This window comes from Alosa alosa, chromosome 3 (assembly GCF_017589495.1).
Source record: "Alosa alosa isolate M-15738 ecotype Scorff River chromosome 3, AALO_Geno_1.1, whole genome shotgun sequence".
Lineage (NCBI taxonomy): Eukaryota > Metazoa > Chordata > Actinopteri > Clupeiformes > Clupeidae > Alosa > Alosa alosa.
In genome coordinates this window covers 34,519,458-34,591,546 of record NC_063191.1, presented here as the reverse complement: position 1 = coordinate 34,591,546, position 72,089 = coordinate 34,519,458, and the positions used below count along the sequence as shown (strand labels likewise).

The window sequence follows — 72,089 nt, the reverse complement described above, 5'->3', positions numbered from 1 at the left end:
GTTCTTGCCAACTAAAGACTAAAAGATATTGGCAACGCTGGCTAAATAGGACATGATTTGTATATGTTCCTGTAATGTGCGCAGGGTATATCAACAACTCTGGCAAATCATGTTTGAGAAGGTGCAGTTCATTTGTACCTCCATTTTAGAGGTCCTTTCCTGTTAGAAGTGCTTTACTGTGCTAGGGATAAGTAATGTTAGTAAGGCTACAGACACCCAGCCAACCAGGGGGGACCCTGTCTCATCCCCCATGTGCTCAGCCTGTCTCCTGTCATGAAAGAGGGCAGAGCCCAGCTGGAGAATCCCCAGATTTCTTTCTGCCCGTTGTCAGTTCTCTCACCATTTTCAAGAGTGCTTAAGCATGAAGGCTCCTACACTACGAGGCAGAGATAGCAGCAGCATCACAGCTGCATGACAGTCCTCCACACCACCCTGCACACAGTTATGTGAGATATACATGAGAGCATCTTTCCCGGGTAGCACACATGCCAGGATCCCTGGGCCATGGTTCAGAGGCTTTGGGCTACATCACACAGTGATGAAGAGGAGCCACCATCCAATGGCCGAGGCGCACATATCCCAAGTCATTTGAATATCCATCCGAGTTGTGACTCTAAACAGCCGTCCTGATGCTGTGAGAATGACAGAAACACACCTCAGAGAAAGTCTCAGTGTTCCATAACCAGGCAGGAGGGGCAGAGGATAGGAACTGAGCTGAAGCCAGAGCTGGAGTAGCCAACAGGACCACATTGGCCCCATGAGGCTGGAGAGGTATGCTGTCATGTTCACAGTTCTGACCTACACAGTCACATCAGCAAAGGACAGATGCCAGTCGACCACATCACTGTTACAAACAAAAAAATCTTTGCTTGTTTATTTGGAGAATGTTTTCGGAGTTTTTGGATTTGATTTGATGGTTGCGTTAATGTCATCAATAAGTCCTCTCTCTGAGGATCCTCTTAGTTACAAAAAGGACTCCTGGAGCTATCATCTCTTCTTCTCATCTAATGTTCTGATTTAATTGATTTCCATTAATCTCAGTAAGTTGCCCACATTCAACCTTTGAATATAATTAAAGCCATGTATCATATTTAATCTCTTTCACTTTGTAACCAATAAACACACAATCAGCAACTACATGCCTGTGTGTGTGTGTACTTTCCATTTCACCATGATGGAGGCCTGGACTTTTTTTTTTCATACACGTATGTCACATTAGTTCTGCCTGTTAACCTTATGACCATGTTAGCCCTCGGGTGAGTAAATATGATATGAGAATTCCAGATTATCAATCAGATCAATGCAATGCTCGGGTGAGGTGCATGGCAAAAGTACCATGAAATTACATGTCACTGGAGCAGGTCCTGTGAAATTGACTAGCTGCTAGCGGCCATCTTATAAATACAGCTCTTGTGACCTTTTTCTGCCATCAGCCATTCCAGGGCTTTGTGGACGTTGCCTGGTGGCATGGTGTTGGACAATTAAATCCATCTATTTGCCTCAGGGTAGATTCCAAAGGCCATCAGGGCCGACTGGAGTGAAAACCATCCAAGTCCACGAGAGAACAATGGGACTCATAATCATTTGGAGACCTGAAACTCACGCTATTGGCAAACTGCTGATGTTCGCTATACCTGATGGCTTGGTATAACTGAAAACACCTTTAGATTCAAACTGCTATAAATTCCAAATTCTGCACAGTCATGTCATATTCATTTTTGAAAGTGTACAAAGCTATTGACTTGGAATTAATAACATCACACAGTTTATAATGTTATTGGTGAAGTATGAATTGAAAAGTTTTTTTTCATTATGGTAAATGATGAATGATGGTCTTTGTACTGTAAGAAGACTTTTAACTTCACAGGTGCCACCAAAATAAGCCATATAAGTAATTTAATACATATCACTTTTTAACTCCAAAGGTGCCACCACAATAAGTCATGTCTAAGTATGTAATGAATTCACAATGTAACAACCCAATGAGAACCTAAAGCATTTATGCTTACATTTTTATCAAGAATTCCATTACATTTCTTAATTAATAACATTCATTACCAAGTCTTAGTCAGACGAACCTTAAGCATTAGTAGTCATTTGCTCCATATAAAGTCATTTGATTGATTTGATTGGCATTGATTATATATGCAGCGGTAATATAAGTCAGTCATGCAGAGGGAGAGGTGGGGGACGCACTTCAACACAGCATCTGCATCTATAGCTAGTGCCGGAACACCTATCAACATTTCCCTTACCACTGCAGTTTAGAACCCCATGTTGCCATTTTTCCTGTAAACAGGAGATTGTTGACTGGTGTATACACACCGTGAAAGTCTTGCACTTCGGACTGAAATGTATTCCCTTCAGGGCTGCCACTGTGAGACAGTGTGATCGCCTGATCGCCTGGCTCTCGGGAGGGGGATCTGGACCTGACCACCCATCACTTTGTAAAATTACGGGTCCCACGCCTCCCCCACGGCGAAAATATTACGCTCTGATTACAGTACAGCAGTCCCTAAGGGGCCAATAACAAGCCCAGGTCTATTCAGCTCTGATTAGAGAGGAAGAGTGAGAGAGCACTGGCCCCACTCTGTGTGTGTGTGTGTGAACCTCTGAATGCAGGGCTCACAGTACTTACAGTGAACCCACTTTACAACCCAGCGTGTGCAATATAGCATGATATGGGGAATCGTGTAATTTTAGGAACAGTTCATATAGATTTTTGCAACTGGTGATTTTTTACTTGCTAGGACCCCATTGAATACAAAACAACCTGTTTCCAATTTTTTTCTTCATTTTCAGTGCCAAAATTCAAGATGGCGGACAATATATGCATAAAAATAATATAAAGGCTTAAAGTGGTCACATTTTTTTATAAATATACACATAATAAGGTAGACAAGTGAGATACAGACTATTTACAAAAGATGTATTGCATCATTTGCCAAGAAATTTGGAGAAAAAATGGAAAAAAATGAAAATTGTTTTCAAATCTGCATCTTGTTTCATTATTGAAGAGTTCAACAAAACATTGTCATTGTCACTCAAGTATTTATCCTCACCACTGTCACTGTCTTTTTAATATTGGTGCACATCTCCTCAGAGCCTTCACACCTGCAAAGTTGTGTGAATGGTCAGTTGTTACTCTTGCAAGAACACTTTCTACTGCATTGGCTGGCAAGACAACTGCACTTCACAAGCTCCACAACAGCCTCTGGTGCTGGTGGAAGTTTTGACAAAAGAGAAGCCCATTGCCCATCAACAATTTGCCTCCATCCCAGTGATAGTGAGTCAAGAATCTTTGGAGCAGGCACTGTATCTTGTGCCCAAACATTTGCTTGCCTGTGTGCTCTCAGAATTTCAATTTCAACTCAATTTCACTTATAGAGTGTCAAAAAGAGTGTTAAACATTCAGACAGAGTCCATGAGTAACAGGGGCGAGGAAAAACTCCCAAGAACTGGAGAAACATATAGGATGAAACCTCAAGCAGATCCACGACTCAAGGGCCTGACCCATCTGCCTGTTGTCAGTTACAGGACAGTAAGGTCTATATACAGAGAATAACATGGTATTTAGAGCCACCTGAGGTATATGTTACAAAGTGGTTGGATGGTTACATAACCAGTATGATAATTCATGAATCCTATTTAGTGTTAAATTCAAATAGTCCAGTGTAGGGGATGAATTGTCCATAGGGATTAGGATTTCTCATCGGGCAAGTAGTGGGTCTCTAGGCTGCGCGGGCTGGAAACCGAGCATGGGGACAGCAATAGACGATGGTAGGGCAATCATAGGGATGGATTTCCCTTGTTCCCGAGTTCCACCGAAGGGCTTTAGCTGTTTGAAAACCATGTTTTGAGGAGCTGACACACAAATTTCTCACATCCAGCTAACACGTCTGGAGATGGATGAGGACCTACTACAAGCCTACAAGTGTGTTAATGACACCATCATGACTTGATTGACTTGAAACAGAAAGCTTTCCTTTCCCACGGGATAAACGGTAAATGGCGGGACAAACGGTTGTCCATCAATTTCCTGATAGGATAGGATACAATAGGATACCCGATAGGTCCACCGACTCTATGCACGATGTGATTGGCCGGACCGAAGTTTGTATCTGTTTCGACCTCACTCTGACCGTCACTACGGTCTAAAAAAGGAATGATCACCTTCGTTCTGCCTATCACGAGACCATATGTCAACAAAGTCATGCCCATGACCTCCGGAAGCAGAGCGTCCCGAGCTTGTAAATAGGGAGATTGCTCCGGTTCAGTCTCTCACCTTGATAGCCTCATCACAGACCTGTGATCACGCAGATGCGATACTTTCACTGCTTTCTTGCTTTGACTGTGTTTGTTAGTCTGCATGTGGCAGTAACCTGTGTTTTTTCAGGAAACCGTTTAACTTTGTTTAACTTGTTGGCGCTTTCCTGAGTTCACCCCATACCACCGCGGTAGCGGGGCTAGTGTAGAGCCTGCTGCCCTCGCGTTCAGCGCTTACTGCGAACGCCCGTTTCAGTGTTATTTTTCCTTTGTGTGTGCCAGGTTTCGGGTTGTCGTTTGTTAACTACTGTGTACCTTATTTGGCTGTTGCGGCTAGTTGGGCTTGGTGTGAGCCTGCTGGAGTGCGTTTGCGCACCGGCGGGGCCACCGTTATTATTTCTGTTTACTGCTCTGGCGGCGGAACCTGTGTGGGCCTGATCAGAGCCGGGTCTTCGGCAGCTTAGTGCTAATGTTACTGTGTGCTTCTTGTTAGCTTTGTTGTTGTGTGCTAGGCTACTTGCAAAGGTAAGTTTAGCTGTTTGTGTCTGCTAGGTGCAGTCTTGCCGCGAGGTGCAGGCTGCTGTGTGTCTTTCTCCAGTTGTCCACTGGTATGCGTCGGCCAGCGTCGCGTTCGCGCACAGGTGGCCCATCTTCTTTGTGTATCTGTTGTGTACCCCGTGCGCTGCTGTCGCGGCTAGCTGGGCCAGTGTGAGTCTGCTAAGTGTGTCCGCCCGCGCTGCTTCAGGCCACCGTGTACTGTATTACACCACTGCTGTATCTCTTTACGGGCTGCTGCTTGCAGACCCAGTGCGTTGTCTGGCCAAGGTAAGTGCCTTATTGTATTGTATTGTGTTGTATTGCATTGTGTTTTCTGTGGTAGGCTATGGCGGCACACTACTGCAGAGTCTGTAGGGCCACGATGGCCCCAATGACGGGCATAGAGAGTGTCCCGCTTGCCTTGGGGCCGCCCACCTCCTGGAGGATGTCGACAGCCCCTGCAGCCGGCCTGTGACCTTCCTGAGGGAGGAGCGGCTCGCCCGGGCCTGACCAGGCATGTGGCCCGCACGTCGTGGGCCAGGACGAAAGCGCTCACCGACCCGACCATCCCACTCTCATAGGCATGGCCGTAAGCATGCTGCCCAAGCGTAAGCGGCAACATGAGTCCCCTTCCAGGCATGATCAGGTGGAGGTCCCTGGACCTGCTAAGCTCGGCTCCAGCTGCCATGACCGAGGGTAATGGCACAGAGTAAGCTTCAGATTCTCTCAGCTCTCCAGGCTCTGGCTAGGAGAATGGACAGGCTGAAGGGTCTCCAGGGCACGTCATCCCCTTCTCTGCCCCTGGCCAGAAGGTCTCTCCCCATCCAGGCCTGAGAGCTATAGTGCGGATGTTGATCTGGGTGATGTGGATTTGCTGTGCCAGCTCCATGCCCCTGGTTCTCTGATCGATAGCGTGGCGAGGGGCGGCCTCTGGATGAGCTACATTCAGACATGGTGGAGCCAACTGATGAATCCCGCGGTGCCAGGGGAGGTCCCGTCGGCTCCTTGATGTCACCGGGTGTTGAGTGCCTCCAAGATCCTGGGTCTTCAGGCCCCTATGCCGAACATGGCTTCCCTTGGAAGCGTCTGGGAAGAGGCGTCTCGCTGGCAACCCACCACCTGTATACCCGTGGCACTGCTGGGCGGCATGGGATGAGTCGCTACAAGCCCCCCCAAATCCAATCCAGGTTGCCGTCAGCTGGCAAAGGCTGCCTATCCGGCCGACTCAGGGCTAGGGGATATGCCACCGGGCGGCAGTCCATGCCTGGACTTCCCTGGGCCTGCCAATGCATCTCCCAATCCGCTGCCGGCGTAAAGAGGTGTGCCAAGGCGGACCCGTCTCATCAGTTACTGCTTTGGCCATCAACGCGCGGGCAACCACGTATGGGCAGCGCCTGGCTATCACTCTGGCGGCTCTGCAGCGATGAGCCCGAGGACCATGATGCAAGGGCCCTGGTGGATGCACTTTTCTGTCAGCCCACTCCCAGCTGGCCCGGCGTGATGTGGGGAGTGCTATGGCCTCTGGGGTGCTGTGCGTGAGGGCAGGTGTGGCTTTAAACCTCTCTCCTGATGCCATCAGGGACAGACCTGTGGAGTCTCCCGTGGTGCCTGGGCATGTGTTCCATCCAGGCTCCCAGGGGGGGTGCTGGACAAGTGGAACAGGCTGGCTTCTGAAACTGGTCAGCGTGTGGTATTGCCACGAGGCGGGCTCCAGTTCCCCACAGGGCAGCATCAGGTAAGTATCTTGGCGGTGGCAGCCAGCGAACACCACAGGTAAGTATCAACTATGCTGCCCCACGGGACGGCATTTCGTGCGCAGACCAGAGCTCAGCCCCAACTCCCTGGCCCAGAGGGACAGCAAAGACCTCGGCGGGCGCCAGGCAGAGGTGCAGGCGGTGGCCCGGTCCTGCCCTGGGAGATCCCGGGGCTGCCCGTCGATTGCCCTTCCAGCTGTCCAGAACCTCACCAGAGGGATTGTGCGCCAGACTCTTGGGTTGTGGCTATGGTGACTCCGCGGTTACCGCCTACAGTTTAAACGGCCCCTATGTTTTCAAGGGTCAAGATGGCGTCTGTGAAAGAACCCCGCACAAATTCGTGCTTGTCAAGAGTTACAGGAGTTGCTTCTGAAAAGACCTCTCAAGTAGCTGCACGCCGGCACTGGGTTTTATTCAAAATATTTTATTGTTACCGGCCGGTCCTCTGGAGCCTCAGGCCCGCGCCAGACCAGTACCTCAAGGTGCTGCCATTCAAAAATAGTCACGTTGGAATAGTGATTCGTTCCATCCAGGAAGAGGTGGTTCGTCTATGCTGGATCTAAAGTAGCGTCTTCCGTCCCTATCTGCCTTACACAGGTCCTTCCTCCGCTTACTTCAAGGCAGGGTGTTGTTCCAGTTTCAGGTCCTCCCATTTTTGCCTTTGGCAGCTACTGGCGGCACCTGCAGGTCAGGGCCTTAAGATCCTACACCTGGAGCTGGCTAATTTGTGCCCCATCTCAGGTGCAGGTGGTGCACGACACCAACAGTTCTGACCCATATCCAGGCCCTGGTTTTCACGGTCAGCATGGAAAAAGAAGAGCAACTTGCAGCCTTCGCCAGCAAAAAGTGATTTCATAGTGTCCTCCTCGACTCGGTCAGCGCCAGCGGCGTCTCACTCCACGGAGGGCAGACAGCAGGCGGCCCGAGCTCTGACAGGCTTTTTAAGCTGGGCAGACTGGTCACCGCCCCAAAAAGTCAAGAAGGCTGTTGGAGGAAGCCTTAGCAGCAGCTCTTGGTCCCTGCCATTATGGGCCTGCTGAAAGCCACCCCTGCAGTCATTGGTTCAATGCCTTTCAGCTCCACCGAGGCGACAGGCGTGATTCTTGGTGTCTCCTGCTTGCATCCAAGCCCTCGTCCTTGGAGAAACAGGAGGTTCTTACTCCAGGGTGGGGGCCTTCCTCTGAAGAGGCAAGTCTCATCTTGACAGGCGCTTCTCTGACAGGCTGGGGAGAGCTGTCTGGGAAGAAGGGCTGTCATGATGGCGTGTGGCCTCCCTCCTGGGCGTCCAGAGCACATCGCGTCCACTCGAGCTGAAGGCCATCCATCACCGCCCTGCAGAGGTTCCTGCCAGGTTGCGAAGCCAACATGTTCTGGTGAGGAGACAGCACCGTGATTGTATCATCTCAATCACCAAAGAGGCTGACACGAGGTCCACCAAGCCCGGTGCCACTCCGGGTGTGAGGAGGAGTTGCTGTCATGGGCATGGCGTCTGGCTTCAGTGAGGGGGCAGTACCGTTCCAAGCGTGGAGAACAGAGGCGACATTCTCTCCAGGACCGGGCCACTCCCGGGAATGGGGTGCTTAGACCCCAGGAGGTGGTCAGCCAGGTCTGGGCTCAGTATGGGACTGCACAAGTGGACCTGTTTGCGCTCGGCAAAGCGACTCACTGCCAGAGTGGTACTCTCGTGGGACGGGGAGGCAGTTTGAGCCTAGATGCTCTGTCACAAAGACTGGCGACAGGCTTGTTGTCACCTTTCCTCCATCCCCTCTTGTACCTCCAGGTCCTCTGCGGAGGATCAGGGAGGGCAACACACAGTTCTGCTGGTTTGTTCCACGGTGGCCGGCCGAGACTGCTGGTTCCCAGACCCTTCTCCGGCTCCTGCTGGTCAGCCATGGCAGTTACCCTGCGGGCCGGATCTTCTGTCACAAGCAGATGGGCAGATCTGGCATCGAACCCAGGTGCCCACTGCACCTGTGGGTTTAACCCCTGCAGGGGTACGTCATTGAACAGCCTAGCTAAGTCTGTGCAGGAGACTCACAGATTTTCTTGCTCCAGACTCCTTCTGCCGAGCTTGCACTATGCGTCCTCAGGTGGAGGATCTTTTCAGATTGGTGTGCCAGCTTTGGGTCTTGAGCCAGCGGTTTTGCCCTGTCCCTGAAGTTTTCGCGCTTCTTGCAGTCCCTATTTGGGATCAGGCAAGGCGGTCAGTATGTGAAGGTTTATGCCTCGGCCATTTCAGCCTTTCACCAGAAGTGCGGGATAACAGGCCCTTGGGTGGCATCCACTGATTGGTCAGTTTTTTTAAAGGGGCCAGCGGTTGCGTCAGTTCGCACTTCGCGGGCGCAAACTGGTTGCCCACCGTTTTAATGTCTCTTACTGATGCAGATCTAAGATCTTTGTCTCTAGTAGCTTTCTCCTACAATCTTTGTTCGGCCAGGCGCGTCGAAACTGTGCGCCCTCTCTGTCCTTGAACTGCCTGAGGTGGCAGGCAGGGGGCACTGGCTGGTGTCACTGGCCTAATCCAGCCTTCCTGCCTGGGTTCTAAGTCAGCAGTCTGTCAACCCCGGGTTCTGGAGCTGACCCAATTCCAGCAGGTCTGCTGCCTCACAGGCAGAGACAAAGTTGCTCACTCTCTGTGCCCAGTCAGGGCTTTGAGAGCTTATCTTGGCCCGTCGCCAGTCGTTGAGGGGAGGAACACACTCATCTTTTGTCTGTTATGGGCGTGAAGCAGGGACTACCGCTTTCCAAACAGCGGCTGTCGCATTGGTTGGTTGAGGTTATTTCCATGCCCTACCAGGCTCTGGGAATGCCGGTCCCTTCGGGTACAAGGGCTCTCCACCAGGAGTATGGCTACGTCTTGGGCTGCCCTTAAGGGGTACCAGCAAGCGATATCTGTGCAGCGGCTTCATGGAAGCGACGCCTTGCACTTTACCAGGTTGTATGGGTGGGCGTCACTCCAGCTCCGGTTGGCGGCGCTGCCCTCATGTCCGTGACCGGCGAGGGTTTTAATGGTTATTAGAGCTCCCGCAAACTTTTTTTGGTATGTGTCATCCCTTTTTAGACAGTAGTGACGGGGTCAGAGTGAGGTCGAAACAGATTGTAAGTTACATGTAACTATGGATCTGTGAGACCGAGGGATGACCGCTACTATCCTTGTCATTTCGGACCATCTTGAGGCGCAAGGTAAGAGACTGAACCGGGGAGCAATCTCCGCCATTTACAAGCTCGAGTCGTTCTTCCGGAGGTCATGGGCATGGCTTTGTTGACATATGGTCTCGGTGATAGGCAGAACGAAGGTGATCATTCCCTTTTTTTAGATCGGTAATGACGGTCATCCCTCGGTCTCACAGATCCATAGTTACATCGCGAACTTCGTTTTCCACCTCACAAAGCCAACGGAGGATTGCTAGACTACCCTGGCTGGAAATTACATTTGCTGTCGCTAGGGTACGTCAAGATTTCTAGGCTGAGATGTATCTTTTGTCAACGTTCTCCAGTGCCCATGATAATGAGACTGTCTTTGTTGATGTCTGGTACCCTGTGAAGGGCAAGCACCAAGACATCTGTGTGACGTGTAGATATGTGGGGTTTTGCCAAAATTATTTACTGCTACTGCCACCTTTGTGTGTGTGAACGGTGACTGGCAGTTTACATAGTTCAACAGCTTTATGAGCAAGGTAGAGGACGAGGTTGGCTTTGGTTTTCTTTGATCCCAGGAAAGCTTTAAAGTCTTTGATTGGTGTAGTCTTGTATTTTGTATCCCTTATCATGTGCTTTTCCCATTGTATGGACCTGTCTCGTCCTGTCTTTCATGGAGTTTGTGATGGTATAGTTGTTAAATAATAAGTAGCCTATTTGTCATTGTAGCCTCGTGCCTTACTTTCAACATTTTCAAAGAAGCATTCTGCCAGATCTTAGCAACAGTTTATGTCACTTTTCCTGACAACCATCTCCTGCACAACATCCATGCCATCTATTAAGATGCCATCCAATGTGTGTGTTAATTGCACTGAGCTACTCTCTGTAGATTGTTCAGATGACGCTATTTCTGAAACCAGTCACAATTCATGGATGAAGGCAGACTTAGCTGTAGTGGGCAGCATTAGGCTTGCATATAATCAACAAATTCATATATTCCCACAATTTCCTGCAAGTCCTGTTAACAGAATTATTGAAGACAAAAGAGCTCATTGTGGACTTCAGGAAGTCTAAAGCTAGCACACACTCCCATTCTCATCAATGGGACTGAAGTGGAGTGTATCACCAGCTTCAGATTTCTGAGTGTCCACATCTCTGAGGACCTCTCTTGGACCCTCAACACCTCTACCCTGATCAAGAAGGCTTACCAGCGTCTCTTCTATCTGAGGAGGCTATAGAAGGTCCACCGGCTCCTCAGATCCTGGTGAACTTCTACCCCTGCACCATCAAGCGTATCCTTACCAACTGTGTCACAGTTTGGTATGGCAACTGCTCTGCCCACGACCGAAAAGCATTGCAGAGGGTGGTGAAAACTGCCCAACGCATCACCAGTTCCTCACCCCCCTCCATTGAGGCCATCCAGGGCAAGTGATGCTTGCATAAGGCGCACAGCAGGTTCAGAGGAAGCTTTCCTGCAGCTGAACTCTAGCTCTGCATCCTGGTGACAACCAACCTACAAAGCCCCCACCCCCCCCAATGCCTCCTTGCCTGCCCCCAAATATATGTTGTTTATACATTGTTCACATTACATAGCCATATTTATTCTACTCTTATAAGGTAACTGCTAATATACACTGCACATATTTATATTACTCTAAACCTCTCTACCTTATATAAATCAACTGTATACTACTGTCTACACTGCACTAAATTTCTTGACCTGTCTATGCACCACCTGTTTATACTTTCTATATCACATTGCACTTTTCTCCTTTTTTGCACTGATTAGACGCAAACCACATTTCATTGTCTTCATACTTGTACTCTGCAATGACAATGAAGTTGAATCTAATCTAATCTATTGTGGTGATTGCAGAACATTACTTTAATTCAAATGATTATTAGGTTATGTGATGGAAACTTTTAATCAGTCAATGTGTTTTTCCGGGTATGCCAATAAATAGCATAATGGTGGTTACACCCATCACTGGTTGATAATCATGACATCTCATGTCACCCATGGTCATATTTATTACCTAAGCCATTCAATTGTATTAGAAAATGTATGTATATAATGATAATACCTCACATATATCCATTTAAAAATTTTAAAAAGGTGATTATTTGCAATTTTTGGTGATATATCCGCCATCTTGGATTTTGGACCTGTGCAGTCCGGGGAAAAATTGGAAACAGGTAGTTTTGCAAACTATAGGGTCTGAAAAAAGTGAAAAATCATACTTTACAAAGATCTATATGAAATGTTCCAAACACATTTTTTTGCTACATATAGCCCTGCACTATGATCTCTGCCCACTAGTCTCAGAGTAGTACAATGCTCCTGTTAGCGCACTTTGTTTAAGATGGCTTGTTGTAGTATGGGAGGCTTCAAGCCTCAAGCCCAGGGATGGATTACTGCATGGGCCTACAGGACCCAGGCCCAAGGGGTCAGGGGGCCCTGAAGTCCAAGCCTTTGCATGGAATCATTGCCTCAATATCAATAAATCAGGATGTAGGCTATGAATTCATGAATTGAATTTAGTATTGGCCATCCCCAAAATGCACCAGAATACAGGAAATCACATCAAACAAATTAAAAAATTCTGGGGGAGGACCCCCAATGCCCCCCTCCCACAAATATGACAATTAGTGGGGGGCCCTCAATAAAGTTCATAATCCGCCTATGCTCAAGCCTCACATTGGGAATGCAGGTGAGTCATGGCTATAGTAGATAGTAGATAACGCCTCACCTGAAGGTCATCTTATCGCCACGTCACGGTGTTAGCTGGAGGCAAAACAAAAAAGATTGGAAACAAACTTCAATCATCTGTAATGTGCTCTAAGATTTATTTTTCTTCCAATGTGTCTGCCTCCAGCTAAACCTCAGGCTATAATGTGCTCTAAGATTTATTTTTCTTCCAATGTGTCTGCCTCCAGCTAAACCTCATCCTTAGTAAAAGGTAAACAAAATGATGTGCAAGGTTACAGATATTGATACAGACAAACGTCTTCATTAGCATTTAGCATTGACATGGCTTTACGTGAAAGCTAAACACCCATGGGATCAAGAGCGTAGGTTTGGTCTCAGCTTTGGTGGGGACACATCCACAACTCCTGTTGTCACGATACCAACATTATTGTTTCAATACCAATAGCAAGTGAAGTATCTCGATTTCGATACTATTTACTACTTCCGATTTTTTAAAATTTGATTTGGTTTGTGTGATTTGTGAGATCATTCACATCAGTGGCAATCATAGAATTTGATTGACCCTCCACACACACACACACACACACATTGAAAGTGATGGTTGTCATAGGTTTCTTTTTCATATTTTGGAATTCATATAAACTATACATTTGTATTGATAATTATGTATAGTATTTTATGATCTGCATGATTACTAATAGCTAAACATATTTAGTAATTTGATTACATCATATTGATATTTAAATTATTAGGCTACACTTGTCTATATCATCACATTTGGTGTGTAAATCTAATTGAGTGCCTGTCACTTTAAGAGGAACGTGAATGCTGAAAAATAGTTTCGCAAGTGCAAGGATATGTGGATTAAATTCATCTTTGCTATGTCATTAGATAAAATAAATGTTCAAAAAACTAACAAGTCAAAGAAAATCTTTCTGGGATGAGATCATAGAAGAGATAAGTGTCTCGCAATGTTAATTTCTATGAGTATGGAAATGCACCAGTTTATCTTTTATTTCTTTGCATTGTGCAGGCTACATTCACAAATACATTAGCCAACATAAACAGAATATAGGAACAGGAAAATGTCTCGGATCCATTGTTTATTGCTACTGCAAGATTGGTAGCCCAATTAGCCTAACAGTCAGTGATGGTGACTTATAGCCTATGTGACTGTCCGTGCGACACACCCTTATTCAACATGACTCCTAACTTTGGTTGAAAGATTATAGAAGCTAGGTTCGTTGTGACAATATCCTGGGTAATATCCTAACAGCTAATGCTATTTTACACAGTACAATTCGCATTTGAAAGCCTGGTCACCAGTTGCCAGTTTGTATGGCTAATTATTTTGCCTAGACTGCAATGAAAAAGTTTAGCATTTTTGGGTGGCATAGCTGATCTACAACCCACAAAAAGGGGGCAAACATGTACATGCTGAAGGGCAAAGAGAATATCACAATGTTTTACTCTGGCCTTTTATGGGATAGGTATTGGCAGACAGCCCTAACTTACCGTTGTCGTTGACACACCCGCTCGCTTGACTGCTGGTGCAAACAAGTACAGTAGCCTGACATTTTCCGTGCGTGTAGGCCTACTGTAGCGTGCATGTCAGATAACCCTTCCCCCTCCCGCTTTGTTTTTCATTAAATCATATGACGACGTTTCTTGTAGCCTACTGTTGTGCTGGCTGTCGGAATGATCAGCAGCACAAATAAGTTCGCTAAAATATTGGTGGGGACAATTTTGTCATCTTAAAATATTGATTAGGACTAGTCCTTAGCGTCCCACCCTAAATCTACGACCATGCATGGGATAACGGACGGATAAACAGTCAGGCGCCGGAAGCACAGCACAATGGCCCCTCCACTTTTGGCTCAAAATATATTTTAATAAACAAAATCATCCACGAAAAAAAAAAAAAAAACGTCCGCGCAAAAAACGGAGAGGTGTTAACCATTATAGCGGTAGTAGCCCGCATCTAATATAGCCTATTTGTGCAGCGTCACTGTTGCAAAACCTTAAGCTTTCTGCCCATGGGTCAAAACCGATGAGCAAAACACCAGCAGAGCACCCAGGCTACACCCCCAGGGAGCAGACAGCGCTCCACTCTGGGATGTTCATTCTCAATCAATGCAACATGGAGAGATGGATTTGAAATGTAGCCGAATCTAATTTTATTCTGGTTTGGTATGGTTTATTCACCATTAATAAAGGTTAATGACAATTACTGAAGTTATGAATCTGTTGGTTAACCACATTTAGCCTATTGCGCGACATGAGATTCAATTAATATCATGCGCAACGTGATATATCCGAAACATGTAAGCTACCAAGCCTTCGCAAGGTTTGTATGATAACCTGCACTTAAGATTACCAGCAATGTTCAAATAGACCAGGTTAACCTATTTCACTTCTGTCCCCGTTTAGCAAACCACATTTGCTGATACGAACTTCTGCTGACAAAAATGAGGCTGCATTACGTGTGGACATCTTAATGCAGTTTATTTATGCTTCTTAATTGTGAGCCTAAAGCGGCGGTCATTCTCGCGTTCTCCTTTACAGCAACAAGACACAATTCCTCCAACTCTAGCCTCGCCCTTTACTCGTTGTCTTTTTCCCCTTTTCAAAAAGTGTATTCATACTCACGACATTCGCGTTCTGTCTCCCTGTACTTTTGAGACTAGGCCTACTCTGCAACACCAGCTGAGACTCACTAACAGCTTCATACACCAAGCTGTAAGGATGCTGAACTCTCTCCCTCCTCTCCCCCCTCCACCCTCAGCTACATAACATCCTGGACATTGGACCCACAATGGCCGCCTGCACTACTCCTACACCTGCACACTTGAACACTTGCACACTTGTACACTTTACAACTTGGTGTTGTTGTCCTGAAAACACAACACTTCTGCTGCTCTTACATAACTTGCACCACTATGCCACTTTCTTTATTACTTAGGTCAAACAGTATTTTATAGTATTTTACAGTATTTGCACTAGTATTTTATTGACTGTCTATGCACAATTTCAACAAAATTTTGCTGCTCTTATTTTTTCATTATTATTATATGTGCCCTCTTATTTACTTATTTACTTACTTTTTTGTTTACTTGAATGTTATGTTTGTCTGTGGACTTAAAATTGGTCAAATATGTCTTGTCTTCACCGTGGGATAGTGAGAAACGTAATTTCGATCTCTTTGTATGTCTGGAACATGTGAAGAAATTGACAATAAAGCTGACTTTGACTTTGACTTTGACTTTTGATTAGCCTAAATGTGAACGATTATCGATGATATATGATAATACTGCTATGATGATACTGCTTTTATTGCAAAACTGAGAATTGGGCTATTAATCGGTTACAAGGTGCTGTCATCTATCCGAAACATCTACCAAGCCTTCTCTGGGTCTGTTGGGTGGGTATTGCAATGTTCAAATAAAGCATGTTAACCTATTTCATTTAATTCACTTCCGTGCGCCTTGTGTGATATCACTCAAGTCTTGCTTTAGTTAATTAGCAAATTACTACCAGAAGCCAAAAATCTGACTCTAGCTCATAAGTGTCGTCATGTAGGCTACTTTCTAAATATTCAACATCGGAAGCAGCTGCAATTGTAACAGGACATTTTGAAAGAGACCTGCTGTGTACTTTGATAAGCAGCGTCATAAGTCGCCCTCAAATACGGTATGTTTTGTTTAACTTCAAATAGCATAGGCTTTGTCTGTCTACTTTTGAAATAACATGCGGTGCTGAACCCCTGGCAAATGCGGGTGTGATCCTATCTGAAATTAGTAGCGTCTGTAGTTATTGGCGCCTGCAGGTGGCTACTCAGTGTTGGGGTCGTTACTCAAAAAAGTAATGTATTAGGCCTACACATTACTCGCTACTGTAAAAAAAATGTAATCTATTGCATAACTTCTTTACTCTCTATGGGGATTAATACCTTATTAGGCTACTTTTGCATTACTGCGTTGAAATGTTTCTATGGACATTGTTATAGATATCGTCCCCTTTTATTTATTATTTAATTAATGACAGTTGTGAAACATTAGGTAGCATAATCTAGTCCAAACCAGGTTGCGCTGTAGGCCTACCAGGCATTTCTTATAGCTAATCTGCCTTCAAAAGTTAATGAGCACGGCACTAGCTAGTGTTTTTAAAAATTGTGCCAATTCGAATTGCTTTATGGAAGCGTTGCAGCCCAGCTGGCGAACACTCCTTCACAAAGTTGAATGGTGACACGCACACAACTTGCAAAACATTGAACTGCTTTGAGTGAAGTGCGCTTGCGAGTTGCGTTCCTTCGGTCATTAATAGCCTACTAGATGCTCTTCTTCACACTGAAAACAGTGCAGTCCCAATTGTAACACCCTGATATTTTTTTTGGAATCAATTCGTGGTGTGATTGACAGTCATTAGCTAGTTAGTTGTGCACTTTTTTCCGCTCAGTAATAAGGTAACAAAGTTTTGGCCTACCCCATAAACTGCATGACAGTAGGCTATTTCTATTTATCTGTAAAATTACCGCATGCGTTTGCTCAACTTTATGAAGCAGAATTACGCAGGCTATTAGAAACGCACACATTTTGTTTGCGCAAGAAAGACAAAATACAGTGAACGCGATTTGGGGATTCGTTATCTGGCCCCTGCACTTTGAAACTCGTTCCGGCGCCCCTGAACACACATCAGTCAGTTTAATTCACCACTAAGGGCCTCCAAAACGGGCACTGGCCTGATAACTAATTGGCTGATTCTTAACCTGATTGATTTTATGTTAGTGGACCACAGACATTATTTTCCCACATAGACGCCTAGGGCCAACACAGAAGATAGATTTAGCATAGCGTGATGACACTCACTAGGACATTGACCCACCTGGTGTGGTGCTGATAGGACTGCACTTCTCTTTATGGATGTATACATGTCTGTATGTCAACAGTATCAATGAATGAGCTATGAAATGTTGAGGAAATGTTGACTGTATGTAGATCTAGGACAAAATACTCTCAGTTTCCCTTGATTAGTATGGAAAATAAAGCATTGGAACAAGAAACTGAAGGGGAAATGCAGACAGAGTCCAAGACCCTTAAGCTCTTGGACTGTATATTGAGAGCTACATTTGCCCCGTGGTGAAGGATGTGTTTTTCTTAGTGGGGTTCTTATTCAAATGCAATTTCCGCAACTCTCATCATGTTGGTGAGGCTGAAGTAAGAGGCAGTCCAATATGTGGTGGGGCATTTCTAGCAGCATTCCAATTCAATTGGCATTCAATTCAGACTAAATTGGAAAAAAAATAATAAATCAAATTTGCTGACACAATGCTTGTGTTCACCTCTCTGGCTGCTTGGCATTTAGTATGCAATTTCTATCCTCCAAAAAGAGCATAGATGAGCAACAGACACGTACAAATTGCATACAATTCTCTCCTACTTTAACCCTTTCAGTTACCAGTCTCTCCTTCCTTTACCCAAGCATCTATGTGTACAAACTGTTTCTTAAATTCACTTAAACACATAAACCAGACGTATACTAAATGCAGTATGTTTACTGTATAGTAAGGAATGTGGATGAGCTTGCTTGTAGTCACTCACACATGATTTCCTTATTCAGTGTCACATCTTGTTCCATTAATGGCCTACTTTGTTTACAAGCCTCATCTGAAATGGATGGTTTTGGTACTCACTGTATTTACTTGAAGGTGAATTAGTGGATTGATATAGTCACTGTAACAAATATCAACTGTCACCTCATACAATAAATATATCAGGAATCAATGTAGCACAATCAAGCTAATCAGCTTCATTGGTCCGTCTTGTGGTGTGAGGATGAGGATGAATGGGTTGTGACATGAAACACCTGACACCAAGTGATATTGAATGAGAGCGACTAAAACAGGGGTGGGCAAATTTTTTGGCTCAAGCCCCCCCAGGACACACGCATAAAAAAATACATTTTTTATAGCCTATAATTTAGTATGAAAAGTATTTGTTTTAAAATATTATTTGCTTAAAAATACTGCTAATTTTATGCTGTTTAACAAATGTATAAATTGTGCACTGTCGCTTTAAGACAGTCGCTTTAATTCACGTTTATTTTTCAATGATCTTCTGCCTGCTCCGCTATGGCTAGTGCTGTACCTACGGCTGGGCCCTCTCACAGTTTTTAAATGGTCAGTAGTGGGAACTACTGTTGCCTTCATGATTTCCTTTTAAAAGTTTCTTATAAGAAGGAGATATCAATTATCAACTCGTCCAACAAGCCAGGTGGAACCTGCGGCTCTCTCTCCCTCTCGTGAGTGCAGACGCGTTCCCAATTAAATGGATTGCATAATGTTCACGTTAGATCTGCTGCAAAGGAGATAACTAAGAGTTAACTTAGTTTAACATGATGTTATCTCTATTTAACATGACGTTTTGACATTGACATTGTAAACGTTATCTAAGGAGAGTGAAAAGCAGTTTGCAGTAAAGCTAACCAACGTCGTCTCTATCGCAGGAAAAAGATAGCGAGCAGCCTTGAAATGCTCGGCGGGCCGGATCCTGCCCGCGGGCTGCAGTTTGCCCACCCCTGGACTTAAACCTCGAGACCACCCTGATACAATTGTGGCAGTCCCCAGCTTGAGGAAATATTGCCTACCTTGTCTGTTTCATTTCACACATACAGTATGTTCAAATCGGAATTTAGGTAAATGTACTGTATGTTTGGCATAAGAAAAGTAGTAGTTGTTTTCTTTGAGGAAACATATCTGTATTTATTGAGACATCTGTGGAAAAGCTGGAGAACATGCGGTTGGGAGATGAGAGGCAGCGAGAGCTTCAAAGTTTGGGGATTTGTACAGAGTGTAGTTCTAGTCTGTTGCTAGTGTCAGCAAGATTTTCTAATTGCTTGAGAGGATTGTAGGAAAGGCTCACACTTTTTAGCAAAAAATCTGAATAATGCAATACCTCACAGTAATGCGCCAATATTATTTAATCATGTCGGCTCCAGTCAATGCCCACATTGTCAGACTTTTCAACCAGGCCATGAGGGATGTCTAGAAGGAGCAAGTGCTATAGGTCTACTGTCTGAAGCTAACTGAGTGCTATAGGTCTACTGTCTGAAGCTAACTTTAGAAGGAGTGAGTGCTATAGGTCTACTGTCTGAAGCTAACTGAGTGCTATAGGTCTACTGTCTGAAGCTAACTTTAGAAGGAACGAGTGCTATAGGTCTACTGTCTGAAGCTAACTTGAAGTGAATGACCTGCTCAACATATTTCCTGCAAAAAATAATTTAAAAAATGCTTCATCAACAGTTAGTACAAGGCTGGGATAACTGCATATCTTGTAAAATGTATAACTTGATGATAACATTCAGATGTTATTATCTCACTATGAACATTCCAGCCTTACATCAAATGGATTTCTCAGTTTAGATTTCCTATTGGGGCTGATAATATCGTTTGTAATGTAAATATGTGAGGCAGTGAAAAGTCCACCGTAAAAAACATTCTGTCTTCTTTAGCATCCACCAGCAACAGCACACTGGGACATGACTGAATCTAGGTCACTCTGCGTGTTTGTGTTCATCATCTCAAGAAGAGAAAACAGTCTCCGAGGAGTGTTTGATTGGCTGAACGATCGATCGGAGACATGACACTCAAAGGCAGGGAGCCAGGGAGACCGATGTCAAAAACATGTGAATTCATGGCACACAATCTGCTCTAAATTTCCTAGAAACTGGTTATTAAAAACGCATGAGCGTAATGCAAGTGTTACTGATAAATGAACAACTGGCCGGTGAGTAAGAAAATAGGACAGTAAGCCAGAGTAGGTAAGCCGTTGTGTCGACACTTTAGAGACACATCAAAACGCATCCAAATGAGAAAAACATCTAAACAATAAACAGATACCTTGGCCACTGTTCTAATTAAAAAAAAAAACATATTGCTGGGTGTTGCATGTAAACAGATGAGCATCTCATGTCATTTGTTGATCAAAATAAGAAAAAGCACCTGGCATTTCATAATTAATGAACGTCTATGCTCTTCTAGCCAGCGTAATACATGGGCCCCAGCATACTAATAAGTAGCTGATTTATAGTCTGAAGTAGAAATAAGAAACACATGAATAAAGGGTATCCGAAATCATAATTACAGGATTGAGTACAAAGATATCCAACTCTGTAGCACACCGCATGTTTGTGCTGTACAGATTACACACCGAGAATGAAATATTAGCATATCTTGCGGGTTGCTAATGAGCCGCACATTTCTAGTCCATAGCAGCTACATGCATGTTGAAGTGCCAGGGGAGCGCAAGAGACTGAGATGGAATATGGATTTCTGCAGCTTCGGCTCACGCACAGCGTGCCTCTCGAGAGGCCTCTACCTGATTGGGATGGGGGTGGAGGCGGGCAGTGGGGCGGGCAGGTGATGAGGAGGTGGTGGAGGTGGTGGTGGTGGAGGTGATGAGGTGGTGGTGGAGGTGGTCAGCTCCAGGTTACGTGCCTCATGGGGTCTCTCGGCTGCTTCCTGAAGAGAGGAGCTCACTCTCGTTTTCCTCAGTCCATTGGGCAGGCAATTTGCACTCTTCAATGAGACTGGAGCAATATTAATGCAGTGGTGATCACTGCAGTGTGTAAAACCATTCAGTGGAGGCCAACGGCGTGACTAAGCCCTTTTTTCAAATTAATAACATCAAGAGCCTTGTTGTGATGGTTTTGCCTCAGCAGTTTGTTGTCCAGCACAACAGACAGATCTTTCTGGATTTCACTCATTTTTTGTGCCTTTCGGTCTGGTAGCTTCATTTCAAAGATTACTGATATTTCTACTGATATTCCTGTAAATCGAAACTGCTCTCACACTGTTTTCCTACAAGGTCAGAGTAGCCGTCGAGGGTGCTTTGTGAAGAACAAACATGTGATAATTGATTTAACTACGTCCTGCCAGGCCCATGCGTAGCTTGAGGAGGCTGCTGCGGATGTGTTATCACATCCAGGCTTATTTGGTCTCGTAATTTGATGAAGCATTATGTCGGGGAACCATGGGGAGGCTGGCAGGAGGAGGGAGGAGAGGCACACTTCTATCAGTCAGTGGATTACTCACTGACACTCACAGGTGCACATGCACACACACACACACACACACACACACACACACACACACACACACACACACACACACACACACACACACACACACACACACACACACACACACACACACACATACACACACACACACATGCACATGCACACACACACACACACACATACACACACACACATGCACATACACACACACACTCACACATGCACATACACACACACACTCTCTCACACACACACACACACACACACTCTCTCATTCACACACTCTCACTCACTCACAGTTTCAGTGAAAGCATTTGGCCAACCAATATAAGAATGCTGAACCATGTAAGTAAGTTTACAAAATATGTGCAGCCATGGATTACTGGTTGGGGAATCAGACTGGTGACTGAAGAGTGGTCAGTTCCATCCCCAAACAATGTGGGCAGTGGTTGAACAGCTGTCTCCCATGCCCACATGGCTGAGGTGCCCTTGAGCAAGGCACCTGACCCCGCTGGGCACTTTGGCAATGGCTGTCCACTGCTCTAGGTGTTTGTGTATGCTCACTACTCACTTTGTGTTCACTGTTCATAGTGTGTGTGTGTGTGTGTGTGTGTGTCTTTCTCTCTCTGTGTGTGTGTGTGTGTGTGTGTGTGTGTGTCTCTCTCTCTCTCTGTGTGTGTGTGTGTGTGTGTGTGTGTGCTGTCTGTGTATGTGTGTGTGTTCACTAACCACAGATGGGTCAGATGCAGAGGAAGAATTTCCCTCAGGATGAATACTAGTGTCTATCTATCCATCTCCACTGTCTGTCTATGTCTGTGCGAGGACATTACATACACCCAATACCATTACATGCAAAATCATATAAAACATATAAAACAGATTGAAAAACAAACTAAAGACATAAGTGTTGGTTGAACTGCTGTAGTTTCTATATCACTGACCCTGAACCAGTGTGTAAGAGCGTAACACCCTCCTTTGGCACCTTCACATTATCCAGTCTGTCACAGGGTCGCAGACAGCCATACACACACTCACACATTCTGTCTGTCACACACACACACTCACTCACACATACTCACACACACACACACCACACACCACAGCTGCCTGCTCAGCTCCATCTGTGCCCTGCGGCAAACAATGGGCCGCTTTTTGTCCATTTTATTTCCTATCTCTTTTTCCGGCATCCTCACAGTTGACATGGTCTGACAGGGAGAGACACACAGCCAGACAGACGGGAGAGAGAGAGAGAGAGAGAGAGACATTGGTTTTATTCCACCAGGCACAACTGTCTGAGGGCTGCATTGGCAATCATGTGCCAGATGTTGTCGCCTGGGCCCCCCTCACCCCCTCGCCTCCCCAGGCCAAACGTGAGTAGTATGGATTTCCAGTCGTCTGGCGTTAGCCATCGACTCTGTCCTCCTCCATTACTGAACAAACGCTCCCACTCAAGGCGCTCAGGAGGAGAAGGGAGAGGAGAGGTGGAGCCAGAGATGAACCTCACAGAGGGACAGAGGGAGAGAGAAAGGGAGAGGGAGGGAGATGGAGAGAGGATGAAGAGTGAGAGAAGATGAGGTGCACGGGGAAGGGAGATGATGAAAGGCTCCCGGAGAGGAAGGGCAGACGATGATGATGATGCTGGTGGGAAACGGTGACAGAAAACAGAAAAAGAAAATAATAGAGGGAGAGTATGGTGAAGGAAATGGAGGAAAAAAATGAAAGAGAGCTTCTGGGAGCAGGCAAATGGATGCATGGAAGGAGAGAGAGAGAGATGGAGAGAGAGAGAGAGAGAAGAGAGATGGAGAAAGAGAGAGTAAGAGAGAGAGGGAGAGAGAGAGAGTAGAAGTAGTTGAGAAAATGTCTTGTCACTGGCACTATAGGTGGAACCTGAGACCAACTCTGAGACTATTAACACTCTATTATATGCCTGTAATATATTTATTTGATGCTGTGTCTGATTAATACCCCATTAAAATGGTAATATCCAGGTGATAACAGGCTTATGATATATGTAAGACAATTTTATCATGCACATGTTGGGAGCCTCAAATTCTTTTTTTTTTTCAAGGGTCCAGTATACTGAGACCCTCTTACTCCATGCATTCACCGACTCAGGTTCATCAGAGAATGGAGAGGAGCAGAGCTGAGAGCCCATGTGATCAATATGGAGTCCAGTGTTGTTTATGTGTTTTGCCCGAGAAAAGTGCCAGAGCATCCCCTGTTGGCTACTTTGGGTAGGGTTTGCTGTGAGAACTCCTGACCTTCCTGGGGCAACTCACTGGTCTTTTGGAACATACGATGGTCAGTATGTGTAGCTTAGTAATAACAGATCATTATGACAAATGACCTTGTTGTTATCTTAATAGCTAGTTGTGAGTTTAATAGCCATATGCTATTCTACATTCTTGGCTACCGTAAGGGATGGTAAAGTCAGCGCACTAACATAGCTGGATATCGTATTGTCTTGTTAGTACAAGACTTGCCAATCATAGGGATTGATTATCTCTCGACTTTCGTCCTTCATTAAGCAGAGCTGATTCCACAGCCTTATGCAAGCTGCGCCTAATCACAATGACACACAGACAGGCGTGGAGAATGCGAGGAAGGCAGTAAGAGACATGTCACAAAAGGGTATTAAATACAGTTCAAAGCTACTAGATGTTATTTTATACACCAGCAGACAGTGAACAGCACAACAAACCGCCAGGAATAAGTGCTCAAAAGATCAAGTCAAGATCAAATGATTTTACTTTCAAGAGCCACAATTGGGTGGACAGAAATGGGTCCGAGAGAGGCACTCAAAGTGCCTTCAAAGAGGAGGATCTGGGAAGAGGTGGGTACGTCCTGACATGTGCTACAGAATGAGAGAAGGTCTAAAAGATCACCCAGCATGAGTTGGATTGGTGGACAGCATGAAAGTGACGGGTTGTCAGATAACTGAACAAACTGGCCCTCCTGACCTCCCTGAACGGACACTTTTTCTCCCTCTACCTTCTGATAGTCAACTGTTCACTGGTACATGTACTATACAGTCCTGCCAGATTGTGATTCCTTACAAGAGTTTTAGATGTACACATTTTTCCATCTCTTTTTAGCAGGATGCATGTTCTGTATCAACGCATCAAGACATGGGACAGGATACCATAAATAACTATTTCACTACAAACTCATTTTTATTCAGCATGTATTGCAATTTCATATCCTGTGTGTATCACTTTTCATAACGGCAGAAATGCATATTACAATTCTGTAATATTGAACCGGAAATATCCATGTTGCTGCAGTTACATTTAGCCCGAGAGCTTGGATTTTGTGAAGGGGGTCCAAATTACCTGCCTGTTTATAAATGCATTGCCCAGCCTTGCCAAAAAAAAAAGTAGGCTTTCAAAACATGACGCTTTGAGGCTGTTACTTCCCGGGAATAAAAATGTAGAGCTCAATTGAGCAGAAAAGAAAAACAGATGCCAGCCTTGTGTCTGAAGACAAGTCTCTCTCTTTTTTTTCTAGATAAATATCCGCCATATCCACAGCGCGGTATTCTCCTCACCTGCGCCCATCCCTCACGTTTGTCATCTTGTTTTTGTAATGCGGCGGCTGCCGCTGGCAACTGCGGTGGTGGTAACGGTGCCGCTATACTGACAGGCAGAAATGCCAGCCATACGGATGCCCACCGGGCACAGGCACGCTGACATCCATCTCCTGTCGCCGCATCTCTCACTCCGCACCGCTCTCACTCCTCAACATCAGTGAGAGAAAGAGAGGTTCATGGAAAGTAACAAAAAACATGATACTCACATTCACATCTATCCCACTGAGTTTTTTTTTACAATTTCTTTTTTGTTTTTACAGTGTGGCTGAGGAAGTTTTGACAAGTGTCTCCTGACATGAAGAGGGTATATCTGGAGGGTATTACCAGTTCTCTGTTTTGGTTAGTGGGATAGAACATGGCATATCGTGCACAGATACGTCTCCTCCACAGTTAGCTGTGAATAATGCATTCTCTTTTCTCAAAAGTTGCATTGCACAACCTACTGTGTGCTACACCTTCTTGTGTCCCAGCAGTGAATACTATGCATCTGACATCACTATGCATCTGACATCAACGTTCAGATGTCGTCAACAGCAGTGAATACTATGCATCTGACATCACTATGCATCTGACATCAACGTTCAGATGTCGTCAACAGCAGTGAATACTATGCATCTGACATCACTATGCATCTGACATCAACGTTCAGATGTCGTCAACAGCAGTGAATACAATGCATCTGACATCACTATGCATCTGACATCAACGTTCAGATGTCGTCAACAGCAGTGAATACTATGCATCTGACATCACTATGCATCTGACATCAACGTTCAGATGTCGTCAACAGCAGTGAATACTATGCATCTGACATCAACTTTCAGATGTCGTCATCAGCAGTGAATACTATGCATCTGACATCACTATGCATCTGACATCAACGTTCAGATGTCGTCAACAGCAGTGAATACTATGCATCTGACATCACTATGCATCTGACATCAACTTTCATATGTCGTCATCAGCAGTGAATATTATGCATCTGACATCAACTTTCAGATGTTGCCAACAGCATGAGGCAGCTGTGTGGAGGTGTCAGTATGACAAGACTTACTGACACCTCCATAACGTCACACTCAATATGACTCTTTCAATCTTCCCCACCTGGAGTAGGGTGTAATAAACAACTGTATCTTGTGCGTATGGCAATATTGAATGGGGCGTGTTGAGATAGAGAGTATAAACCATAGAATTGCTACATTCCATATCAAATGGATCTAATGTTGTGGAGGAATTTAATTATCCTAATAGCATAGACCCATAGATCAAGCCTCTGGGCCATGTTTGTGTACATATCATACTGTAATCAGCATAAATATGAGAACGCAGACTGTTGCATATGAAGTCAACAGTACTTTGTCCAAGCATTGTGTTATAAGGTTGGTTGGCAAATGTTGCTTTTAAATAGAAATGTCAAATGGTGTAACTGGTTTCTGTTCAGATTCAGGGTCAAGTGTGTTTAATTTTAGGTGCCAATTATATTAGTTTTATAAGTTAAATAGTGACTAACTGTTTAGCATGAACAGTAGCTTTAAAATGGTTTAATTAGATTGTAATTTAAGCGATTTTTGACATTTCATGTATACATGTACATACATGTATATTTTAAATGTAAACTTCTCATAATTCATTTTAATATTTTTTTATGATGTATGTAAATAGTATGTTTAAATTATAAATAAATAATATAAATACATGTATTATAAATAAAGTATACTTCTTGTCCCCCAATAGATGCCACTTACAAGCAAGGAAAACGTGTCTAGCCACAGAGCGCATGTCACGCAGATCCTGCTGTTGGTTGGTTGTTAAGAAATGATCATACACACTCTTTCACGGTTATTGTCTCTCACACACACACTTTGGGCCCTGTAGCGATCTAAAATCCATGGTCACTAGCAGATAGCGTTAATACATTCAGGGGTTTGTCCAGTCCACATTCGGGGTGGTTTTGTTATTAAACGGCTCTTATGTTTCTTAAGGGCGGCTCTTATGTTTCTTAATTAGTCATGGGTGCGTTTTGGGCGTGACATCCTTTAAACCAATGAGAATGAAATCTGTAATTCCCTTTAACAGCAAGCAGCAAAACTTCAAACAGCACATCGGTATTTTGATAGTCAGCGGCGCATTTAAAGGAATCTGCTTACACGCAAGACCGTATGGAACAGGTATCCCACTAAACTATGCTTTACTAAAACCTAGCAGAGTATAGGCTACACACATCTGCACTCGTCTATTATTTGAACTCATAGGTAAAGTGAAACGTCTAGGTTGCAAATAGTAACCACGGTTCCCCGAATGAGGGAACGAGACGCTGCGTCAATGACACTATGGGAGAAGAGCCCTATCAGGGCGACTGCTGAAGCTGTATAACACCAAGAGCCAATAGGCTCAAAGCACGTAATGCTTAGGACCTCCGCCTGCCAATACTTCCCGTTACGTGCTGTGTGCGTCCTCTTTTTTCCCTTCAGCGCGACAACACTCAGAAGCTGTGGAAACTTGATAGCTAGCCTGCTAATCACGATTAGCCGACTTTTGGATTCATTTGGATTTTTTTGGATTTATTGGATTATAATTTTATTCTTCGACGGCTATGCCAGGGAAGAAGAAGAGGCGAGTACCTCAGAGAAGCGGTGCTCTTGTGGCACCGTGATTCAACCGACGGATCCTCACGCCACATGCGTGGAGTGTCTTGGACTCGACCACGCGGTTCAGGCACTCTCAACAGAGGCAGACTGCCCGCACTGCGATACTCTCACAGGGAAAGTCCTGAGAGAACGGAAGGCACTTTTCCGTCCCAGAAGCTCTCCTCAGGACACCGGGTCAGAGGGAGGAGTGACTGAGACCTCTCAACCCCGACCTAGCCCAAGAAAAGTCAATCCTAAAGTGGAGCTTTACGAGGTGCTTTGGCGGGCTGCCGAGTTACTGGAGTTGGAGTGGCCGAAGACTGCACCTCCCGTCCCCTCCCGCATCGATGACCGGTTCCTGGCGAAGAAAAAGGTGGAGGAGACCAAAGCCCCCTTTTTCCCTGAAGTTCACCAGGAACTCGTCAGATCCTGGAAAACCCCGTACTCCTCTTGTGTTCCGGTCCAAGGCATCTCCTCCTACACAAATGTGGACGGCGTCGCGGAGCACGGCTACTCCGCAATGCCACGTTTGGAAGACTCGGTGGCTGCCCATCTGTGCCCCGCCGCAGCCACACGCTAGAAATCGAAACCCCTATTACCATCAAAGCCGTGCAGGACAACTTCCTCCCTCGCGGAGAAAGCACTAACTTCACCGTGGTCATAATCAACGACAAAACAGTTATACACAGTTAATTACTTTCACTATTGATTGACAATGGGTTACCATCGAAAATATACTGTAGCCTGAAAAAAGCAACACTTACCCCAATAATGTTCGAATGACTGAATAAAAAACCACAAGGAGCAGTTGCTGCTTGCTTACATCTCGTGACAGTGTGTCTTCAGCTGTGCTTCATATGCGCCTTTCGCTATAGACCAGGTTTTCTTGGCCAGTAGCGTAATGCTTTTTAGATGGTGTAAGATAGCGATTTTTAGATCATGTGCCAGACCACACCTTATGTGGATAATTGGCACACCCCTGGGCGCATTGTTTAATAAAAGTGAAGTGTAAGATAGGAAAAAGCTTTGCGTCGGATAATAATACGCTTTTGCTGGGTTTTGCGAAAATAGGGCCCTTTATCTCACTCTCTTTGAAAACAATGGATATATAGTCAGGGGGCCTATGTGGTTTCTGTGGGATTGAAATGTTAATTTTTGGAGAGTGGTTGGACTGTCTTTAGAGGTCATTGAACATGGAGAAAAATTATGTCTCTATTTTTTTTTACCTGTTTTATCCCTATTTTTGTGAAATTGTATAATAGTTATTTTATTATTTTCAACAGTATGATTGTATGTCAGTATTATGATTGTATGTCAAACAATTAGAGATAAGATCAATAACCAATCAGTTTCACCAAATACACAAACTCCATTGCTGAAAGATAGCAAAATCACTGAATCACAGATGAGACCTCAAACAACATTTAATTCATTTACATATACACAACATATTAGATCTCACCTCCATGTCACCTCCACAACTAGTCTACTAAACCCTATTTGTACTCACCTTCTTAAGACTGGTCTCCCCTTCCTGGATAATGTTTTGCTCTAGATTATAAATAATTCTGTCAGGGCATGTACCGCAGTCGTTTAAGTACGACGGAGTATTAGGGCCACACATGAAGGAAAAAAATATTTTTGCCATGACGAGATTAAACTCAACATGTCGACTTTAAAGTCGCCATGTCGACATTCGAGAATAAAGTTGAAATGTAATATCGACTTTAATCTTGACGTATCGACTTTAATGTCGCCATAATCGACATTAAACTCAACATTTCGAGAATAAAGTTGAAATATCATGTCGACTTTAATCTCGGCGATGTCGACATTAAACTCAACATTTTGAGAATAAAGTTAGTTTGGAGAGAGAACGACCGCTCGGGACGATTGAAAGGGAGGACGAATGAAACAATGCAACAAGTGCAACAATGATTCAGAGTGTTCGAGTGCAACAATGATTAGACATAGGCCTATATCTGGACAAAACATAGAACACATTAACCTACGTTGCTCAGCCAAATACTTTGCTGTTAGGTCCTTATCACGGAGTTACAGGCAATAAATGCGATGGTCAAAAGTAGCCTAAACGTCATAGCGGTTTATTTATTTATTGTAGGCCTATTATTAAAGTGTTGTTCTAAACATTTAGTTGTTGCATCTAAATGTTCAACTTCATGCTTATGCACTAGAGGCATACTAGGCGCTCTGCCCAATCCTAGACTTTCACGTTGCTTGTTTGTAATGGATGCAAAACAGCCCATTGCTGAATGTCTATGGAGGGACGAATGAAGCTGTCCTCCCGACCACCCCATGTAGGCTAGTAGCCTACTTGCACACATATGCACACAAAGTGCATAAATAAAGTGCATGCACACATATTCTCTCACGGGATCAAAATACTATATATGCTTAGGCTATAGGCCTACCTGTGTTTCTAGCCTCCAATAGGCTACGTATTGCAGGTGAGACATGGAAAAGCAGTTTTAGAAAAATGAGTTTAGCCATGTTATCCTGTGGAGAGTGACGCCCGTGGGTCATGAAGGGCAGTTATTTGGATGTGCAGTAGCCTTAACCACGTAAAACAGAGTGAAATAACATTTTGTATAGAAACATTATATCATTGGATACATATATTTTTTCTAGCTATTTAGCCTAAACGGCATAGTATTTCCATAACCGCCGAGACAGCACTTCACGATGACGGCAATGATAGTTAACAGACAAGACGGAATCTATCTGAATATCTGCAATCTATCAGAAATAACACCTATTTGAAGCCCATTTTTCATGTAACATATTGTGTATTAGTGTAGGCTACATAGCTTAAACTGTGTAGGCTATGTTTAAACAGTAGGGCCTAGGCCTATTAAGCGAGTTTAATGTCAGCATGTCGACTTTAAAAGTCGACACGTCGAATTAAAGTAGATATGATATTTCAACTTTATTCTCGAAATGTCGAGTTTAATGTCGACATGGCGACTTTAAAGTCAACATGTCGAGTTTAATCTCGCCATGGCAAAAATATTGTTCTCTTCATGTGTGGCCCTAATACTCCGTCGTATTTAAGACATCTGTTATTAAGCTCTCCCTCAAAAAACCTAGCCTTGTATCTATACTGGTCCTCCTGGACCTCTGCGCTGCCTTTGACAGCATAGACCATGACATACTACTTAGGCTTGAAAATTTGATAGGCATCAAAGACTCAGCACTCGCTTGGTTTAGATCATACCTTCCTAACCGTCAACAATTTGTACAGGTCCATAATAAACCATCTACCCAGATTATGGTAAAATATGGAGTGCCTCAAGGCTCAGTACTGGGGCCCCTGTTGTTTAGCAGATGATACATAACTATACCTCTCCATAAAACCTGATGAATTAACCCCGCTAGCCAAACTTGACACATGTATAAGAGCTATAAAGACATGGATGACGAATAATTTCCTGCTTTTGAACTCAGATAATACAGAAGTCATGGTTTTAGGTTCAAAAAGATGAGGGATATCCTATCCACATGACAGGCTACATATAGTGATCTTCCACTGACCTCATCCACAAGTGTTAAAAACCTGGGAGTTATAATTGACCAGGACCTAGCACTAAGTAATCACATATAACAGATCACCAAAACTTAATTTTACCATTTAAGGAACATTTCAAAGATAAGGAAGTCCTTCTCCTTACCAGATGCCAAGAAATTAATGTTTTGTCATCTCAAGGATAGACTATTGCAATGCTATTATGCTGGCTGTAATAATACCTGTCTAAAGAGCTAACAGTTTATTCAAAATGCAGCTGCTCACACACACAAAAAATATGAACATATTTTCCCCATCCTAGCATCTTTACACTGGCTACCTGTTAAAAGTCATTGACTTCAAAATATTACTTATAGTTCTTGGTTGGTTGCCTGCATTGAAAGAGGACACCTCATGAAGACGCTCTTTTGTCTGCTTCTGGCAGAAGAAGCACTTATCTATGCTGGAAGCAGCTGCTGCTGAACAAGTGTACAAAGTCCCTCTAGATGGACTTGATGCAGTTGCAGGTGTTGCTGCAGGTTCAGAAGATGGTCTACCACGTCTTTTCTGAAGACACTGAGTCCTGTCTGCTTCACGTGATTTCTAGTAGCGAATCTTAGCATGCTGCAGATGCTCACTGTTACAGGTGGATTTGTAGCAGTTCCTGTGCCAAACTGCTTTGTTCTCTTGTAAGGTAACTGCACTGTAACAATGTAATCGTTGGCTAATCTGTGATCCCCATCTCTATACTCTCTCATGGACAAAAACAAGAAATTTGGCATATGTCTCTAGTGATGGTTCATTCACCAGTCGACACATATCTGCCACTGGATACATAGCCCAAAATCTGTTTCTTTTAGAATATGTGTGCCATCACCTGACTAACAGAAAGACACACCTCAGAATATAACCTAACTAGACTGTGCCACCATGGACTATGAAAATGTGCTTGCTCAAATGTAGAAGGCTAGAAGGTCACTAATATCACTGTGACGGTCCCAAATGTGACCGCACATATCTAGCGCCCTGTCGGCATAGACTATGGGTTAGGATACGCTTGATACACGCACGCACGAAACAAATTCACGAACTCTTTAAACAATGTCACTCGCGCCAAATACATGGAATTTACGGCTATACAAAGACTATTTACTATGCATAACATTTTATTTATACAAAGTTGGTGCACAAACTTTTGTGTAAGGTGTTTGCATGCTGGGTTACCGGCGGCTGCTGCTGCATTCAGTCCGTCTGACTGTCCGGCAGCAAAAGGGTGCCGCCGGCAAACAATGGACCATTTATTGTGTTTCGGAGGGAATTGGCCACGTTCAAGTGGGTAGCGCTAAGGGGGGGGGGGCAGGGCAATCCTGATCACGTTGCTCTGTATGTTTGTCCCTGTATGTACTCATTTGAATGTTTTTATTATGCCATGTTTGTTTGAATCTGTTATTAGTTTATAGAGGAATATTATAATTTTGTCTCAGAGTCTGTCTTGTGAATAATGTGTTAAGTGTTTGTTATGTGTTCACCTGTAATCAAGAATGGTGCTGGTCACCAGTAAATATGTTCACCTTTTTGTCAGTCTTGGTCAGTGCTAGTCTAGTCCAGTCCTGTGTGTTTGACGTGTTGGCCTAGTGACTCTGAGATAGTTAAACAGAACTGTTTATTACATATCTAAGTTTTTTTTTTGCATAGCTATTTAGAACTATTTTCATTTTTGCTTAGTATATTCCCCTTAATCACCTGTAATTGCTTGCTGTGATTTAGTAAGCCTTAAAATTAAATTAACATTTTACACCGCATCGCTGCTGTTCCTCTGACTCTGTAGCCAAAACCCAAAAAGAAGACGAAACTCAAAACAGTTCCGTCACAATCACCAACCATGAAGAACAGAGCACTATGTGCTTCAGGTTATTCGATATTCTAAATTCTATCACTGCCAGCTATCAGCCAACTGTCAATGGTAGTCAGGGATGGATTACTGCATGGGCCTACCGGGCCCAAGCCCAGGGGAGACAAGGAGTCAGGGGGCCCAAGCCATTGCATGGAATCATTGCCTCAATATCAACACATCATATCAACATATAGGATATGAATCTGATTGAATTAAAGTATTGGCCATCCCCAAATAAATTCAAATAAAAATATCAAATACATTTTTAAAAATGTCCCTGGCAACAATTAGTGGGGGGCCTTTAATACATCTGGGCCCAGGGGCCTGAAAGTTCATAATCCGTCCATGCTTAGTGTCTCTCTTTCTCTTTCTCTCTTACACACACACACACACACACCTGTCTGTTTGTCTAGCTGATCCTTTACCCTTTCTTTTCATCACACTTACATAAGCTACGGAAGGCCTTACAGACTTCAGCTGGTACTATGTAAAAGTCTATTAAGTCTATTAAACTTGATTTAACAGAGATCTCTGCACTTTGTGCTCTGAATGGGTGTAGACAAGAACTGACAGAGCAGGCTAGGCCTACACTCAAGCACACTAATAGGCATGAATTGATTGTATTGATGTTGAAGTATTATTTTTTTAGCGGACAATTTCGAGAATTTTAGGCACAATTTCTTGTTAAAGAGATCAATCATCAGCCTAAAAATGTTGTATTGTTTATGTGGCCCACTTTTGCACACCTTGTAGGCACCAAACCCTATGCTTTAATACCAGCAATGTGAGGTTTATGGACAAAACACCATATTTGACCATGTTTTTTTTTACTCTTAAGAACCCCTAGAACAAAGATATAATACTCAATAATATATACAAAATATATACAAAAATTAACATGTGAATCCCACAGGCCCCCAAATTAGACACATATGCCCCCCTACTAGACTGAAATCGTATGAGAACTGAACTGAAGTTAAATGGAACACAAGTTAATCCTGTTTCTTCATTTATGTTATAAAATTATTTTTGATATGGAGTATGATGAATGACATGAATATATATATGAAAATATCCAATTCAGTTTACTTTGATGCCTATTTTCTGTGTCAATTTCTTGTCCTATTGCTATAGACGTTTTATGGTCAGTTGGTGTAACTGATTTATGTCAATTGGTGTAACCAGTATTTTGTCTAAAAGACTAATATTGTACAAAAAAGTTAATATGGATATTTATTTAATACCCTACTACACTGTAATAATGGCTGTTTAAACCATTTTTACTTAAATGGTCAAAGATTAGACATAAAACAAGATGTTTACAGCATATGGTCTTGCTCAGTACAATGAAAACCCCATATAATTTAAATTTAGAAATAAATGTAAAAAAAAACATATTCTCATAGGATGTTACTAAATAAACTACTAATTTCATGAAAGCATCTGCATGAACTCTAGGAGGTGTGAAATATTAGATATTTGTCATTTTATGTGGTTACACCATTTGACAATTTACAGGCTGTCAGTTCTATCTTTTGCTAATAAAATAGTTTAAACGTCATATTAAATAATATGAATACAACAGAAATACAAATTATACACTTTAACAAACCTCATGCATGTTTTGTTTTAAAGTTTTATTTTTGAATTGATCATCTTACCAAACCTTATATGTCACTGACCCACATATATATATATATATATATATATATATATATATAACACATATAAACACAGTGGTCTGCATCCCTCACGGAGACTGTGGCATCCATTTTAGATGAGGACAAACACATTCCCAAGGGCAGGCAGGCAGGCACAACAGAGAGTTGGAGAGCCACTCAAGGACACTAGCCACGCTAGGTCTAAGCTCTGGGTAATATGTCATCAGAGGGGGGAAGGCCCCTGAGGTCCCGATGGTGCACCTCATCAGGGACGCAGATGGTCAGGAACGAGCCACACCAACACTGTGTCATACGCATATGCCTGATGCATGCCTGTATCCAGCATTACTCAATGTGCTGCCTGAATGGACACAAGGATACATGTTCATGAACTCCTCACAGGACTTTTCAGGTGACTCTACGGCACAGCAGGTGCACACACGCACGCACACACACACAAACAAAAACACACAAACAAACACACACACAAACACACACACACACACACATACCCTAGTACACAAACACACACACAGAGTTGGCTAACTGAGCAGACATCAGCCAGGCATAGTAGTCTAGCCCTTCTTAGTCAACATCCATGACTAAAGATGAGGAAAAGTGATCGATTCTGAGACTATTGTCAGGCACATGATCTAACTTTACATCTTTTTCCCATCAACTTGGTCATGTGATCTGGACACAACAAATACATGTTTAAAACATATTAAGTATTAAACATGAGTGCAGATACTGGAGTCTCATCGCATGGCACTTACTGTTCTCTGTCAAATCATCTATTGTTTGAAGTTGTATTTACCAGTATGCGCATTTCTCTGGTGTTTATCTGATGTTAGACTGTCAGTCATAATCAAGTTACCTTTTCTCCCGAATGGCAGCTCAATCTCCACAGAAAGTAAGAACTAACTTGACTTTGCACACACGTATGCATAAACATCGGTAAGCATATGAATGTGTCCCCAACCCAGTGGATTTGTGATTCCTGGTACAGAAATGGGAAAAGGCATTAGTCTAGTAAATTACTCAGTAAACATTATTATTCACAGTGGCTTTACAGCTCACATAGAACATATGCTATCTCTTTCTCATCCCCTCCCTCTTTCTCATCCTCTCTCTCTCTCTCTCAATAGAAACTGTGTCCTTTGGCTCCTAGTCCATAATGCTAGTAATTTCAATTAAAGCCTGTGGCATCTGATATAATTAACATCTTGTAGCCGAGAGGTACTAATGGATTTTGTTTGCACAATTTACCTCCCAATTGATTTCTGTCTGTGTGTGTTGAGACCGGGATCTCCGTTGAGGAGGCCAATCACGGCCTGCCTGGGCCTGCCCAGCTCAGCTCCGCCAGCATTGTTCTGGTTTTGCGTAATTACACAAAGCTGCCATCGAGCTAATGGATTATGCACATCTGGCGTCAATAGCCCAGCACAAATCACCTCATACCTGTAGCTGTGGTGGGGTGGGATGCCTCGCTGATATCAATCAAACTCAGGGCTGGTATCAAAGGGCAGGTTGTTGTTGTTGTTGTTCGTGGTGGGGTGTAGTGTTTTAAATATAGTTCAGCTCAGACTGATGTTATTGTTTTGTTTTCACGTGGCTCTGGGGAGGCTTCTGGTGCTCATGCTGTGTATGAGCAGTGGAGTAGATATACATAGCACACAGCCTGGATGGTGTGGAATGCTGTGTATGAGCAGTGGTGTAGATACAGTACACAGCACACAGCCTGGATGGTGTGGAATGTCTTGACAGTTCATTGTTAATAAGCCTTGTTAAGTTCTAAAGCTAGAAGTACCTGGGGGGCACAGTCAGAAATTTACGAACACTTCACGGGAAAAAAAAGTCCTTATTTCATGTCTCGTTTCACAGAGAGGACGCCACCCAAGCCATGACAGTGAGACAGCACCTGGCGGCTGAAAGAAGAAATGGCAGCAGTTTGTTTAGCATCTGCACCTCCTGACAGCCAACAGTCACACCATTTTTAAAAGGAAAATGGAGGCAATTAAAAAACCATTCTCCTTCCTGTTAGGCAAACTTAATTTACAGCACAGTCAATCAATTATACACAAAAACCCAGAACAATTGGCACACCCGGTGTGACATGCATTCTCAATGAGGACATAAATCGCTGTCATCACAAAGTTCTATTTTTGGGCTGTGGCAGCCATGAAGAGAGACCTGACAGACATCAGTTCCATGTAAACATTTCCAATACATGTGATGATCAGGCCTACACTGATATTTAATGAGCTGGTAAAATACACAGTGCTAATTATGGTGCAGCACTCACTACTGTTTTGACTTCTTTTTTTACAAATGATATCATCTAGAAGTGAAACATGTTATCTAGATGTTGAGCAGTTCACTTTCTTACTGTATATGGAGAGGAATCCTGTTTCGTTGAAATATGGATGAACGAATCAATGTGATTTCAACATGAGACAGTTTTATATTTGACAAACAAACCCCCAAAATAATCATGGTTAGATGTTGAAACAAATCACTTCGTCCACAGAATTTTTATTTTATGGGATAGAACATGCAAAAACCCAGAAATTAATTATAAATTGTATTTGTAATTGGTGAAAAAAGCTGTGTTTTGCACAAAGCAGAAACTACACAGACTCAAATATTCACTGCTGTTATATTGAATTCTAAACCACTGAACCATAACAAAATGCCACACATGAGACAAATACAATAGCCACTTTGCGGTAGCACTAACACTGATAGAGAAACACTGACGTGCTGTGAGAAGATTATTTCCCTTCCACTGTCATTGATCTCTTACACACGTCACCCCCATCACACGGTCATGTCTACTGAAATCAGTCAAGCTATGCAGGCAGGGGAGAAGGGTGGTGCTTGGTGGACATTAATCTATGCCCTCACTGCAACCAAACTGGATTTGGCAGAACCAATATGTGTCCTTCGTGTCTAAATTTAGCTGTGGAGTTTATGGTTGGACATCACAGCAAACAAGAAAGGAATTACTGATGCCATCTTTTTGGACGGATCCTGACTGTATGCCTAAAGTCAGGGCAACATGGACTCATGACAACTGATAGACATATAAACAGACAGTAAATATACAGTTTACACAGATTCCAAATGGACTCTACTGCTGCACACCTTTTGTACAAGTTTCTGTTGTCATTCTCCGTCACTGTCTGAATTGGTATGGTGTGTTATGTTTGGTATGACAGATTTATGTAATGCTGATGACATACAAAAAACATTATAGCGGTGGGATTTTGAAACTCATTACATTGTCTGCAACAATAATGGTACTCATTAACAAACAAAGGATACACTATCCAAGCCCTAGAGTGTAGTGTGTCAGATAATAACTTTTTATGTATACTATGAACAGTTATGTAGGTACTGGACCCCCTTTCAAGAATTGGACATACGGTAAATACATTCAGAACCACAGAAGCACTGTGAAGTGTTGCAATCTTGACTCTCACAACTGTGTGTGGTCTGTGTGTCCACTCTACACATGGCTTTGTCTCAGAAACAGTCTCTTGTTTCAGTTCCACGCACAAACACCCAAAACAGCATGAAACAGTGTGAGGAGACGCAAGCCTACTTTCTTCCCTTCTGCTTCCTTTCTTCTCTCTCTACTACTTTCTTCCCTTCTGCTTCCTTTCTTCTCTCTCTACTTCTTTCTTCCCTTCTGCTCCCTTTCTTCTCTCTCTACTACTTTCTTCCCTTCTGCTCCCTTTCTTCTCTCTCTACTTCTTTCTTCCCTTCTGCTTCCTTTCTTCTCTCTCTACTACTTTCTTCTCTCTTCTTTTCCTCCTCCCCTTCTGCGCGCTTCCCAGTGCAACAGCTGTGGGATATTTTTTTTTTTTCTGCCGACCGAGGGGAGGGGATTACCATTAGAGGGACAGAGGAGATCTCCAGCAAGGGGATACACCGACCGAGGGGAGGGGGAGGTGCCAAGCGAAAGTTCACGTGCAACAGATCTACTCCTCTCCATACATGCAAAACTAATGGGGAAATTACTCTAGTTCTGCTCGCTTTTATGTGTCAGTCTGGTTTTTTTTAACCACAAAGCAAGCTGCTGCCTACGCTGAATGTGGACTATGTCCAGGGGGCTTTCTCTCAACGTGGAATATGACATAGAAGAGAGTGACATCCAAGGGAAACTAAAGTGAAGCTGAAGTCTCTCTCTCTCTAGCTATCTCTTTCTGAGACTCAGGAACGTCGGGTAAGTGAGCTCCTTCTCTTTGGCAACTTCACTTTTAGAACTTTGTAAACAGGTCTGTGTGGAGCCAGAGTACTCAAGATGTGCATACATGCTTGGCAGGAAATGCCCTGACAGCCACAACTGAAACTTGAAAATAAGAGCACAAAAACATGTTTGTCTTGAGTGGCTTAAGTTCATCACCTAAAAAGTCTCAAAAGGGTAAAAGTTTTGTGCAAAACTCAAAACTCCTCTGCACCAACAGCTAGCTACTAATATACTCTTGCATACAGTACATGTTGAAATGTTCAAGAGGAACATTTTCCCATTTGTACAAAAGTTGCATGCTTAATGAACAATGGAACAGATATCACAGTGCTAAAGTGGACTAAATCACGGAACATCTGTGTCAGTCATCTATCAGACGGCAAAAGTGTCTTTTCACATTAGAGCTGATTAGCATGCACACACAATCACTTCTTATTGTGTCACTGCAAAACCAGAGCAACTTACAGTCACTGTCAAAATAATGTGACAACCACACGTGTGCAAAGTGCTTCCATTTATAGACCTATTTATGTATATTCCTTTCTCTTTGGCCAGCCTATTTTATTTGGCATCTGAAGTGCGAGAGAGAGAGAGAGCAACAGGTTTTCTCTGGCAAAGCCGGTGACACAAAGATGAGCTACAGATGTGCTTAGGTATGTGTGGTATTGGTCTTATGAAATCGGTAAAGAAGAGCTTGAAGTGTTGCTGATCTTTCGTCTTAACTGTCTGATAAGACACAAGACAATGGGGCTAAGCAAGAGGGGAAATCGGAGGGGATGAATCTGTCTCCAGGAATCAGGCTGATGTCAGTTTCTTGAGACTAATCGAAACCAGTCCTCGGGAGTTTGGCGTGTGCAGGACTGCTGGGCCTCGATAAAGCTCCACATCGGCTTCCTTTTCCTGTGTTTGTTGTGGGAGAGGCCAGCAGAGTTCATTTCCCACAACGCTCAGATGGGACAGAAGTGCTTAGCTATTTAAACTATACCTTAAAACAACAAGGAGGGCAAAATTAAGGTAAAGCTCAAAGGGGTTTGAATGAGTTATCTAAGCTAATTTCACAAGCGCTGTAACTTAAGAGTAAGGGCTTTCAAAACACAACAAGCATGCAACTCTCCTGGTGAAACATCTTATGGCCTAATTATATAGTTGATTAGAATTCACATAGTTAATTCTTACAGTATTAAACTTAGAGAGGAAATAATGTAATCACTATTGACTTTGCGATTGTCCTGTAAAATGTTTAATAAATTAATATTCAAGATATATGTCCTATTTTAGACCAATAATAGACTGTTATACCTTTTACACCTTTCATTCAGTGTCAGGCCTCAGAGGTCTCAGACCTTTTCTTTTGAGAGTTGGATTGCACAACTGTTATTTATCCTATTTTTTTTATCTATGTATATAACCTAGATACTGTAACACTGACATAATAACAACTTCTACGACCATATTCTCCATCTCCTTCTCTTTCCCATAGAAAGCTGAAACCAAAGGGGACAGCATTGCAATCCCTCCACCCCCCACTCCCCCCTCTCCTCCCCCAGGAGTACTCACAGCCTCCGGATACTTTCGCTCCTGTCAGCTGTCCCTCTCAATCCGATCCCGGGAAGCCCTGCAACTCCAGCAGCATGGACTCCACTACAGGGGAACTCAATGTAACTGACCAGACCCAGGTCACAAACACAGGTGAGTTGGCCGCAGTTCCCCACAGTGCACCTATAAATAATCTTTTTTTTTTTAATACACTGAGAAGGTGCCACGTACATAGAGTTGATATTTAGAAGTGCAGAGTCATTGTTATTCCATCTCCAAAAGAGCACAGCGGAGACATTATTCTATAGCTCTTAGGTTTTCTATGCATGAGTTGTCAGCGCCTGTGCATACTTCAGGTGTACTGGTCCATGGGGCAATAATGCAAAAATATGACTGGGGAGGGCAATCACATGTGCATGTGTGCACAAGGCACAGACACACTGACAAACAATTCACAGCCAATATCATAATACTGACCATGCCGTTGCAATGAATGCTCTTTACTGAATTAGCCTGATAAGGTTCTTGGTAATATCCATAACAATTTGGAAATCTATCTGGATATAGATTAATTGCCATATAAGTACAGCCCCCAACCCCCCCCCCCACACACACACACACACACACACAAACAATCAACACACACTTCAATTAAATCAAACAGAGAGGCCCCCAGATGAATATGGTGCGGTGTAATAGTGTCATCGACCAACCTGGCAAATACAAATGATTAATTTCAGTTTTGGAAACTGTTGCCATTATTAAAATGTGAAGAATGAGAAAATGCATTCTTCCAGCCTATGCATCACTGTAAATGAATACATCTCATATTCAGGCTGTTCATTTAATCTCGAGACTGCTCTCGGCTTACAGTGGCATTTGATATAATTCCATTATCTAATTTGTATCAATGTCAATATGAAGAACAGCTGTCAGTGGCATTATTACATTTTTTCTAGGGCCATTTACCGTCATGACAGACCATATTTGAAGGTGTATCTTGATATGATATGGGGAAGCCTTTCTACACCTGGCTTACACCATCCCAAAACAATTTTTCTGATGAAGTTGCTAATCATAATAATAACTACTGCAACATTATGACAAAAAGAAACTGCATTTGTTCAGCGTCTGCTTTGTTTGTGGCTTGTTTGTGGCTTTCTTGATAATTCAGCAGAGGACAGGTGGTCAGACGGTGTGCGTCATGTTGACTGTTTACTTTTCGGCGCCTAAACATTAAGCAAGGCGATGAGCGTGACACGCGTTGGTGGCATGGGTGAGATGACATGCGTCGAGTAGGCCTCGGTGACAGGAGGCAAACAATGCAGCAGAGCTCTGAGAGAACACAGCTGAATGCGTTTGAGGCCGGCCCAGCCGCCACCAGCTGTGACAATAATAAGAACACAGCAGACAAAGCCAAAACACTTATGGAACACTTCAGCCACCCCGCACACACCAACCCTGTGCTCTGTGCTCTTCTTCAGGCAAATAACAAATTACTATTCAAAATCAAGTTTATGTCAATAAAGTTTATGTCATACATAATACATTATACATCAAGTTCAAGTTACTTTATTTTGTCCCCACAAATTGCCCCATTGGGGGCCAAACACACACATTATAAGGTAGTGGTACGTAGTGGTAGTGGGGCGGTGGTAGTGTAGTGGTTAAGGAGCTGGGCTAGCGTGCTGTAGCCTGAAAGTTGTCGGTTCAATTCCCGGCTTCTACCGTTGTGCCCTTGAGAAAGGCACTTAACCCCAAGTTGCTCCAGGGACAATGTGATCCCTTGTAATATAGCTGACATGTAAGTCACTTTGGTCAAGAAGTGTCTGCTAAATGTAATGGAATGTAATAAGATAGGAGCTGTTTGTTTCAATATACGATCATCTAACATGGCTGCTGTACAGCTGCAAATATATATGGTTTGTGTACTCAATGTCTCAATATCTAATTTTATATATTATTTTAATATTATATTAATATATTATTTTAATAGTATAGCAAGGGAGCTAAATTAGGTGAGCCAAATCTCTGTCGAATCACAAAGTGTGTGCTGGTCTATTGGAGTCGGAGTGTGAATCGCATGGCTGAAACTGTGTCCTCTACAAAAACATTTAAATGCACACAAAACTGTCCTGCCAACACAAAGGAATAACAAACAGAGTGTGGGTCAGCTCTGTTTCCTGCTGTTGTTTTCCATTGAACCTCGCTGATTTTGCCTCTGTCCTGTGACCAGAGGCTTGGGAAAACAGATAAGCAGCGCTTCAACACCAAAGGGAAACAATATTATTATAAACTGGGATGTGGCATAAAAATCCGCCAAAACAGTTCAAAGAATGTTGAAAGCTAATAAGCACTCGTTGTGGACACGAACGTGGCACGAATACGAGACCCCCAATTTAGAGAACACTCTCACTGCTTGTGGAGCCATTATAAGAATGAGGTGAAAATAACAGAATATATCATTCCTAACTTAAAAGGCTTGTTTACATTTTGTGATGTGAAACATTCAGGGGGTAAGAGCATGGTGTGTATTTGCATAGCATTTGTTATGCAAGGATAATATTTACCATACACTTCACAGTTGGTGTCCCTGGTGGGTATGGGCAAAAATCAGATTTGATGTTGCTGTTAAATGATGATTGCCTGCTCTGAGAGGTTGATTATATTTTCTCTGCAACCTATGGGTGCACTGACACCGCATGTTGCATCAACCTATTTACATGTCCCTAGAGAATACAGAACTTTGAGAGTAAATGGGGTTTTCCTTCATGCTATTGCTGATGGAAAATGAGCAGAGACTGTAATATGTCCATAATAATAATGTCAATGCCAGTATCAATAATGCGACTCCTAATATGAGTTCATGGACTACTGTGTTATCAGCAGAACACCAGGATATTTCAATAGATGCCTGTATGTATCCAGCGAAGGCCATAACACAACATAACAGAAAATCCATGAAATGATGTTGGTGTTACTCTAGTTGTATAGTACCGGCCACAATACAAGATACAGCACATAAGCACTCATCTACAGCACATAAGCACTCATCTACAGCCCGTAAGCACTCATCTACAGCACGTAAGCACTCGTCTACAGGTTCAGGGCTCTAGTTGTATAGTACAGGCCACAATACAAGATACAGCACATAAGCACTCATCTACAGCACGTAAGCACTCATCTACAGCACATAAGCAGTCATCTACAGCAGCGGTCCCCAACCACCGGGCCGCAGGACATTCCTAACTGGGCCGTATCCTACGACATGAGTTTAAAAAAATGCATGCAAACTAAACTAAATTTAATTCGCAATAATGTCACGTTTTTACATGGCTTAGGCCTATATGCAGTTGTTTGATTGCACGCATGTTTGCATTTTGCAAGGTCTATTTTCTTACGTCTGTCTGTCCCGCCTTCAACACTTTCACATATTGCCTTCAGCGCTGCGCAGCCTCAGGTCAGCTCACTTTACTTGATCAGTTCTTGGCGAACTGTAGTGTCACACGAAGTTAGCTAAACTGCTAGAATGAGCAACAAAAAACAAGCATCTTTAGCAGGTCACTGGCCAGAGTGTTTGAGTTGCGAGAGCCGCTGCAGAGATTTCTTACAGAAAAAAAGTCACCGTTAGCTGCACATTTTATGATGAGGACTGGGTGTCAAAACTCGCTTACCTGTGTGAAATATTCGGGTTGCTTAATGACCTCAACCTGTCACTCCAGGGGAGAATGACGACTGTCTTTAAACTGGCAGATAAAGTCGCTGCATTTAAAGCCAAGCTTGATTTGTGGGGACGACGAGTGGACCGGGGTGTATTTGATATGTTCCAAACAGTAGTGGGGTTTTTGGGAGAGACTGAGGCAGGGCCCTTTCTCTCGCAGCTGGTGCGCGATCACCTTGTTGCGCTTTCAAATGAGTTTGAGCGTTACTTCCCATCCTCCAAACAAAGATCCACGGCAAACCAATGAGTGGGTCCGCAACCCATTTGTCAATATCCCAAATAGTCCTAACAACTTGTCAGCGCAGGAGGAAGAGCAGTTGATCGAAATTGCAGTGTGAAAAAGAGTGTGTAGAAGGAAACCTCTGGCGGGTTTTTGGATCAAAAACAAAGTAGAATATCCCGAGATAGCCATAAAAGCGCTGAAAACGTTTCCCAGCACGTATCTATGCGAGGCCGGGTTTTCGGCAATGACTGCAACTAAGACCAAATTGCGCAATCGACTGGACATTTCAAACATACTGAGGGTATGTCACTGTCTTCCATCACCCCCAGATGGAAGCTTCTTGTTGCAGGGAAACAAGCAGGGCTCCCACTGATTATATTCGTAATGCACGTTTAGTTCCCATGTTTTGTTCCCATATTTTGTTAAGCATGTTCACACTTGTAGATGGAGCTTCAAGTTGTTCAATATTCATAGTTCATATTGTTCAATTTTCACTTCTTCAAGTTCACGTTTTTCACAAGAGATCGTTACCTTCACTGTTCATACATAACTGGAGCTAGTTCTTTTCAAGTAATGCATGCACAACACATATGGAACATGGAACACTGTTGGGAAAGTGCCTGCCTTGTGTACCGTTGGCACAGTGCCAGTTCAGAGTCGGAGTCTGCACAACATGTGCCTCTCCTGACTCCGTCTGTGTTTAGCGCTCTCTCTCTCTCCTCTCCTCCCTGAATGTTACAGTGCATACCAGAGACCAAAAAAAGCACAAACAAGACTCAGAGGTTGCGAAATAAAAAAAGGGAAGCGACTTGATATATGCATTCATAAGAGGCAGCAGAAGACTTCTTTGGAAGAGGAGAAAGGAGGTTGGGAGAATAAGGTGGATAAGAGTGGGACATTGCGTTCATTATTTTCTTGGAGTGCAATATTTTCTTGGTCTGCATCCTGGGAGTTGGAACTGTTTCTCAGCCCTTGGGGGAGGAGGAAGGGAAAAGGATGTGTGAAATTTGCCAAGAGAAAGTCTGGAGACCCAGCGCTGGATGTGGGGAGTTTATCTCTGGTCTGCAAGATCCCTCACTTCCTGCTCCGAATCCCAGCTGTAGTAGATGGGATAATAACACACAGGCTTCCTCTTCATTACCTCAACAGTGAGGTCCAACCACACACAGTATTTAGTCATCTAGTCAAAAGTGAGCCGTGTTCATGCTAATCTAGCTTAGTTCAAGTGTATTTGCTGGCTGTTTGTGTTGTTGTTTATTTGTTTTGATGTATCAGTCTTCCTCAGAAGGCTGTTGCTAACAGGCATGGAGGAGCACGAGGCTAAGCACCATCTGCAGGCAATCAGGCCCAGTCATCTGATTCAGTCATAAGAATTCATAGTTGTTAGCCAACTGACTCATCCACTGCTCATGCACCCCCACCCCCGACCCCCGACCCAAACACACACACACACTCACACACACACGCACACACACACACACACACACACACACCCAAACCCCCACTGCCTCGGTCCCAGAGATGGGGGCCTAAGGGGACCTACAACCAGCACAGAAAAAGGGACAAGCAGGCAGGGGGTGGAGGAGGCTGTTCTGATGCTGTGGTTGGGCCAGGCCATATGTTTTGTCGAGATACGAGAACAGAATTTGTTCTTCGCTTCAAATTCTCAGCCAGACGAGACCCCAGGCTAAGGATATGTAGGGTGTAAGGAGTGTGTGTGTGTGTGTGTGTGTGTGGGGGTGTTCAGTGCAGCTCAGAGTCAGAAGGGGTGAAGAATGGCCATGCCTTTACTCCTTCATAGAAGGTTAGTCTCTCTAAGAAAGAGGCCTCTGTGTAGCATGTAACCTGGGGGCCTCTGTGTGTGTGTGTGTTAGTGTGTGTGTGTGACTAATTGAGTCAAGAATTGAGAATTGACTAAAGTTGACTAAAGAGGTCAGCAAGATCATAATTCTATTTAGTCAAATGAATGCGATATATGAATGGTATTCAGCAAGTCACACAAAACTGAGTATATACTGTTGATACTTAGTGTTGGAAAGATTCAATATATTTTACTTGCTGGCAACCAAATGATGGTGACCTTGACTTGACTACATACATTTGCACTCGTTAGTTTGCCAGGCACTTTCATCCATAGCAACATACACTGGAGGCAAAACTGCCAAGTTTCAGTAAGAAGGAAAGCTATTGAGAGCAAGAGCAACGATTTTAACTCCAATTTATCATAGAGCACAAAAGCCACGGGGACCAAACTGAAGAGTCAGAGGTCGGAGCCAAATAAAGAGTTTGGCCAGCAAAACAATAAGGGTCATTTCCTCAGTAAGGTCATATGATACTGTACAATGCAATCCTATGGGCCAACCTAGCCCATAAAAGGAAAACATTCTTTCACAACACTGACAGGCCCATGAATGTTATTGTAAGTGTAACATGGAAAGGAGAGACTGACTTGTGTCAGATATATTCACCTGAATCTGCATCAGAAGATTCCCCTTACCTTATCAGGGGCATGTTAATGACATCATTTGAGAAGCTAGCTTCCCTACAGTGACAATCAAAACAAGTACACGTTGTTTGTGCATTGTTATTGTAATGATATTAGAGTGTTTACACAACATGTAAACTTTCTTCACTAAACATTGTTGTGTGCCTTACTTTCAAATAACATTCAATAGCAGCATTTCATTGCTGTTTTATAAAGTAAACAGCCTCTTAGGAGGAAACGTTTGGGAACTGTGTGCATTCATTTCATTCTGCACCCCAAGCTCTAGTTGAACACAAATAACAGAATGAAAGCAAGTGAAATGGCCCGTACAGATTCGGTTTGATGATATCATATCTCTATTAACTGTGTTCTTTCCTTGTGGGAGTAACTCATTTTAATAAGACCCATCACAGTAACAAACTGACTTTGCTAGGCATTCACATATTATTTAAAGCAAATACGGACCCTTGATTTAATTAAAATGAGTTCAGTTGAGATCGATTTCTCATTAAGGAATGTTAGAAACAATACAAGATGATGCGCTTCTCTTTCCTTAGTGTCGCCGCCTTTTGCAGAGATGTTGTGCAAGGCAGTGATCTTTCTTGTGACAAGTAACCTTCTGATAGGAAATACTGTATTCCTCCATTATCCCTTTCCCACAACATGATTAATGATGGTTCTATTTTCTAAGATCAGTAATGGAAGGTAAATTAAGATACCCTTACGCGGGGGTCATTGCAGGTTGCAAATAGTAATTTTAGCAAATGTGCCAAGGGCAATGTCCATAAAATTGATTGAGTAGAGCTTTCAAGGTTTCTGAAAAAAGGCTCCCCAGTTGGAGTTAAGTTTATGGAAATATGCCCAAAAGTTGGGCTGCCTTAGGATATGTGCAGAGAATGGTTAGCTTCCTTAAACGTCATCAAATGGCTCTTAGAGCTGATTTTCTCTCAAATGTAAATGTACAGCCAACCACAGACAGCTGCTCTCTATAAAACCCTGCCACTTCCAACATGCCATTCATCTTAAATACGTCAATCTAACAGCAGGATAGGTTGCAAAAGTGTTAGCCCCCTGTCATCTGCATTTTAAAATCACCTCTGTCTCTAGTGACTGAAACCACACTGCTATCTTGTACAGACAGGGCTGGACTAGGCTGATTCCGCTTACACAAGATTCTGTTACTCGTTTAGCTATTTCATCTGAGGCGAGTTTAGATGGAAGTGCCGTGGCCTAGAGAGGCTGTGAGTTGGCTTTCTGCAACCTGTGAGTGCAACCTACTTCCACACATGAATGTATGTACAGTAAGGAGCTGCAAATAGCTGCTATAGCTGTCCCTGTTAGGTGGGCATGTTGTAAAGAGTGAGAGACAGTAGACTCTCTTTACAAGAGAAGGTTTCCTTTGCTATCTTTTATCCACATCAGTCTTGTAGAAATACAGTAAGCATGTTCTTTGCATAATGTGACCATGTTGGAGTTTTGGTCAAAGACTTCTGACCTTTTTGAGTTTATCCACACTTATGGGAAAGGCGGAAGGCCATGTACTAGGCATCTTGTTTGGAGTGTTGAGCTGCACTTATGTGCAAGACATACTGTATAAGAAGCTTATGCCAATGTGAGAGGCATGCTATGGAGGATCCACTGAAGGGTGAGCCACTCACCGGCTGATCCAGTACATCGTTAACCCGCAGTCCCTCTGAGTGGCCAGACTTTATGGGCATCATGAGCCCAAAGCCCTGAGTATGTAGGGCGTTTGTATTCTGCTGACCCCATCAGGTCCCATTGGCGAGCAGGGCTGGTACATGTCACCACCTGGTAAAGACTTTCCCCTGCACTTCAGCGAACTGTCAGAACTGCTTGTTTCTGTTTGTGCCGAGTGACTTGTGTACTAGTGGGTGTGTTTCCCTTGACAGTAGCTTGTTGTGGTGGGTGACTTGTGCACTAGTGGGTGTGTTGCCCTTGACCCTTGACTAGTGGGTGTGTTGCCCTTGACAGTAGCTTGTTGTGGTGGGTGTGTTGCCCTTGACAGTAGCTTGTTGTGGTGGGTGACTTGTGCACTAGTGGGTGTGTTGCCCTTGACAGTAGCTTGTGGTGGTGGGTGTGTTGCCCTTGACAGTAGCTTGTTGTGGTGGGTGTGCTGCCCTTGACAGTAGCTTGTTGTGGTGGGTGGCTTGTGCACTAGTGGGTGTGTTGCCCTTGACAGTAGTTTGTTGTGGTGGGTGTGCTGCCCTTGACAGTAGCTTGTTGTGGTGGGTGTGTTGCCCTTGACAGTAGCTTGTGGTGGTGGGTGTGTTGCCCTTGACAGTAGCTTGTTGTGGTGGTGGGTGTGTTGCCCTTGGCAGTAGCTTGTTGTGGTGGGTGTGTTGCCCTTGACAGTAGCTTGTTGTGGTGGGTGTGTTGCCCTTGACAGTAGCTTGTGGTGGTGGGTGTGTTGCCCTTGACAGTAGCTTGTTGTGGTGGGTGTGTTGTCAACGCACTGGTCAATTGAGCCACATTGTTCCATGAGTCCAGACCCTCAAATACAAAAACAATGGAACAAAATGTCTATTGCAGTTTGCCACAGAGCCAGTGTATGCTAGCTTTAACTGTGTCTCTTTAATGAGGTATTTTTTTATAAAAAAACAACAACAGTGTTGTACAAGGCAGCCATCTGCCCTGGATTTCAAGATAGGATCTGCAGTAAGCTTAACTCTCATGAATCCAAGCAGCTTCCTATTAAAAAACACTATTGCCATGCATCCTTGTGTTTCCTTTTAATCCAAGTACCATAAAGTCAAATAATCACATTCATTCATTTAAATCTGAAACCCAGAAAATAAAGCTGTACAGAGGAAGACAGAACAGGAGACGGTAAAAGACAAGGATGGAGGAGTTCTGCTTTAGCACACTGGCTCCTCAAACTTTTTTTCACACATGCAAAATCAAAAGTTTGAAATGCCTTCACACTGCTCAGTTCAAGAACCCAAGGGTGTCCCTGTGATACCCAACCTTATCTTCACAGAGGAACTGTTACCCTTGCAGGTTTATTTCTCAATTTGATATTTCTTTCCCTCCAGCACTATAATCTGATTTCTAGGTCACTGAATAACTATATCAGTGTCCGGGTGACCTTTGGGTCATTTGCAATTTCCCATTTGTTACTTTTTTCAGAGATTCTTAATCCATTTCCTCCACCTTACCTGCCATAAAAGATTAGATGTCCTGCTCGCTGTGATTGTAGGCTGACCTTGACAAGGGCGAGTGCCATACAGTGACAAAATCTTCATAATCATAATTATAGTGCAATAGTTATGAATGTCTGCACTGAAAAGAGTTTTTTTTTTTCTTTTTTTATTGGTGACCATGGAAATTCAAGCAAATGTGAATCAATATCAGAAGCACTTGCCAGGATAATATATGGATGTATATAGAGAAAGAAAATGCATTTGAGCCTACAGCTAAAGAAGAAGAGGTCCCTACTTTAAATGGAAAACACAACAAAAACAAGCACTGTCCTTTAAGCTCTCTATTCAAGGACATACTCTATAGGTGCTGAGTAATGCTGATCAACACAGTACACACAGTTTATTTGTGTTGTGGGTTAGCCTGGCAATTGAAAGGTTGTGGCCTCCTCTCTCACTCCTGAACTCTCTGACTATCTATAGACAAGGTTGTGGTCTAACGAGGAAACTTGCCTTTGCACATAACTTTATCCTCACTATTTCAGTTCAAGTTAAGTAACAGCTTTCACTGGGTTGTAACCTGTGATGGACTAGTGTAAAAAACAGGGATATTCCACCAATGACGAATCAGAGACAAAAAGAGTCTTGACTGTGACATCTTAGAGTTGATGGAAGGCCGATACAGCAGACATTCATCAGAAGACTGTCATGGGTGAAAGAAGGCATAACGCTAGATCATAGAATTAAGATTAAATGGTGCATATCCAGAAGTGTCCTGTAGACCAGAGTGAAACTCAAATATGTAATGGCTGCTAAAGAAAGTATATGTGGGCAGTTCCAGTAAGCTCTCCATTTAAGAGCCATCAACCAGTAGCTGACGCTCACATCTCTCACAAAAACTATATAACACAGCCACATATTACTCCTTTTCACCACTTGTTGGATTTGTCAAAGGCAGAATAGTGGAACGCTAGACATAATTAATGTTTTGACACCATTGAGCCAACATCGCAAATGCACAACAACATCTGAAGAACTGCCTTTGACACTCGACATGTTCCGCTAGCCTTATTTTCTGATCTGAGGGACTGGTAGCTTGAGAGACTGCTGCCTAGCTTAGAAAAATCTAGAGTCTGATATCCACTTGTTTGATGGGAAGGTCTGATAGTATGAAAAGTTTAAAGGGGGGATGGGGTGGCGCCTGTGTAGCCTTGGCCATATAACAGAGGGCCTCTCTAACTAAGAGGTATAGAGAGTTAAACCTCAGGCAATCTTGCCTGTTGGTATCTGATTTATTTGGCCCTGCACACAGTTTCACTCAAGGCTGTGCAGAGGCCACTCCATTGAATCTAACAGCACTGTATACCAAGAGACAAATAGGAAGGACCCCCTTCTATAAATCATTTATTGTCCTTTGGTAAAATAAATGGTGTACTACTGAGCTCAAGATATTGCTTTAACAGATATTTCACATGAAGAGATGAGAAATCATGTTTTTAATTGAGGAGGTGTTACAGCATCTGAACTGAATACGCCAGTGATGTAATTGTGTTTTTGAGAGGATAATTTATATGACACATATGGGGACTTTTTCTGAGCCGCCAATTTAACGTTCAGAAATGCACCTCAGGTGCATAATCTTAATCCAGAGTCAGCCTCATAACATCCTTTGCAGTATATGTCCTGCATAGTCGTTTGATGTTATGCAAGTTCAGGAATATGAATATGCTGTATTCAGGCTTTGATGGGAATATCAGTCAGCCAATTCTGCAGCTTGATCTTGTAGAATATAGGAAAGTGACTAGGGTATCCGACTTCCAAAGACTTGTGATGTAGATTGTGCATTTTATAATGAAACTGTATCGATTTCATATTGATTGATAACATTCATGTGATGTGAATTTCAATGAATTAATATAGTTGTATAGGCCCACAGGATATTTGCTAATGATACCACTCAAAAATAAACCTCCAGGATGTAATCGGAATGCTCAGATGAAGAAATCTATGCAATGACAAAATAAGATAATTGTCTGTAATGTCTATTGTATTATTTCATTGTTTGCAAAAAGCAAACTGTGTAGGTATTGAACATTTCTACAGTTCTACAGTGGCAACATTTTTGTTAGTTAATCTTTTTTTCTGGGGAGTCCAAGTTCTTAGATCATGGATGTCTCCCACAAAATGACCCAATCAAAAAGTCATCTTTACACACTCCCTCTTTCTCCATCTGTTAAGCTCTTGAAAAATGTGAGTAGATGAATCCCAGTCCTTGGCTCGACCCCTGAAACCCTTTCCTCCCTGGGATGAGATTCATTCGGGAGGACTTTGGGAGCAGGTCCCTTTCTGTAGCCATTCTCAGCAGGAATCATTTTAACTCAGGAGAAAGTAGCTTCTGTTGAAAAAAAGACAGAAAAAAAATTAGGCAGTTTTGGAGCTTGAGGTAAAAAGTTCTGTGCCATATCGTTACAAATTCGAAGAGTGCAACATAGTGGCTTATGTTTATTGCAAGAATTGGAATATTTCTATACATATATGTGCATATTTTAAACAGGGATACAGTGTATTAATGAGGACTAGACTGCTTTGAACGACTAATCATTTTAAAAGACATCATTTCCTATAGGGGTATCCGTGGAAACAAACAGCTGGAAAGACAGCTCACTATGAGAGAGTGAGAGAGAGAGAGAAGAAGAAGAAGAAGAGAAAGCTCTAAGGTTCATTGCAGAACTCCTAAATATCACTAATGTATCATATCAGACCTCCAGACTGATTGCTTACCGGTATATAATTGCGCAGCTAATGTGTGCATTTCATGATTTGCTTAATTGCTTAATCACCAGCTGATGGTGATGCTAATGGTTGGTATGTTTATAAGTAAATGGATATATGCGTATCATGTATTTTCTTAATGCTGTAGTGCATTTTAGTCTGAATGTTTCGATTAGTACCAGTATGGCAATGAAGTGCTAAATCTGACTTGTACGCCTACTTCTATGTATTCCCCCCCAGATGTGTTAAGGTGCTTGCACAGTGCCCCAACAAACCCCAACAAACTCCAACAAACACCTACAGTTGGGTCAGTGTGCACCATCAGTCTGTGTTGGTTGCAGTCATTAGAATGTTATATATATATATAAACATTCTAATGACTGCCACCAACAACTACCATTTAAGAATGTTGGGGTTTGTTTGGACATTGTGTGGGTAGTATGCGGGCCCCTTAAAGGTGTGCTTCAAGATTATGCAATTTAGTGGCTCTTGAGATATCAGGAAACTTTCTGAGTCCTTCTGTTAAAAACCCTACATAACATTCTTCTGTGATGAACGACTGATGTGTTTCTTTAGAACCAATAATGATGATCTCACGCTAGAGCTGTCTAACCGGTCTGTACCTGTGTTTTAAGTGATACCATTTCCATTGGCAATTGGCAATGTCAGACACTCCATTTGCCTAAGTCTAAGTCGATGTGGCATCAGAATGAGTTTGAAGCCATTTTTTTGCCATTATTTATTTTTTACTCCTTGTCATTGCTTGTGGTCATATGGGTTAGTGCTGGTGGTCTTGGGGGATGCAGAGATGCTTTTTTTTCAGTTGCACTGGTGAAATACTGAGACAGTTTGGGTGAAATATTTAAACATTTCACCCAAACAGTCTACATTTTTGTAGACTGTTGCCTGTAGATATCCGCTGAGGAAACTGTCTTTTAGAAGTTGCTCTAAGGTGCTCCAGGTCAAAACAGATGAGCTGCACATTTGGAGAAAGTAGAGAGGTTCATTCAACAACAAATCAACTGTGTTCAGTATCATCTGCAAATGTGATTATATGACGTCCAGGGTAACTACTGCGACAACAGTCCGTGTACAATATATATAGCAGTGGTGACACTACCTTGTGGTGTCCCAATTGAAGTGTTCCCCAGAAACAGCGGACCCCAGATAATGTGTTGCCCAGGTCAAGATTACCCATTACTCTTTGTGGCCAGCCCACAAGTGTGGACTCAAAAGAAGGGCATCAAAGATCCATTTAATTAGTGTTGAATTTAGTTGGAAGTTCTCTCTAAGTCTGTTTGCTAAAATTTGTGGGTGAATTGTATTGAATGCTGATAAAAAGTTTGCAAATAAATTGCGAGCATGTGTTTTACAACCATCCAGGTGTGTATACAGATCATTTAAAAGCACTACAATGGCATCGTCCGCCCCCCTCCCAAATCTGTAGGCAAATTGTAGAGGGTCAAAGGCATGTCTACAGGAGTTAATGATGTGTGTTTTAATGATCCGTTCAAGTGATTTAACTAAAAGAGAGGTGAGGACCTTGAAATGTTGAATTATGTACCTCGCAGAAAATCAGAAAATCTATACCGTGGTTTATACCCGTTTATCATTTATGATGGAACCAACAATCCTCATGAGACCTAATAGTTTCTACAAGTTCATGAAAGGCAACAGTTAAACATGTACTCTATATAAAATACTATATTGATAAATATAAAGCTGAATAAATCTGAGTTTGATAAACTAAATACTGGTGAGACACACACACTCAAGGCATTCAGATATACACCTGAATCTATGTCAGCTCCAGGTCAAAACAGATGAGCTGCACATTTGGAGAAAGTAGAGAGGTTCATTCAACAACAAATCAACTGTGTTCATCAGGTAAACATTCAAAACAAAATAAAAGAGACAAGCCACTGATGAGCAAGTGACAAAACTGGCAGTAGCAATGCTTCCTCATCTGACAGATTTGAGTGAGGGGCAAGAATACGGCTGTTGGTGCCTCTGACATATTATGTTGCTGCCTCATTTTGTCTTTTAATGGAACCGGCACACCTTTTAGAAAATGACAAGTATTGAACGAGGAATCAAATTTTGATTGCATGTGACACCGAAAATTCCTCACAATTTAACAGTGATTGAAAGCCAAATGAAATGATCTTAGTGGTGTTGTAGCAAAGCAGGAGACAGCACATCATATGATTTCAAATGAACCCCTCTTTCAGCGTTTCATTCAGGTCTTGACTAAAAAAGTTTCAAAAAGATATTGATGTATTATTATTGTTATCGGTGAACAGTGTTTCCTGGAGATCTACTGGTAAGGTCTACTTGCTAACCTAGGAAGTAGACTATCTACACATAAAAAGCTACCTAACATAGCCAGAGAGATAGATACACAGATTAAAAGAGGTATAAAAATCAATTTTGCCATTTTATCATACTTCCACAATGAAAAGCAGGGGTGACAGTAAATGAAATGCAATCATGCACTCAAACAATGAGTCTCTGATATCAAAGAAAAAAGAGGGGGTCACGGTTCATACAACTAGACTACCTCTAGGATACCTCTGTGGTCTTGATGATTCTCTTAATGTACATCACCGTTATGACTACAATCAACAGTCCATCCGCAAACAGAATAGCTTTATTAACCTTGAAAAATATCACAGTGGACAGACTAAGCACCACAGCATATCCACTGTGCAATGCCATGATAAATTGTGGCCCATGTATCAGTAGGGATAGTCACTGGCCCTACTGCCACACATAGCAGTGATCTAGATATTAGCATCGAGTCTATTCCTGCCACACATAGCAGTGATCTAGATATTAGCGTCAAGTTTATTCCTGCCACACATAGCAGTGATCTAGATATTAGCGTCGAGTTTATTCCTGAGAATATCATATCAGCGCTGTGTCTGCCATGAGACTGGAGGGAGGAATTAATTTTGCTCCCAGTTTTACTGTCCTTCCTACCGGGAGACAATTACCAGTGTGCTTCAAAGCCCCGCATTTGGGCAAGATTACTGCACTTCTGGGAAAGTGATGAAAGCGAAAGTCTTAGCCCCCAGGTTAGATTTTCCTTGTGACTGTGTGGCCCCTTGGCCCTGTGGTTGTGTGTGTGTGTGTGTGTATGTGTGTGTTGTGTGTGTGTATGTGTGAGCTAAAATGTGTGAAGGCAGAAAAAAAGTGAGGAGTGATGTCTCCAACACTCAGCGCCATCTCATGCCGTTGGCACCGGCTGCCTGTCTGCCGGGTCCTCGAGGCTTCATGGCAGCCGTTAAAAAAAAAGAAAGCCGTCCGCGGGTGTGCCTGAATAACGCAGATGTCTCGATCTGCGTCACGGCAGCCAGCAGATCTCACTAACGAGGCTAACGAGGGGGCACCTCAAGGCAGCGGCAAATTTAGCAGCCATTTCTGCTTGTCAAATTTAGCAGCCATTTCTGCTTGTCAAGGCACCACGCCGTCTCTCTGTCCTGGAAAAGACAAATCTCTTCATTTCAGCTGCTATTCTGTTACTGTAGAAAAACTGAGATGAATAACTACAACTGTAAAGTATAGATATGATTATTTAAATACAACCCCAAAACAGAAAAAGTTGGGATGTTGTGTAAAATGTGAATAAAAACAGAATGTAATAATCTGTAATCTCTTAAACTCATATTTAGTTACAAAAGGGACGCAGACAACATATCAAATGTTGAAAATGACAAATCTGACTATTTAATGGAAAATATATGTTAATTTTGAATTTGATACCAGCAACATGTTTCAAAAAAAGTTGGGACGGGGGTAACAAAATGCTGAAAAAGTTGTGTAATGATAAAGAAAACAAAAGGAAAAATGTTTCACAACTAATTACAGTAACTATGGCAACACAATTGGAAATGGAAAAGAGCATCCCAGAGAGGCAGGGTCTCTTAGAAGAAAAGATGTAGGAGTGTTCATCACTCTGTGTCAACCTGTGTGCACTAATGATGAAACAATGTCATTTTAATGCTTCTTAACATGAAATTGTGAAATATTTGGGGAGTGCATCATCTACAGGACATAATGTTATTAAAACATTCAGAGAATCCAGAGAAATATTTGCAAGCAAGGGAAAGAGCTCAAAAACAAATTGGATGGCCGTGGTCTTTTGGACCTCAGATGGCACTGCATCAACACCAGACCTGTTTCCAGACCGGTCATTGTATGGGCTCAGGAAAACCTCGGATAACCATTGTCTATGTGCACAGTTTGATACTCAGTTCAAAAACTCCAGCCAAAATTAACAGGTAAAATTGTATTGAGACATGATACAGGAAATACCACCGTCTCATCTGGGCCTGAGCTTGTTTAAAATGGACTGAGGTAACATGGAAAAAGGTCCTGTGGTTAGTCCAATCAAAGTTTGCCATTCTTTTTGGAAATCATAGAGTCATCTGGGCTAAAGAGGAGAGGGCCTATGCAAGTATCCAACCTATCCAACTTGTTTTAGTGTTCAGTTTGAAACCCAACATCTATGACGTTGTGGAGGAGCATTACTGCCTACAGCATGGGCATCCTGCACATTTGGCAAAGCACAATCAATTCTGAATGATGTATACAGGTTTTGAGCAACATATACTGCCATCCAGGCGATGTCTTTTCCAGGGAAGACCTTGAATATTTCAGGAAAACAATGCCAAGATGAATTCTGCACATATTTAACAGAATTAATTATATTCCAGGTGCTAAGATGGCCTGCATGTCTGCAGTCCAGATTTGTCAAATTATGTGCATAATGGAATGAAAAACATGACTAAGAATATCCCATAATGTTGATCAACTGAAATCTTATATCAGGGAGTAATGGGACAACATTTCATTCTCAAAACTCTAGCAACTGGTCTCCTCAGTTCCTAAACATCTACAGAATTGTGTTAAATGAAGAGGTGAAGCAGCACAGTGGTAAACATGCTCCCGTCCCAACTTTTTTTGAAACATGTTGCTGGCATCAAATTCAAAGTTAATATATATTTTCCATGAAATAGTCCAAATTTTCATTTTCAACATTTGATATGTTGTCTATGTCTTTTTTGCTGCTAAATATGGGTTTATGAGAATAAATAGTATATTATGACATTCGGTTTTTATTTGCATTTTACACAACGTCCCAACTTTTTTCTGTTTTGGGTTGTACATACAATTTAGTACTCAAAAAACGCAAACAGACAAGCAGAAATTATTACTCGATAGATAGTATGATGTATCAAATGCTCCTTGCTTTTACTCTGCCTGTGTGGAAAGACTTATTTTTACTCAATTTTACTGCTGATGACATTTAGGGCAACTACTGATTTTTATTTAGAGCTTCTTCACCTTGAAGTCCTGTCTTAATGTGTACTAATCAAAGAAGGCTCAGTAACAGTTGTCAAAGTTGGCTTTGTTGTGTCATTTGTGTCAGCAGCTGTCAAAGTGTGTGTGTGTGTGTGTGTGTGTGTGTGTGTGTGTGTGTGTGTGTGTGTGTGTGTGTGTGTGTGTGTGTGTGTGTGTATTCATTCAGTAAGTTAATTACAGAATAGTTCAACATCACAGGCTAAAGAAAACAGCCAGACAACATGCACTCTCTCCCCAAAATCACAACAATATTTGATCTGTAAAACCAATAATGTCCTGTCACTTGGGTAGAGAACTAAAAAGGAACCATATTAAGTCCCACTTCTGAAATGAGATTAATTATCACTGCACCAATAATAATGTCTTAACAGTACCCTAAATGAAGTGCCCTTCAGCAATACTGGGACGTTTCCATTCAGTGATGGGTTGTGTATGACTATATGGTCAACAAGACAAAATAATGAGATTTTAATGACAAGCGAACAGCTCAATGTTGTGGTTTATTAGGCACTAATGAATATGTCAGACATTCATCACAGGGAGTTACTCTTCTTTGTCTTTGAAAGTTATGTTGTGGGGCATGTTACATCCATCTCCATTTTAAATCTTACCTGGTTGATGTCACAAGTGATGATGCAGTCAATTTTATGTCCTTTAGAGAAAGTCAAGACCAGGCAGGCAGATGTTGCTACGGCAATAATTCATGATTACCTTTAATCACTGTCTTTAATGAGCTTTTTGTCCCCAGTGATGGATATGGAGTCCTTCTCTGCAAGCAAAAGAAACATTTGTCTATTAGAACAACCTCATAAATTCTGAACTTTTACCATAACAAAGCCACAGAAACTGTGTATATTGAACGAGTAAAAATATTCTCTAGGAATATAAGCATAGCTGTTCAGTTCTCAGCTTCAAAATCAAACAAAGTAATGGGTGCAATCTCTCTTTTATTTCTTCTCTCTTTCAGATGGAGTGGATAATGGCTATTTTGATGCCATACTAGGAGGTGAGTGAACATAGGGGTTAGCCTCCAATGGTCTGCGTGCCTTCAGCAGTACTTAACTGCTACACCTAAATGAATCTCAGACAGATAGAACATTGATCTGTGGGCCGGACAAAGTGAATTGTTTAATAACGACGATATCATGGGTGGACTGGTCATCTGGCATACCGGGCATTTTCCATTAACAGAGAAAGGCGTCAGCAACATGTTGAAGTTCGTTGAGTTTGAACGAGGATGTAAGCAAGCATACAGAGCAAGGGACAGTGAGCAGGTGGTGGAGCCTATTGAGGCTACATGATAAGAACTCAGTGGTGGAGCAGGTAGGCTATGTGTGACATGCCATGCTGACGATGATGATTATGATGACTTATTAATTGCGATAATGTAATGATATGGTAATGATAACGTAAGGCCGTGCTGTGATTATAATAACAAATAGCGCAATTTAAATGTTCTAAATAAATGATTTGCAAACCCGGACAGCAAAAGAGTGTCAAATCGATGTTAATTGTTGGTCAGATTGATCAGTTTCCGTCAGACGCCCAAAATTCAACATCGATGGCATGAGTGGTGGTTGGTCTCTCAAAGTAGAGCGTCGAAAGGGTTCTATCTTGGAAGAGTTAAGTATCATGGTAAAGATGGGCTAAAAGACTGTAGACCAGTGTTTCTCAAAGTGAGGTCCGGGGACCACTGGTGGTCCGCAAGCTATGCCAAGTGGTCCGCGGGCAGACGTGGTTAAACATAATATAGATGAGTTGTTTGCAATATTGAACCAACTTGTATGTAAATCCAAACAGTTCTGCAACACTGCCTATGTATATAAGTATAAGTATATATACTCTTTTGATCCCGTGAGGGAAATTTGGTCTCTACTTTTATCCCAATCCGTGAATTAGTGAAACACACACAGCACACAGTGTACACACAGTGAGGTGAAGCACACACTAATCCCGGCGCAGTGAGCTGCCTGCATCAACAGCGGCGCTCGGGGAGCGGTGAGGGGTTAGGTGCCTTGCTCAAGGGCACTTCAGCCGTGCCTACTGGTCAGGGTTTGAACTGGCAACCCTCCGGTTACAGGTTCGAAGTGCTAACCAGTAGGCCAAGGCTGCCCCAAATATGAAGCTATGCCAATTTAAATCATATGAATCCTCTGACACAGTAAGCAAGATGCAAAGACAATTAGCAAGGCGGTTCAGTGAGTAGGCCTATTGTGTCTATTAGATAGATAGATAGATAGATAGATAGATAGATAGATAGATAGATACTTTATTGATTCCCAGGGGGGATTCAAGGTCTCAGTAGCATACAGACAATACACACACATTCACTAACAGCAGAAAAAAGTAATTTAAAGTATATAATATAAAAAACACAACTAAGCAATAAGTACAGTAGAAGATAAAGAATATACTAAATATACTAAAATACAAATTATACTAACTAACACTTAATCTAAATCAATTCTAAAAACAGTATCCACATAGTGGGTGATTAATCAATCAAGAGGTGCTTGCAATGACTGAGGCAGGGACTGAGCCTGTGATTCTCTGTGCATAGTAAGGTCGGGACGCCAGACGATCGCCAGACAATCGGGTTAAAAATGTTCTGCCTGGCCCTCCCCCCTGGTCAAATTTTTTTTTCCAGGGGCCTCCCCCCGGCTCAAAAAAATTCTCCTAGGCCCTCCCCCCTACGTGAATCAAATAAAACTGGTCGAAAAATGACGTTTACAAGGTTAAAACGGCCAGCAAATGTCATAAGCACATAGGGCCTACACTCACACGGGGCTACAAACCAGTGTTGCGCTGGTTTTGGTCACAAAGCCCCTTGGGTCGCCCGATATTTTAATCAACCCGACCGCAACTCGGACCGCGAATATTAATTAGGACAAAATTATACCCGACCCGCGATCCGACCCGCTTATTTACAAAATGTGTGCTTTTGGTTATAGCCTGCATGCAGTAGTCCATTTATGTAAAACAAACTAATTTATTTGCGAAACTTTATGCAGTAGAACTACACGCAGGCATGCAGGACATAATGTTTGCGCAGGAGAGAGAATGAGAATAAGAGCGCAAGCACGCACGCAACCCCCAAGGATTAGAACACTAGGATAAGATTTGGAGGCCATGGACATACATCTTTCGAAAATAGAAATGGGGAGGCAAAGTAGGCAAGAGAGATACATTGCTGGTCAAAACGTAAGAACTGGTTTAAAATGAGTAATGCGTAAGAACTGGTTTAAAATGCTGAATGAAGCACAAAGCTTTATTAAAGCACATCCACTGTTTAAAGTCACAAACACAACGAACTAAGGTATTTTTATGCATCGCAACCCGTTATATTGCTGTGTAGTCTGATAAGATTTATTCCTGCAGGCTGCCCGTTTCGGCTGTCATACTTTTAAATTGATGCTAGACCATAACTTGTACTACTGTCATCTTCTTTAAGAACTTTTCCCAATATTTCCCATATATTTTTCCTGAAAGGGTGTCTTTATTATTTTAACTTCGCGGCCTTTATTTGTAGAAAATTTATATTTAATTATATTTTAAGTAGGCCTATTTGTAGAAAATATATATTTAATTAATTTTAACTGACCCGAAATACCATTAAAAAAATATTTGGTTTATGACTCATAACCGCTGGGTGACCTGCAAGCTTACGAGGGAGTTGTGGGAGATTCAGGTAGGGTTGCGACTTTTTGGACTCGCCCACTCTGTCAAAGAGACGTGAATCATGTTTTGGCCTACAAACCTTTTAAAATATCGAAAACGGATCATTGATCAGGGGGAAAAAATGTCATGGATCAGGAAAAAATAATTTTCCTCGGCCCTCCCCCCAGGCCAAAAAATTTCTCCTGGGCCTTCCCCTAAGGCTTAAAAAATTCTCTTAGGCCCTCCCCCCCCCTGACGCAGACACAGATGAATAAGTTCATCTACCTCGCTAAAGAGAGCTCTTGTTTGTGGATGGAGCTTACTCAATATCCATGCCACCTTTCACCGTGGTGCACCGAGACTCCCCGATAACACTATGCATCATTTTAAGCTGAAGATTGAGGCGGCCCGTGTTCAGCTCCTTGGGAAACTCACGGTAATATTCAGCTAGCCTACTTAATATGGCATATTGTCGTACCATAAAGGTAGCGTCATAGGATATCCCCCTCAGGTTTGTTTTGTTTTAATTTGTTTAGTTTTTGTTTAGATCTCCCAGGTCTAATGTAGGCCTAACATTTTTTAGTGCATAATAGAATAATAGACAGGGGGACGGAGAGCTTTTTTTTTTTTTTTCTGATTTTTTACATTTTTTTTCTGATCGTGAGTGGTATGACATATAAAAATACGCGGTGCTGCCAGCAGCCACCCCCACTTCCCACGGCTATGAGTAATAGTCAATGAGGCCTACAGTACATCACTTTCAGTGCTCCATGACAGTTCAAAATATATACATAGTTAAGGAGGGTAATGCAAAGATTTTGTATTTAATTAGGTGTGCCCGACCAATTTGAGGGCCGCTTGGGCCAAATATGCCAGGGCCGATTTTTGGTCCCAGTCCGCCCCTGGGCGATATGACTTTCTCCTTGCGAGAGTGCAATATCTCCTCTGCTTAATGTGCTGCAGTAGATTTCAACAATGCCACTGTGAACTCAAGACAACCGTAGGAGCCGGTCTAAAACGTAATAGATTAGTCACCTTATTGCGGAGGCAAACTAATAAAATGTGTTTTTTCGCAGCTTGGCCGCTGCACTGACCGTGACCAGCTGCTAGTCAGCGAGATATATTTGTCCACTTGCGTGCCTTTAATGACTCCGAGGCAGAGCTTTAACAGTGCCATTTGGGTCAAAGAGTGGGAGCATGGTGATGACGAGTGCGCAATAATGATTTAGGCTCATTCGCTGAGATCCTCCAGAAAGCTCTGGAGTCCTGTCATACCAGGTCACAGGGTCAGGTGCGGTGAAAAGAACACTCTATAACCCATGCTTTGCCATGACCAGACCTTTTTGATGATTTGCCTTAATTTCCGATGACTGTTGAACCCATATTCAGACGGGGTTGTCCATTACAAAAGCAGAGGTCAGCTAATTAGCACAAACTAAAGAAACGTGCTGTAAATTAGCAGGCAGATTTCCAGTCACTTCATTATGCATTCATTTACCTGAACCCACTTAGTGTCCTATTGTATTCCCTATTCCTCTCTCTCTGTCTCTGTTCCACTCTTAGCGGTCATTGCCACGGTCGTCCTGGTCATCCCTGTGTGTGGTGGCTGTGCTGCTGCGGTACATGTACAGGCACAAGGGCACCTACCACACTAACGAGGCCAAGGGCACCGAGTTTGCCGAGACAGCAGACGCGGCGCTCCGGGGCGACCCAGCACTGCAGGACGCTATGGACGAGAGCAAGAAAGAGTACTTCATCTGACCTGGCTGACCAGCACACAGGCTGAAGGATGCTCCCTGCTGCAAGAGTCCTCTCTTTAAAACGCATAGAGCAAGAGAAAGGCTATTCAAGACCACGTGACCCTTTTGTTCAGGGGTCAGAAGTCCATTTTGACCAGACTGAAGTGTAGAATTAAAAAAACGACAACATTTTACAATGGGATTTTTTCCCCTGTCTGCTCACAGAAAGATCTCCTGTTTTTTTGCTGTGAAAAGGACATGAAGTTAATGATGCGAAAAGTGTAGACCAAAGAGATAATGCCTTGTAGAGAGACATTAATTACAATGTCCAGTGTTTTGTGGATGCACATTACTCATGAGGTCCTGTAGAGAGAGAGAGAGAGAGAGAGAGAGAGAGAAATGTTTTCTACCCAAACAGACGCCGGCTACAGCAAGCATGACAATAGCATGAAAGTACTCTCAGAGAAGCAATGTTGGAAAGATTTGGATGTGGCAGGATGTTGAATTGGAATCCAAGTGAGAAGTGTTGAGAATATCAAATGCTCAACCAACACATCTGGGGTGGTCTGAAAATATAATCTATTATGCCCACAATCAAAATTCTACTGCCATTTCAAGCACTAATATGTAACTAACACTTAAGTAAGTAACAGATTTAAAATTGTAGATTTCTTTCCTTAGTTTTGTGACACCTCTTAAAGCCAAATATTTGTAATAGAATTTGAGCAGTGAAATTTGATTATAATTTCTTCACCTGAACAGAGTAAAGGACACATTTAATTGTTCTAACATTCAGTAATTGCTATATTTGCAAATGCATAAAACATTGTAACAAGATAAACATATTCCATATACATACAATAATTTGGCATATCAGTTATAACAGTATTGATTACATATTGTTAAATCCAAAGTATGAAAGTCTGAAGACAGGTCCTGATATTGGTCCTAACCCAATTTGCCTCCTTTAATGGTGACAGTGTAGGAATATAAATAGATGTATCTGAGAACTGACTCACAGTCATCTGTTGCTGGAGGCATCAAGCAACAGCAATTATCTGAAGTGTTTTTGGAAATGAACAACGGTGGGGGGTATATGTGTAATGAATTGTTTTTCATTATGCTGGTTGTTTTGTTTGGTTCCACACAAAGGTGTTTGTTTTCATAGAAAGTCAGTTTCTGAAAACTGATCTTGTGTTTATATTAAGTGTTTATATTGTAATCAAATTGCAATCTGTATCGGCTCTCTCTTTTGGTAAAACCAAAACTGTTTGGGAAAAACTAGAGACAGAGTAGGTTTTGCATTTATGGAATGCTGTGACTATTGAACAAAATACTGCTTAGCTCAAGAAAAATAACCCAAAATAAATAACTATAGCCTAAATAACCACCTGGAATGACATGGTATATGTTTGTACAGCTTGTGTGTGATAATAACAGGAAAACAGTCTGCATTTCTAAAACAACTGAACAAACACAAACACAAACAAAACTGAATTCCAATCGTGTACTATAGACTGAGAGGTTGACAGGATGTTTCATATTACTGTACATCAACCTGACCAATTTGATTTTAATTGTCTTGTCCATTCAGATTGTTATCGTTTGCTTGCCAGAGGGGCTTTGACTCAGGAGCTTGAGCTCTGAATTGAAGTAATATTATCAATATTTCTCAGATTCTAAGAAGTACCATGTAACAGCTAACCTCATGGAACTGCTCAGTGTGTGCTAATATTATATAGCCTAAAAAAGAGAGCAAGCAACTACATAAATGAACGGGCACTAGATAGGCTATTTGTGGCAGAACATTTGCCATCTTTTATGAGGCAGGATAATATTAAGAACATCCTTACAGATATCATATGAAACTGTAATTAATAATACAGAGTATTCCCAGCACCTACTTTTTAGTGTAAGGTAAGAATATACTAAAGATAGCCTCGATTCTACCCACAAGACCCCAATCAGCAAGAGCCTGGTGTTGGCACACGTCCTCGATAGAAAATAAATTAAAGTCTATTTATCACGCAGCCCATCCGCACAGGCTTGTAATTCATTACAATGACAAAGGCAATTATGGCATATCAGCTCTGCGAGCGACAGTGTGCACAATGAGCACCACGCCATTTCACCTTGCAGCGATGGCGTGAATGAAGCTACGCAGAACAGAAATGCCACACAACAAGTGTTCCTTTCCCAGATTCTTTTTCCCTCTCCTCTTGGTAACAATGTAATACAATGTCAAACCATATCCAATGCGTTTGAAAATCAACTTTGAAGAGGAGAGAGGGGAAAATAGACACACACACACACAGACGACAGATGAGGAGCTGTTTTTGATTGCACTAAAAATGCTATTATTGAGTAAGAGTTTGGGACCATAGACTGGGGCCTTCAGTTTGATAGATATTATTGGTTTTGTCAAGCAAGTCCCAGACTAACAGAGCAGCGGAATTATCAGTTGTCAACAACCCCCCTCCCAACTTGACAACTGATAATGGCATCAAATTCTAAACAAAGACTTCCATCTTCAACCCAACAACCTGCAGATCACAACTAAAAAAGTCAAAGGTGCACAAATATAGCAGAATAAATAGTTCAAGCATGAAAAAAGATCTTAAATATTAGAGATGAGTTAACAAAGATCTTAAATATTAGAGATGAGTTAACATTGTTAGCCCAAGTGTGATGCATAATGTGAATACAGTATCTCTATAATGCCAGAACTCTTCGATTTCAAATGACTGATACCAAATATAACATTCAGTGTGCATTCTAGTTTGAGCTTTGTGTGTAATTACAAAACAATTATGTCACAACAAAGTGAGAGGCAATAGGATTCCATTCCAACTTTGACATACACAAAGCAAATTGAGCGTGTGTTCTCAGACCTTACTTTCAGAGACTGTTCTTATGGCAACTGTGGGTGCATTTAGGTATGCCTACAGTGTATTAATCAACAAATCCAATCCACTATGAAAACCCAGCCAGTTAATAAAAAAACATCTGAAGGAAGAGGCCATAACACGGCCAGAGGTTTAGATGGCAAAATGAAGTCTGTTGTCATTACTTTCAACTCATTAAACACCATACAAGGGAGTTGTATACTTGTTGTAATTGCAATCTCACTGTGAGAAGATTGCCCTGTGCATCTTTTTGACCCTGCTGTATCAGAAACAAGCAATTACAACATCTTACCATTGCTATAGAAACCTATTCATTCTCAGTTACTTTGTGCAAGACAAGGCAAGCAAGAGAAGAAAAGTTTTAATGGTGACCAAACGGAAAGTTAACATAAAAACCCATTATTTTTATAACATTGTTTGCTTTAAAGAATGCACTTTACCAATCTTTGTTTGTGGTGCTAGACCTATTACAAAAGATTCCAAACGAAATACCCAAAGGTAATGAGGAAGCACATACAAGTCTTGAAATTTGACTCATCTCTGTTTCACCCGTTTATTTTTGGGCAAGTCAAAAACAAACAAACATGACACCGTTTCAGCTGCACGCCCATCATCAGAAGGGGAATGTGAGAGATTTTACAAAACCGTGCAGCAATGCAAAGCACAATACAAGTCTACCTCCTGCACAACACAATGCAAATAATTGTGATAAGTACACTGCATAATGCATTCATGTTTCATTATTTATGAGGCTGCATATTCTGGGCAGGTGTGTAGTTAGTGATCGAATTAGCTGTGACGTGCCTCATGCTTGACAGTGTGGTATGTTTGCTTCAGACATTCATTCCCCTTTATCCTGACAGAGTGCTTCTTCATGCAATCCATCTTGGTTTTATATAACTGTCTAAACAGGCCATCGCTCTAATTTGGCATATTTACACAGAAGATGCCAAGTGGGCATTAAATGAAAACTAGATGGTCAACATTGACCAGCATAAACCCAGCAAAATGGTGTCTCACACCTGGAATTCCTTCAGTTAAAATGCTACTTTACTTAAGGCAGGTAAACAAAAACATTCAAGATGTTCATTACTTATTTGTAATACTTAGATAGACAAGAATCTTCAACATTCAGTAAGTCTTCAGTGTTCTTTATTGTCCACAGAAGGTCTTTATAAAAGGAAAATGAAAATGTTATTATAATAATATTGTACTGTTGATACTGTATTTTAGCTCTTGGTTTGAAACTGGCATTAAATGAATATTAAATAATATTATATGAATCATTAGTCCTTAGCTATGATTAGCATCATTAATATGTCATTAACTCTAACAACGATTACCTTAAGTGCTTTGCGTGCATTGAAAAATGCTGTAAATGCAATGTGATGTTTTTGTTGTCAACTCTTCATGGATGGCTGATTTAGTGTGAAACACTTTTAACACATGTCTGAACAGATGTTTTTACACTCAGGCATCTTTTTTAAACAACAGGGATGATTCTGTGTCCACAGGTGTTACTTACATGCCCTTGTTTTGTTTGCATGCCAACAACTTTAGACTGCCATGATAGAGGAACATTGACTTCACACTGTTAAAGCCTTCAACTGTGTTTATATGGACACATCATTTCATGTGCATCTGCAAGTCAAGAGGTAATACTGTGATATCACACAACTGTGCTGCAAGTACAAAGATCAGTCAGTTAAATCCCTTTATTCTCACTCAGTCACTCTGTACTGAACGTCCCCCATCCTTCTCAAAATACCACCACACACACACACACAAACACACACACACACACGCACGCACGCACGCATGCACGCAAACACGCACGCGACAAGAGAAAAATAGCCGTCTTGAAGTTTATTTTAGCTTGTCACAAGCCTACGAAAGCTCCCTCTTGTGCTGGGAGATGAGGGGAAGGAGGAGAAGTCGTTTAAATGTTCCCTTTGTGCACTGAAGGCCCTGAGCTCGGTTTGAGTCACCGCGCGCAGCATCACCATGGACTGACATGTGTGCCGCGTATTGTCATATCAAAGTCGCGACTCTAGCGAATGTTTGAGCTTTTTTTTGTTCGAGCGTGTTTGCTCTAATGGCAAGGCAGAGTGGAGCTGAGCTTACTGCACGTACCGAGTAAAATATAGGGTCATTCTGGGTGGTACAGTGCTCGTGGAAAGGGGCAGGGAAATCATCGGAGGGAGCAGAAAACTACGTTGGGGAATTTCTTCACGAGCGTTAATGAGTTTTTCTACTAATGGGCCTGTTTTCTTAATCAGACACTACCATTAAAAGACTCAAGTCCCTCCTGAATAAACTGTCATATCGGTTTTTTTTTTTTTTTGAAAACATTATTTTACTACATTAAAACTTTCATTCATTAACTTTCTCACTTAAAATGAGCCAATGTTTCTTTACAAGTGACAAATAAAATACTATGCAATGTTCCCTCTGATGCACAGTTCTATGTCCACATAAGTCCTGTGACAGAATGAATGGGACGACTTATTTTTATATTATTGCTATCATGTAACCTCTACTCTTCTATGGTTTACAGCGGAATCAGAATCAGCTTAAATTTAATCAGTGGCAGTATTTCTATTGTGAATAGTCTGGAGATGTTGAAAGAGCAGCCTTATTGTCAGTATAATTTGGCCTTCAATGTTGGGTCATTTGCAATTAAACCTTGATAACCTTTTACACTTACTGTACTTGACTGGCATACTTATCCAGCTCTCTCAGTACGTTAATAAATGGGAGAGTTTCACACAGCTAGTTTCTTTTCTCAACACTCCAAGTGTCTGATAGTATTCTTTCCATTTTGCGATTTTTATATTTCTAATTGCAGTTCAATGCCACCCTCATTGACTTTGTAAATCAGTATGTTAAAACAAAATTCTACTCTTCCTATCTGGCGTGGCTTCCTTTTGCCTGCAAGTACATCATATAGCTCATGATACAAGTGTGTATCACATCTCATGCAACCACACGAGGATACCAAAGAGGAACCGATGAGGGAGTAAAGCTGAAGAAAAGCTGAAGAAAATGGCTTTGTTTCCTGTCCTCTGTTCCCAAAACAGCTTACTAGTTACGCAGGAGTTTGCCTGACTCATTCAAGTGTGTTTGCAGAAGATCAGAGAAATGACTGCATCATTATTCTACAGAAGCACCGATGGCAGCTACCGATCATTAGATGAGTTGGAAAGGCATGAACAAATGGCGAATTATGGACTAGACAGCAACAGCACTTATTGAAAACAAAGGGGAAAAAAACAAACACACGTAATGATCACTTCAGTCTGGAGAGATTTCCATTGTTTTAAATATGTTGCAAATCATTATCCAAGAAACTGAATTAAGAAGATAATTGTTTTAATGAGTAATTATCTCTCTCTCTCTCTCTCTACAATATTGTATTAATTTCAAATATACTTTCAGTTTGCCAGACTGTTTTTGGCTTGTTTGCTTGTTTGTTGTTTACCTCTGGAAAGGCGGCCAGGGATGTAGTGTTGGTGTTGGAGTGGGTGTGTGGGTGTTCTGTCCCCCTTGTTGACTCAGTGACATCTGTCCTCACAGGAGGAGAGGTCACGGCGCTGCTTACGGCGGCTATATTTAGCCCCTCCGAATGTCCGTCACCGGGACAGCCATGACACCTGACCGCCCTCTGCACACCAAGGGCTTTCCGCATTCTGGAGCTCTGGTCAAGGTGAGCCTGTCCTCTCTAGCCTCTACTAGAGAGCAGTGGCCCGCTGGAGGGCGGTTTATAAAGTAAAAGTGTTGCTTCGTGTTTTTTGTAGCACCTCGGATGTTAAAAGTTTATACTTGAACAGTATTGCCTCCCTGTGTCACACAGTGTTGTATGTGTGATATCAACAGACTCCTCCATTCTACTAAGGACATGTTGGTGAGTTCGGAAAAAAAGCAAGCAATCCGGCAGGGTTTGTATAGTTTTGAGCCAAGCACACACTTGGCAGGGACAATGAGCACGTTGACATTCATCTTCACAAGGCAGTTGAGTCCACAGCCGACAGAATTAAACCCCTTTGCCTTGTTGGTGAACACGTCATTGAGCATTGAGTCCATTCATGAAAAGAGTCAAAGCCATTTTGTGAGACAATGCTTTCAGAACTGCTTATCCAGCAAAATGTTCAGTATCCAAAACAAAAACATATTGAATTGGAAATTACTCTGAACGATACGACTATATCCACCCTAAGTGGTGGAACAGAACCAGATTGTTCAAAAAAAAAGAGAAAGAAATGAGACAAAATGTTTATTGGCTCCATTTGAGAGAGGCAGGACGTAACTGGAGCACCATGCTTCGACAGAAAATGCTCCAACAAGGCAATTTCTTCTTTCTGTATTCAGATTATAGTATAATATTGATGAGCTGGGCAAGTTATCCAATTACTAGAGCACTGTCACAATGAACAGGCTAGTGTGAGGATATTACCATTAATTAGTGTGGCTGTAGGGCTAAACTGTACTGTACATGTTAGATGAGGCAGTTGGAACATTGATGCTGTGCAAATGGCAGTTGGGTTACAACAAAAAGGTTTTTAGCTATTTGATGGCAGATATTTTTATAGATATTTGGGCTATTGAGGATACTTTTAATTTGACTGTGAGGCAACATCAATTTACCAATGGCTAATTAAAAATGTAATAGAATTCAGTGTGTACTTCACTGATTCAAAAGTGAATCAAATCTAATGAATCAAAAGTGACGTGGCACTGGATATCTGAAAGCGGAAATTCACTTTTCTCTCTTATCAAACGTTTCCAAAATCATTTTGATGGCACATAACCTCATTATGGCACATAACCTCATTACTTCTGTTTTTTCTGTCTCTCTCTATAAGCGATTACCAACCTAGCAACTTTCTGTTGCTGTTTTTTTTTTTTTTTGCCTAATTTCTCTGACTTTGGTATGAAAAACATATATGTGCGCTACTTGGATACTATATACTTGTGCGCTTGCATGGATTCCAGTTGCTGCTACTGGAAGCAACTGAATCCATGCATTTCCACTGAATTATTTTTGGAATCTGACCCCTTATCATACCTGTTCATTCGTACTCGTCGCTCGACTTATCGTGACTAAATTCAAGATGGCGTCCAACGGTAAAATCCCTTAAGGTACTGTCTGTATAAATCATCTTGTAAATAAACTACCAGTGCTTTTTCAAAGTTCTCCATGTCTCGTTTTAAATGTCATGGCCCTCGGAAGTCTACCAATGATGTATGGAGCTACTTTGAGCCTCGTAAATGGTGTAAAACAGTGATTTATTTGCATGGCTAGGCCGATGCCCGAGGCACCACAATGAAACACTGTTGGTAGCATTGGCTAACTAGCGCCAGATTTTTGAGTGCAGGGGACAAGCTGAGGTGAGCTATGAGACATATGTTCACACTTGGTATCATGTTTCAAGACACTTTAGATCAAAATCACACTGGAATTATCCTTTAAGGGGAAGAGGTGTAGCCTGGCGAGCC

At 42.4% G+C, this 72,089-nt stretch overlaps 1 protein-coding gene across 1 annotated transcript; it reads left to right on the top strand.

Annotated features, from left to right (window-relative positions):
- The first annotated feature begins 38,692 nt into the window (after positions 1-38,692).
- On the top strand, positions 38,693-67,789 carry gypc (glycophorin C (Gerbich blood group)). Its single transcript, XM_048238945.1, is given in 5 exon segments — positions 38,693-39,005; positions 40,510-40,718; positions 59,259-59,297; positions 63,512-63,540; positions 63,542-67,789. Coding segments are annotated over 4 exon segments (294 nt in total). The 5' UTR covers positions 38,693-39,005; positions 40,510-40,660; the 3' UTR covers positions 63,710-67,789.
- Positions 67,790-72,089: the final 4,300 nt, after the last annotated feature.